Source organism: Bufo bufo, chromosome 3 (assembly GCF_905171765.1).
Source record: "Bufo bufo chromosome 3, aBufBuf1.1, whole genome shotgun sequence".
Lineage (NCBI taxonomy): Eukaryota > Metazoa > Chordata > Amphibia > Anura > Bufonidae > Bufo > Bufo bufo.
Genome location: NC_053391.1, coordinates 108,463,440 through 108,535,528, shown reverse-complemented (window position 1 = coordinate 108,535,528; position 72,089 = coordinate 108,463,440). Strand labels below are relative to the sequence as shown.

The 72,089-nt window shown below is 44.1% G+C and overlaps 1 protein-coding gene across 2 annotated transcripts; it reads left to right on the top strand.

Moving 5' to 3' along the window:
- The first annotated feature begins 32,862 nt into the window (after window positions 1–32,862).
- Window positions 32,863–63,860, top strand: RABGEF1 (RAB guanine nucleotide exchange factor 1). Of its 2 annotated transcripts, XM_040423466.1 has the most exons (10): window positions 32,863–32,977; window positions 42,521–42,703; window positions 45,033–45,202; window positions 48,304–48,423; window positions 54,333–54,499; window positions 56,978–57,059; window positions 57,573–57,705; window positions 57,850–57,941; window positions 60,390–60,646; window positions 61,923–63,860. In XM_040423466.1, exons 2-10 carry the CDS (start codon window positions 42,525–42,527, stop codon window positions 62,319–62,321), a joined length of 1,599 nt encoding a protein of 532 aa, XP_040279400.1. In that variant the 5' UTR covers window positions 32,863–32,977; window positions 42,521–42,524; the 3' UTR covers window positions 62,322–63,860. The 2 variants fall into 2 exon arrangements, with proteins under 2 accessions (XP_040279400.1, XP_040279399.1); XM_040423465.1 differs by lacking the exon at window positions 48,304–48,423.
- Window positions 63,861–72,089: the final 8,229 nt, after the last annotated feature.

Below are 72,089 nucleotides of genomic sequence, written 5' to 3'. Positions count from 1 at the left end.
GCGTTTCTCTTGCCTTCCCTTCGGCCTGTCGTCGGCCCCTTGGTGCTTCACCAAGCTCATGCACCCGGTGGTGGCTTGGCTCCGCAGTCGCGGGATCAGGTTAATCATCTACCTAGACGACATACTCTTACTGGCGCAGGATCCTTCTCTCACAGTTACAGGTAACGATGGATCTTCTATCCCGATTAGGCTTCCTCATCAACTACGAGAAGTCTTCGTTAACCCCCTCCAGAGTTATGGAGTTCCTCGGTTTCTCAGTGGATTTCGTCTCAGAGACTCTCAGCCTTCCCCAGTCGAAACTTAGGTCCATCCGCAAGGAACTACGCAGGACGTTGGTTACCCCTCGGATCACACTGCGCCATCTGGCAAGGATCATAGGACTCCTCAATTCAAGCTGTGTTTCCGGCCCCTCTCCATTACCGAGCCCTTCAGCGCCTGAAGCATGCACACCTTCAGACCGGTGCCTCATACGCGGATATGATCTCGCTGGATGCGGAAACTCGGGACGAGTTGCGTTGGTGGATCTTGAACCTTCAAGCTTGGAATGGGAAGGCGATTTGCGGTCCACGTCCGGACTTCACGATCGACTCGGACGCCAGTCTGCTCGGGTGGGGGTCCCACTGCGACTGAGTCTCCACCGGGGGACGTTGGTCTCAGGAGGAAGCTTCTCTCCATATCAACGCCCTGGAACTGTTAGCCGGATCCTTTGCCATCCGCAGTTTTGCCAAGAACGTCGCCAGTGCCTGCATTCGCCTTTGTATGGACAACGTGTCTGCTGTCCGATATGTCAATTCCATGGGAGGTACCCATTCGTGCATGTTGTCTCACTTGGCCAAGGAGTTCTGGTCTTTCTGTCTCAACCAGGAGGTTACGGTGGTGGCGGAATATCTGCCTGGTCTGCAGAATGTCCAGGCGGACTGGAACTCTCGATACCTCAGGGATGGCAGCGATTGGAAATTAGACGGGCTGGTGTTCTCAGACATCTCCTCCCTCTGGGGTACATTCTATATATCGACCTGTTTGCCTCTCGGTTGAACGCTCAGTTACCGCGTTTTTTCAGTTGGCGACCGGATCCGGAGAAGGAGGCTCGTATGTCGCGACCCCCTTGGCCGCGTTTTTCTTCCACCTGGGACGTCTCTTTGGTCTTTGATCTTTTCACAACGTGGCCATCTAACTCTCAACTTTCCCTACGTCAGCTTTCGGCCAAACTGGTTACCCTCTTTTGCCTTATATCTTGCAAAAGAGTTTCTGACGTCAGGGCTTTAGATTTTGATGCCAGGTCATTTTCTCTAGACGGAGTAACTTTCAATATCTCCCGCCGGACCAAGACTCATATTCAATCAGTCTCTTATCCCAGTTTTCCGGCTGTTCCGAGCCTTTGCCCGGTCGCTTGTCTCCAGGAATATGAGGCTAGGACCTCCGTGCATAGATCTGCTGGGAACCCTCAGTTGTTTCTCTCGTATCGACGACCGTTTGCCCCGCTTTCCACTCCTACTCTAGCGCGTTGAGTTAAATGAAGTATGTCTTTAGCGGGTGTGAACACCTCTGTGTTCACGGCCCACTCTACTAGGAGTGCTGCCTCCACTTCCATGTTGGTGTCTGGAGCTCGTTTGGAGGACATCATGAAGATTGCCGACTGGTCTCGGGCTTCGACTTTTAAAGAATTCTACTTTCGCCCTTCTCTGCATGCTTTTTCTTCGGTTATTTTACCGCTTTAAACTTGCAAAAGGAGCCTCCGTGTCTTGAAATAAAATTGTTGGATTTTACTAGTTTATGACGTAAAGTCATGATTTTATGAAAGACACGGAGGAGAGTATTGTCCACCCTTTATTTTTTACCTCCCTGGGGTTATTGCTTGTTATGATGTATAGTTTCATTTGTGCTAATCTGTATTATTGTGGATTCTTGATGGTTTGTCGTGTTTGCACGTGTCATACGGATGGAACGTTTCCTTTCATGCATTTTGTTGATTTCGCTGATGAGTCATTCTCGTTTGTTCCTGTGGAGTAGCTTCTTCCTGTTCCAGTTCAGAGGTTGCAAGTTCAGAGGAGTACCCTCTCTTTTGCCAGATGTTCTGGAAGACGGCTCTGTTGTTATCCCTTTCGGGGTGTTTCAAGTTCGGATGGTTCCAGTTTCATGCGGTTCAGTTTAGAGTGTCCGATGTCCGGTCTGGTAGGAGTGGCATTCGCCAAGAAAGAGGAAGTACTATGGACTGCTGGACATTATATAGGGGACTAAGGTGGGAGGGTACGGTTGCTATGGCAATATGTTAATGTGGTTTCATTTTTTCTTTGCTGCTGTGGCTGTCAGTAAAGAGAGATTAAGCAATACTCGCCTCCGTGACTTTCATAAAATCATGACTTTACGTCATAAACTAGTAAAATCCAACAATTGTCATCCTATTATGCTTACAGTAAAAAAACAAACAAAAAAAAATAGACTTCATATAGTACACAACAGTCTCTTTCTAACAAACTTAGAACAAGCGCTGTACTTCTTATGGATCCAGGGATCGCCCCATTCATTGCTCTACTAGATTTTTTTTTACAGCTGGCAGCTCAGGGAGCGTGCACTTTCTCCAGGGGGTTTGTCCTTTCTGCTGCAGCTGTTGGCAGTTGAAGGACGGAACTGAGCATGTATGTCAACCTCAGTGAGCTGAACAGAGAATTTAGAAAAAGTGCAAACAGCAGGTGGCGCTATACAGGAACATTATCTACAGTCGTGGCCAAAAGTTTTGAGAATTAGATAAATATTGGAAATTGGAAAAGTTGCTGCTTAAGTTTTTATAATAGCAATTTGAATATACTCCAGAATGTTATGAAGAGTGATCAGATGAATTGCATAGTCCTTCTTTGCCATGAAAATGAACTTAATCCCAAAAAAAACTTTCCACTGCATTTCATTGCTGTCATTAAAGGACCTGCTGAGATCATTTCAGTAATCGTCTTGTTAACTCAGGTGAGAATGTTGACGAGCACAAGGCTGGAGATCATTATGTCAGGCTGATTGGGTTAAAATGGCAGACTTGACATGTTAAAAGGAGGGTGATGCTTGAAATCATTGTTCTTCCATTGTTAACCATGGTAACCTGCAAAGAAACGCATGCAGCCATCATTGCGTTGCATAAAAATGGCTTCACAGGCAAGGATATTGTGGCTACTAAGATTGCACCTCAATCAACAATTTATAGGATCATCAAGAACTTCAAGGAAAGAGGTTCAATTCTTGTTACGAAGGCTTCAGGGCGTCCAAGAAAGTCCAGCAAGCGCCAGGATCGTCTCCTAAAGAGGATTCAGCTGCGGGATCGGAGTGCCACCAGTGCAGAGCTTGCTCAGGAATGGCAGCAGGCAGGTGTGAGCGCATCTGCACGCACAGTGAGGCGAAGACTTTTGGAAGATGGCCTGGTGTCAAGAAGGGCAGCAAAGAAGCCACTTCTCTCCAAAAAAAACATCAGGGACAGATTGATCTTCTGCAGAAAGTATGGTGAATGGACTGCTGAGGACTGGGGCAAAGTCATATTCTCCGATGAAGCCTCTTTCGGATTGTTTGGGGCATCTGGAAAAAGGCTTGTCCGGAGAAGAAAAGGTGAGCGCTACCATCAGTCCTGTGTCATGCGAACAGTAAAGCATCCTGAGACCATTCATGTGTGGGGTTGCTTCTCATCCAAGGGAGTGGGCTCACTCACAATTTTGCCCAAAAACACAGCCATGAATAAAGAATGGTACCAAAACACCCTCCAAAAGCAACTTCTTCCAACAATCCAACAACAGTTTGGTAAAGAACAATGCATTTTCCAGCATGATGGAGCACCGTGCCATAAGACAAAAGTGATAACTAAGTGGCTCGGGGACCAAAACGTTGACATTTTTGGTCCATGGCCTGGAAACTCCCCAGATCTTAATCCCATTGAGAACTTGTGGTCAATCCTCAAGAGGCGGGTGGACAAACAAAAACCCACTAATTCTGACAAACTCCAAGAAGTGATTATGAAAGAATGGGTTGCTATCAGTCAGGAATTGGCCCAGAAGTTGATTGAGAGCATGCCCAGTCAAATTGCAGAGGTCCTGAAAAAGAAGGGCCAACACTACAAACACTGACTCTTTGCATAAATGTCATGTAATTGTCGATAAAAGCCTTTGAAACGTATGAAGTGCGTGTAATTATATTTCACTACATCACAGAAACAACTGAAACAAAGATCTAAAAGCAGTTTAGCAGCAAACTTTGTGAAAACTAATATTTGTGTCATTCTCAAAACTTTTGGCCACAACTGTATATTAAAAAATATAGATAATGACATGGAAATGTAAAAAGCTTCAGGGACAAAAAAAGTGAATAAAAAGTCACACACACTCCAAAATGGTATCAATAGAAAATACAGATCGTCCTGCAAAAGGGGGTCAGAATAAGGAGATGTAAAAATAAATTGTTTATATATATATATATATATATATATATATATATGTGTGTGTATCGTTGCAATCGTACTGACCCATAGAATGAAGGGCACAGTTTAATTTTGCCACAGAAGGAATGCTGTAGGTACAAAACCCATAAAACGGTGGAGGAATTGCGTTTTTTTTCCAAATAACCCCATTTGGAATTTGGTAGCTCGCAATATGATATCCGATCACAATGCTATGTGTACCACCTGTGTCTACTGTGGCACAAACTCTCTACGGTATGAGCAAATTAGGGAAAACTGTCAGCTAAATCCTGAGCTTAGTGCTGGGAGGTGGACTTTAGGGTCCACCACTATATCCCCAGTCTATAAACTAATCCCCAGTCCTCTACCTATAGAGGATCAACCAAGGGCTGTTTCCTTGCAGTTACATATTGTTATCCCTCCCTAACCCCCATGCTCAACGTATTTCGCCAAAAGACAAGGCTCATCAGGAGCGGGGTATACGGTAGCTAAAGGACAGACAAACATAAAGAGCCAACTGCCTCGGATGGTGAAGCAGTGGCATCGGCGCTTGTGTGGCCAGGAACTACCTGACAATTTGCCCTAATTTGCTCATACCATAGAGGGTTTGTGCCACAGTGGCCACAGGTGGTCCACATAGCATTGCAATCGGATATCATATCACGAGCTACCGGCATTGATTCTGTCCGGTTTGGACACGTGGGGTCTATTATGATAGCAACACTGTCTTTTTCATTGATTACAACTGGAGATATACACTGCGTGCAGAATTATTAGGCAAATGAGTATTTTGACCACATCATCCTCTTTATGCATGTTGTCTTACTCCAAGCTGTATAGGCTCGAAAGCCTACTACCAATTAAGCATATTAGGTGATGTGCATCTCTGTAATGAGAAGGGGTGTGGTCTAATGACATCAACACCCTATATTAGATGTGCATAATTATTAGGCAACTTCCTTTCCTTTGGCAAAATGGGTCAAAAAAAGGACTTGACAGGCTCAGAAAAGTCAAAAATAGTGAGATATCTTGCAGAGGGATGCAGCACTCTTAAAATTGCAAAGCTTCTGAAGCGTGATCATCGAACAATCAAGCGTTTCATTCAAAATAGTCAACAGGGTCGCAAGAAGCGTGTGGAAAAACCAAGGCGCAAAATAACTGCCCATGAACTGAGAAAAGTCAAGCGTGCAGCTGCCAAGATGCCACTTGCCACCAGTTTGGCCATATTTCAGAGCTGCAACATCACTGGAGTGCCCAAAAGCACAAGGTGTGCAATACTCAGAGACATGGCCAAGGTAAAGGCTGAAAGAAGACCACCACTGAACAAGACACACAAGCTGAAACGTCAAGACTGGGCCAAGAAATATCTCAAGACTGATTTTTCTAAGGTTTTATGGACTGATGAAATGAGAGTGAGTCTTGATGGGCCAGATGGATGGGCCCGTGGCTGGATTGGTAAAGGGCAGAGAGCTCCAGTCTGACTCAGACGCCAGCAAGGTGGAGGTGGAGTACTGGTTTGGGCTGGTATCATCAAAGATGAGCTTGTGGGGCCTTTTCGGGTTGAGGATGGAGTCAAGCTCAACTCCAAGTCCTACTGCCAGTTTCTGGAAGACACCTTCTTCAAGCAGTGGTACAGGAAGAAGTCTGCATCCTTCAAGAAAAACATGATTTTCATGCAGGACAATGCTCCATCACACGCGTCCAAGTACTCCACAGCGTGGCTGGCAAGAAAGGGTATAAAAGAAGAAAATCTAATGACATGGCCTCCTTGTTCACCTGATCTGAACCCCATTGAGAACCTGTGGTCCATCATCAAATGTGAGATTTACAAGGAGGGAAAACAGTACACCTCTCTGAACAGTGTCTGGGAGGCTGTGGTTGCTGCTGCACGCAATGTTGATGGTGAACAGATCAAAACACTGACAGAATCCATGGATGGCAGGCTTTTGAGTGTCCATGCAAAGAAAGGTGGCTATATTGGTCACTGATTTGTTTTTGTTTTGTTTTTGAATGTCAGAAATGTATATTTGTGAATGTTGAGATGTTATATTGGTTTCACTGGTAAAAATAAATAATTGAAATGGGTATATATTTGTTTTTTGTTAAGTTGCCTAATAATTATGCACATTAATAGTCACCTGCACACACAGATATCCCCCTAAAATAGCTAAAACTAAAAACAAACTAAAAACTACTTCCAAAAATATTCAGCTTTGATATTAATGAGTTTTTTGGGTTCATTGAGAACATGGTTGTTGTTCAATAATAAAATTAATACTCAAAAATTCAACTTGCCTAATAATTCTGCACTCCCTGTATACATATAGGTTGGGTATATACGCACGGACGTCACTGAATTATTGAACGTCTCGTGCAATCACTATATCCTAACTTATTCCCCAGTCAGTAGACTATTCTGCCTGAGATACCATACCTGGCCACCTGGGTTTCAGCCTCCTCCATATTTATATTTTGTTTCTTTATATCAATAAATGTTTTTTTGTTTTATTTTTAACGTCCTCACAGTTAGTGATTATATGAGCTGTAAGGTTCCCTTTAAGGAAAAAAGCAGCTGGCGCAATAGCCACTGGGTCTGGTGCATAGTAGGGGGTACTAGCTCAGTCACTGCCCTGGGTAAAGTAAAGCCTAGCTACTCCTCTGCAATGCGGCCACCAATATGGTTCTGTACTGTGTCTTGTATTAGCAGCCATGATGCACCTGGTCATGACATTCTGGGCTGAGGTTTCTAAGTGCTGCAGACAGACAGGTACGTGCCAGGATGCACATCATATACACTGGCCGTTTAACACCCACTATGTAAAGTGTGGATTTGAGTTGTGCTGTACACTTACACTATATTCCTTTCCCAGTCCTCTCCAGGCTTAGTTCAGCTCTCTCTTTAAATGTTAATAAGCATATCTTTCCAGAACAAAATTGTGGTCTCCGACAACTTTTCAGAAATTCTTTCTACTGAACGATCGAGGAACATTTCTGGTAAGTGACCTGCGCCATCTAGTGGGATTTATGTTATCTTCAGAAATACATGGCTTACAGGAGCTTTATTCATTTGCAACAGAGTATTCTCTCTTTATTGTGAAATTCCGGAATAGAGAATAAGACAACAGAGCAAGACACCATTGTAGGCCAGAAAACGTCAGGGTTGCCCACAAGAACCAGTCAGAGGGGCAGCGGAGTGCTAGGATAGGAGCAGCCGCATATCGGTAGGATATTTCCCCAATATCTGATAGGTACAGGCAGGGCCGGATTAACGTAGGGGCTGATGGAGCTGCAGCTCCAGGCCCCTACCATAAAATAGGCCCATCTGCCAGCCAAAAGGCCGTCGGGAGCTAAAAGTCCTCTGTTGTACACAGCGCAGCGTCACATAGCACACAGACACTGCAGAGACTCTCACCTCACGCTGGCAGCAGGGAGCCTGAGGGAGGGACTCGGGAGGAGCGTAATATGATCCTAGAGTAAAAGCTACTTCTGCCAGCCCCTCCCCTCCCCGCCCACCAACCAATCAGAGCTGAGGCAAGGCAAGCACTAGCAGCTCTGAGTCGTCTGAGTAGACTGTTTATCTTTCTAAAGCTAAAGGACCTTTGATGATGTCATCACAGGTCCTGTAAGGGAACTGCACAGTGTAAAGTGTAGTTCCCAGGTTAGAACAGTGCATCTGCCAGGACCTGTGATGACATCATCTTCAACATCACAGGTCCTGCAGAATCTAGCAAAGGAACTGCACCAAAAATGGTGTAGTTCCTAGGTTTCAAAGGTATATCTGCCAGGACCTGTGATGACATCATCACAGGTCCTTCAACCCCTAACAGCAAGTATTAGAAGTTCACAAGCAGCTCTGCATTGATCCATACAGACTGGAATGGAGTGGTAAGAGGAGGTCCTCCACTTCTTGTCATTTACCCCCCCCCCCCCTCCATGCCCTGTTTTACTCATTGCTCACTCATGTATAATACTTCAGACAGTTACAGTGACCACTACCTCATGTACCTCACACACACAGTGACCATAATGTATAACTGACCACATATTTCTATAAACACTGCATCTACAGTATTATACCTTCTATGTCTCACATCAATACACTGCTCTGTGTGTAATATATATATATATATATATATATATATACATACACATACACACACACACATATTACACAGTATTATACATGCAATATGTACAGATATATAGTATATACCGCAGTGCACTGATATGTGAGGTACAAGGTATAATAGATGCAATATGTACAGATATATAGTGTATACAGCAGTGTACTGATATGTGAGGTACAAGGTATAATAGATGCAGTGTGTATAGATATATAGTATATACAGCAGTGTACTGATATGTGAGGTACGAGGTATAATAGATGCAGTGTACAGATATATAGTATATACAGCAGTGTACTGATATGTGAGGTACGAGGTATAATAGATGCAGTGTACAGATATATAGTATATACAGCAGTGTACTGATATGTGAGGTACGAGGTATAATAGATGCAGTGTGTACAGATATATAGTATATACAGCAGTGTACTTATATGTGAGGTACGAGGTGTCAATACACTGCTGTATATACTATATATCTGTACACACTGCATCTATTATACCTCGTACCTCACATATTACACTACTGTATATACTGTACACACTGCATATATTATACCCTGTACCTCACATATCAGAACACTAGGGAATATACTATATACCTGTACACACTGCATCTATTATACCTCTTTTGTGTGCCAGGGCTGTTTTGCAATCCCAATCCGGCCCTGATGGCATAAATTATAAAACGCAGCAGCAAGAATAGTTCATGGAACAAAAGGAGGGGCTATAAAAGGGGAATGGGGGCCCAATTTAGATTCCTGCTATGGGGCCCAGTGATTTTGTTGCAGCAGTGATAAGATTAAGGGACAGGAGCAGAGAGATAAGAGAAGTGACAGATGACACAGAGTTTAGATTACAGGTTGAATTAACCCTTTAGGATCAAATTGGCTTCTCAGGAGATATATATGTTAAAGGCATCTCGTTCAGTAGCTATATAACTAAGGGTGGGTTCACATCTCCTTTATGGATTCCGTTAAGTGGGGACTATTTTATTATCAGCCAGTGACTGTGTTACTGTAATACTGTTATCAATTCAGCACATAGTTTTCCCTGTGCATTCACATTTCACTTCACTTGGTTCGTTGTACTACTGTCAGTGTCAGACTGTTGTCTCTGTGGGTAACAATGCACAACAGACAACAATGCACACCACAGTGACGGCTCCTGAGTCCTCCTGTCCGGCGTCAGCCTCAGCTTCCCTTCACTATTCACTATCACTATAATCAATCACTCTTCCTGATCCGGATTCACTCATTAGAGAGTTGAAGAGCCGACTGAGTCAGCAGCAGCAAGTGAATCGAATGGATAGCATCTGCGCATGCGCACCGGCACCTAGAGTCTTCGGTTCACTTGCGAGTCAGCTCAGCAGTCAGTGACTCAGCAAGTGAACCGAAGATCCGATTCATGAACCGATTCATCTGAAAGATCCGAACTTCCCATCACTATTGTACACAGCGCAGCGTGCAGGAGGGATAACCGCGGACGCACTGAGGTCATATCTGGCGGGCCGCAGCATTACAGGAACAGCACCAGCTGCTCTGACGTCCTGCCGCCGGATATACGTCACAGGATATCCGGCGGCAGGACGTCAGAGCAGCTGGTGCGGTTCCTGTAATGCCGGCCCGCCGGATATGACCTCAGTGCGCCCGCGGTTATCCCTCCTGCACGCTTCGCTGTGTACAACCTGCTCAGCAGTTTCGACCAGCACATGGCCCACAGCGCTCAGCCACACCAGCCCGCGAGACAGCAGGAGCTTCTGGAGCAGGGCAGGTATCAGATAAACTCATCCAGTTGGAAGGGAGGGCAATCATAGTGCTGTTATGATTTATGGACACAGCTCTCAGCATGCTTAGCCAGCCTTCTATCTGGCTTTGCATCTTGAGAGTCACAGTCCACAGGCTGTTTCTGAGCCTGTGGACTGTGACTCTCAAGAAGCACAGCCAGATAGAAGGCTGGCTAAGCATGCTGAGAGCTGTGTCCATAAATCATAACAGCTCTATGAAAATTACTGTTTCTAGCTGCTATTGTCCACAGTCCACAGCAGCTAGAAAACAGAAATCTTCATAGTCATGTTAAATGATCACTATAGTGTCAGGAAAACAAAGCGTTTTTCCTGACACTATAGTGCCCTGAGGATGGCCCCACCCTCAGGGTCCCCCTCCCGTGGTCCCCCTCCATGTTGCCAAGATAGACGCCAAATGAGGGGTAGTTGCAGGAACAAAATACTTTAATGGTATCGATAAAATATATATGTAATTAAGACACTGAGTGCAGTTCCATAAAAAGGCCCAGCAAAATCCTCAGCACCAGGCCCATGATGCTCTTAATCCGGCCCTGGGTACAGGTCCCTCTAGAACGAGGGCACACTGCGGAAGACCAGCCACCCTCCATTTACTTCTATGGGAGTGCCAAAAATAGCCGAGTGCCAGCTCAGCTACTTCCAGAACTCCCATAGAGGTGAATGGAGAAGTGGCAGAAGATGTGCAGTGCGCTCTCCATTCACTGCTATGGGAGTCTTGTTGGTCCATGTCTTATCTGTATTCCACATGCACTGCTAGGCTGAAAAAGGGATTTTAAGAGCATCTCCTACCAATGGTTGATGAAAACCACTGACAAAACATGGGGGTTCTGTCAGTGGTTTTCACAGACCCATAGGATTCAATGGGTGTTTGGTCCACAATACAGGCTAAAGTAATTAATGCTTCTCTTGTTTTTCCACTCACCTATGGTAGAAGCTCTGTAAATCCCTTTTTTTTTAGCCTAGCAGTGCACATAGAATACGTTCTGATGCTGCTCCAGTCCCCGATGTTTTAACAGCTGTTCGTTGTGGGAGAGGAAGCTGTAATTACATTGCACCTCCACTACAATGTAGAGGGCGTTCAGAGAATGCAGCTCTTGCATTAGCGCCGCAGCCCCTTCAAACAGCTGATTGGCAGGGGTGTTGAAAGTTGGACCGCCACCAATCTGAAATTGATGAGGGTAGGGCATTAATTTCATGACACCGGAATAGGACTCATTCTCCAAGTCTTACACCATGGGGGAGATTTATCATTTCCCTTGCGTATGAAAATTGACATTAAAAAGTCACAGGTGCGATTTTGAAAAATATTGTCGCATCTATTTCACATCACCATTCCTAAAGGGGACGTGGCCAGCTGCCCCGACAAATTTATCTTTATTTATGCCTGTTTTCTGGCACAAATGAAGCAAGAAATCAACACCATCTCTTAAGCTGTCAAAGATTTCTGTTTAGGCGCACTGACTTCCGGAGGATGCGTCTCATCATAAATAAGGCGCATTCTTCTGGCAGTGCAGGGGCTATCAAGACGGGTACCGGAAGCGCTGGTCTTGAGAAATCTCCCCCATGTCTCTGCTCTTTGTATACACACTACTCACAAAAAGTTAGGAATATTTGGATTTCGGGTGAAATTTATGGAAAACTTAAAAAGTTCTCACTACAGTGATATTATATCATGAACATAGGGCATTTAAGTAGAAGCATGCAATGGTGATTTCCTCATCTCAATTTATTGAAACAAAAGCCAACAACAGTGGTGGGTATACCCCCGCAAAAATGTCAATGTCTCAGAAACTTATCATGTGGCCTTGAGCATCAATTACAGCTTGACAACGACGTCTCATACTGTTCACAAGTCCATGAAGATTAAATTAGGCCTGTGATGTTGAAGTAGTATGGGCTTGTCACTGTACCATTCACAAAGTGTAGGGCAGTTCTGTATTGACTAGACACACCTGCCCACACTCTAACACTACCACCACAAAAGGCTCATTTGGTGACAACAGTGGCTGATGCATAGCGCTCTCCTTGACGTCTCCAACATCATTGGCGGACATTATTTTTGCTCAGCGGGAATCGACTTTCATCAGTGAACAGCACTGAGGCCTATTGGTCCCTCGTCCAGCGTTGCAGGTCGTCTAGCACACAGACCACGTTGATGTGATACTTGGGTGCCTCCCACCTCCCTTAACCCCTTAAGGACCCTTCCATTTTTTCACCTTTCTGTCCAGGCCATTTTTAGCAAATCTGACATGTGTCACTTTATGTGGTAATAACTTTAAAACGCTTTCACATATCCAGGCCATTCTGAGATTGTTTTCTCGTCACATATTGTACTTCAAGACAGTTGGAAAATGGAGTAAAAAAATTTCAATTTCTCTACTTTTAAAATAGATAGTAATACCTCCAAAAGTAGTTATTACTTTACATTCCCCATATGTCTACCTTATGTTTGGATCATTTTGAAAATGACATTTTATTTTTTTGGGGACGTTAGAAGGCTTAGAAGTTTAGAAGCAAATCTTAAAATGTTTAAAAACATTTCCAAACCCAAATTTTTTCAGGACCAGTTCAGTTATGAAGTCACTTTCTGGGGCTTACATATTAGAAACCACCCATAAATCACCCCATTTTAGAAACTACACCCCTCAACCTAATAAAAACTGATTTTACAAAAAATTTAACCCTTTAGGTGCCCCACGAGAATTAAATGAAAATGGAAATAAAATTTAAAAACTTCACCTTTTTTTTTAGCAGATTTTAAATTTTAATCTATATTTTCTGTAACACATCAAGGGTTAACAGCCAAACAAAGCTCAAAATCTATTACCCTGAATCTGGAGTTTACAGAAACACCCCATGTGTGCTCAAAAACTGATGTATGGCAGCGGGCTTCAGAGTGGAAGGAGCCCCATATGGCTTTTGGAGAGCGGATTTAGCTGGAATGGTAATTGTGAGCTATGTTGCATATGAAGACAACCGGAGGTGGCCCTAGAGTGGAAACCCCCAAAAAGTGACCCCATTCCGGAAACTACACCCCTCAAGGAATATTTTAAGGAGGGTAGTGAGCACTTAGACCGATCAGGCGCTTTCGCAGAATTAGGAAACTCTTGGCTGTGAAAATTAAAAATAATTTTTTTTTTGCAGAAAAAGTTGATTTACACCCACATTTTACACTTTCACAAGGGAAAACAGGACAAAATGCACCCCACATTTTGTTCCTCATTTCCCTCCGAATACGCCAACACCCCATATGTGCTCAAAAAATGATGTATGGATGCATGGCAGGGTTCAAAAGGGAAGAAGCGCCATAGGGCTTTTGGAGGACAGATTTTGCAGGATTGGCATTTAGGAGCTATGTCGCATATGAAGACACCCTGAGGTACCCCTAGAGTGGAAACACCCAAAAAGTGACCCCATTCTGGAAACTACACCCCTCAAGGAACATTTCAAGATGTGTAGTGAGAACTTTGTCCTCAAAGGTGATTCATGGAATTAAAAACCATGTGAAAATAAAAAATTACTATTTTTTTCCAGAAAAATGGACTTTAGGCCCAAAATGCACCCCCAAATGTATTGCCCATTTTCTCCTGATTACAGCAATACCCCATATGGGCGTACCACAAGGGTCAGAAGGAAAGGAGCACCAAATGGCTTCTGGAAGGCAGATTTCTCCGGAAAAATTGACAGGCGCCATCTTGAAATTGAACACACCCTGAGGTGGCCCTACAATGGAAACCCCCAAAAAGTCATCCCATTCTGGAAACTACACCCCTCAAGGAATATTTCAAGGTGTGTAGTGAGCACTTTGACCCATTAGGCGTTTCACAGAATTAGGAAACGATTGGCTGTGAAAAATGCAAAAAAAGTTTTTTCCAGAAAAAGTTGCTTTACACCAACATTTTACACTTTCACAAGGGAAAACAGGACAAATTGCACCCCACATTTTGTTCCCCATTTCCCCCTAAATACGCCACACCCCAAATGTGCTCAAAAAATTATGTATGGCCGCACACAATATGGCGGGTAGGAAAAAGAGGATTTAGCTGGAATGGTAATTCGGAGCTATGTCGCATATGAAGCCACCCTGAAGTGGCCCTAGAGTGGAAACCCCCAAAAAGTGACCCCATTCCAGAAACTACACCCCTCAAGGAATATTTCAAGGTGTGTAGTGAGCACTTAAACCCATCAGGCGTTTTACAGAATTAGAAAACGCTTAGCTGTGAAAATAAAAAATGACAATTTTTTTCCAGAAAAAGTTGCTTTACACCCACATTTTTCATTTTCACAAGGGTTAACAGGTCAAAATGCACCCCACATTTTGTTCTCCATTTGCCCCAGAATACGCCAACACCCCATATGGGCTCAAAAAATTATGTATGGGCGAATGGCAAGGCTCTAGATACAAACAGCTAAATATGGATTTTTCTGACCTGAATTGGCAGACATGGATTTTAGGTGCCATGTCGCATTAAATAAATTCCTGAGGTCCCCAGAAATGAAAAACCCCAAGAAGTGACCCCATTTCGGAAAGAGCACCCATTACCAACATTTTAAGTGGTGAAAAGGGTACTTTTTTAGCAAACAGGTGTCTCACAGAAGGCAGAATTAATTGAGAGAAGCATTTCAAAGCCCACATTTGTAAAAATTAAAAATTACTAGTAGACCCCAATTTTTCACTTTCACAAGGGGTTAAAGGAGAAAATGCACCCCAGTATATGTTCCCCATTTTGCTAACACCCCATATGTGCTCGTAGCCTGCTGTATTGGCACACAGCAGGCCTCTAGAGGCAAAGTGCAAAATATGTTTTTTGCAGGCCTGAATTGGCAGACATGGATTTTAGCTGCCATGTCGCATTTAAAAAATTTCCCGAGGTCCCCAGAAATTAAAAACCCCAAGAAGTGACCCCATTTTGGAAAAAGCACCCATGTACAAACATTTTAAGTGGTGGAAAGGGTACTTTTTAGCAAACAGGTATCTCACAGAAGGCAGAAAACCTTGAGAAGCATTTCAAAGCACACATTTGTAAAAATAAAAAATTACTATAAGACCCCAATTTTTCACTTTCACAATGAGTTAAAGGAGAAAATGAACCCCAGTATATGTTCCCCATTTTCTCCCCATATGTGCTCGTAGCGCACAGCAGGCCTCTAGAGGCAAAGTGCAAAATATGTACCCTAAATGAGGGTACAAAATGGAAAGTGGGGGATTTCACTATGAGGAAGACTTTTTACGTGAAAAGTTTTTCAATTGAAAAAAATTCTTGTTATTTTATATTTATTTTATTTTTTAAATGTCATTTAAAAAATCCTTTGTCTTTTTAAAATGTTTTCTGTTCATTATTTGATCCTTGTTGTTCAGTTCCTATTTATTTTCTATTTTTTTTTTTTTTTTTTCTTTTCCTTTTCCCCCTCCCTTTCTCCTTCCTTTTCTTTTTCCATCTTTTTTTTTTCCTGTTTCTTACTTTCCACATTTGTTAGGGTAAGGGGAAATTGCCATACTTTATAGACCTGTGGAATTATTTTCGGGTGTTCTTACTTCTGTTGTTTTTGTCATTAGTTACTCCAAGGATACCTTCCTAGGAGAATGTGTTCACAAAAGAAACAAGAGGCACCTTCTGGGGAATCCTGGATGTTCTTGAAAGGTGAGTGATATTTAAAATTTTTAACTTTTGATCTTTAACCACCTCCGGACCGCCGAACGCAGCGAAGCGTCCTGGAGGTGGTTGTTTCATTCCGCCTGGACGCGCCGGCGCGTCCTCTCGCGAAACGCGATATTTCGGTCACAGCCGGCCCGCGCATGCACATTGCGGGCCGGCAAAAGTTAAAGGAGTATTGCATCAGCAACCTGCCAGCCAATGATCATCGCTGGAAAGGTTGCTGATTTTTTAAAAATCGAATCACAAGCCATTTAACAGATCATATTAGTAAATATGATCTGTTATATGGCTTCTCTGCTCCTCTGCTGGTCCTTTTCGTCGGTTGGATCCAGCAGAGGAGCAGACATCACTGTGAGTACACACCAAACACTACCCTTAGCCCCTGATCACCTTCCATCACCCCCATCATCCAAATTAACCCCTTGATCGCCCCCTGTCAATCACTTAGTGAAAGACAAAAAGTGATCAGTGTAAACTGTCACATTTTTTTTTCACTAGTATTGGCTGTTAGGTTTTAAGATTAGTTTAGGCCCCTTGGTTAGGTAGTTTAGGGATCAGTTAGCGCCCAGCCCACCGCACCGCAGTCACTGATTCGCTGATTAGCATATCGCTAATCAGCATTTGTACTTTTATAGTATCTGTAAGTGATCAAAACTGATCACGGTCAGATCTATAATTGTATTAGTGTCACCTTAGCTCGCCCTCCACCCAAAACGCAGTGTTTGCCCGATCAGGCCTGATCGGTCGCCCACACGTGCGTTCACCCACGCCCGCCCCACTGCAGTGACAAAAAATAAAAAATTTTTGATCACTGCACATTCACTTTACAAGCTCTGCGGCGATAAAAAAAATCAGTTTTGATATTTTTTAATCAACCGCAGCGGCCTCTGGTACTTCGCTAGCCTCCCCTTTGTAAGACAGGCTTGCTTTTTTTCTTGGGTAGTCTCAGGGAATACCCCTAAATTTAGTAGTCCAAAATGTCAAACAGGGGGTATTCTTCTGAAGAGGCCTACAGGATTCTGACCCAGTCGGATGAGGAATGGGAACCCTCATCTGACGAATCTAGCGGGTCAGAATATGAACCTGTAGAAAGCAGTGGCTCTCTGACCCAAAGTTCGGACGAGGAGGTGGAGGTCCCTGATAGCACCAGGAGTACCCGGCCCCATGTCGCTAGACCACAGGTTGTGCAGGATCCGTTTCAAGAGCAGCAGAGTGGGGCTGTCGCTGCCGGATCACGTGGTGAGGCATACACCAGCAGCGCAGCCCTTCCTGGACCTAGTACAAGCACTGCCGTACAACATGGTGAAGTAGCGAGCACCAGAAGGGCAGTTGAAGCTGGTACGGTGGCACGTGCAGTAGTTACCCCGTCGCAGCCACCGCACAGACAGGCCCGTAGAGCCCCTAGAATCCCTGAGGTGCTGGCAAACCCTGATTGGCAGTCACCAACTTCAGCCGCACCATTAGTTCCCCCTTTCACCGCCCAGTCTGGAGTTCGGGTTGAGACGGCTCAGATCAGTACAGCCCTGGGATTTTTTGAGCTGTTCTTGACTGCGGAGCTCTTGGACTTAGTCGTGGCAGAAACAAATCGGTATGCCACACAATTTATAACCGCAAACCCGGGAAGCTATTATGCCCAGCCTTTCCGGTGGAAACCAGTCCAAGTTTCCGAACTTAAAATTTTTCTGGGCCTTCTCCTCAACATGGGTCTAACTAAAAAGCATGAATTGCGGTCATATGGGTCCACGAACCCAATTCATCACATGCCCATGTTCTCTGCTGCTATGTCCAGGACACGATTTGAGACCATCCTGCGTTTCCTGCATTTTAGCGACAACACCACCTCCCGTCCCAGAGGCCACCCAGCTTTTGACCGGCTCCACAAAATTCGGCCCCTCATAAACCATTTCAACCAGAAATTTGCAGATTTGTATACCCCTGAGCAAAACATCTGCGTAGACGAGTCCCTAATACATTTTACCGGGCGCCTTGGCTTCAAACAATACATCCCAAGCAAGCGTGCCCGGTATGGGGTCAAATTGTATAAGCTCTGTGAAAGGGCCACAGGCTATACCCACAAATTTCGGATCTATGAGGGAAAAGATCAGACCCTGGAGCTGGTCGGTTGCCCTGACTACCTGGGGAGCAGTGGGAAGACAGTCTGGGACTTGGTGTCACCCTTATTCGGCAAGGGGTACCATCTTTATGTGGACAATTTTTACACAAGTGTGGCCCTCTTTAGGCATTTGTTTCTAGAACGGATTTGCGCCTGTGGCACCGCGCGAACTAGTCGCGTGGGCTTCCCCCAACGGCTCGTTACCACCCGTCTTGCAAGGGTGGAGAGGGCTGCCTTGTGTAACGAAGAACTGCTCGCGGTGAAATGGAGAGACAAGCGTGACGTTTACATGCTCTCCTCCATTCACGCAGACACGACAATCCAAATTGAAAGGGCAACCCGTGTCATTGAAAAGCCCCTCTCAGTCCACGACTATAATGCACTCATGGGAGGGGTGGACTTCAATGACCAGATGTTGGCTCCCTATTTAGTTTCCCGACGCACCAGACGCTGGTATAAGAAGGTGTCTGTATATTTAATTCAATTGGCACTGTATAATAGTTTTGTTCTCTACAGTAAGGCTGGGAGAACACGATCCTTTCTCAAATTCCAGGAAGAGATCATCGAGAACCTCCTTTATCCAGGAGGTTCCGTGGCCCCATCCACCAGTGTAGTTAGCCGTCTACACGAGCGACATTTCCCCAGTGTCGTTGTGGTACCTCAACCCAACCACCACGACGAAAAAAATGTCGTGTCGGTAGCAGGAGTGGAATAAGGCGTGACACCCGCTATTTCTGTCCTGACCACCCTGCCCTATGCTTAGGAGAGTGTTTCCGGAAGTACCACACACAGGTACACCTAGCATAGGGATTGCATCTCACAGGACAGGCACACAGGGCTATTAGGGCCCTTTTACTCACAGCTGCTGCAAACCTCTCCTTTCACCTGGGATAAAGTGCATAACGTACTTCGCCACATCTTTGGGGCGATTTGCGCTTTGCACATTGTCCCATGGGGAAGGAGAGGTTTGTTCTATAAAGGTAAAAAAAAACTAAACAAAAAAAAATTACCGGTAAGTATAAAAGGTTAATGTTCAGTTAAAAAAAGTTTATATGTTCTGTTCAAAAGTTAATAAATTTATTGCGTTGCGGCCTGGTTTTTTCTTTTTTTTTTTTACCTTCCAGGTGGACCAACCGATCGACTAGCTGCAGCACTGATGTGCATTCTGACAGAAGCATTGCGCTGCTGTAAGATTACATGCAAGTCGGTGTATGCAGCGCTGCAAGACAAGATTTCTCCTCTGCAGTAAAAGATACGTTTGCCGAGGCATATGAGCTGAGGAGGTGGCGGTGTTCATATACTTTGGCAAACACTTTGTATATATAAAAAAAAAAATCCCGGCAATGATTTATTCATCCACATCGATTGATGTGAATGGAGAAATCTGGTTTGCCAGGGCATACGAGCTAAGTGGGTATGGATGTTGGGCGGAGCTCCTATGTCCTGGCAGACGCCTTTCCCCTCCTTTTTCTTTTTTTGGCAGAGATTTTTTCATCCACATTGATCGATGCGAATGAAGAAATCTGTGCCGTTAATTTTTTTCTTTCAGCCCAGAGGCTGAACGGAAAAAAAAAAATCTCATTACCCGTATGCTCAATATAAGGAGAATAGCAGAAACTCCTAATGCTGGGCATACATGTAATGATTGCGGAGACCCTCAAATGCCAGGGCAGTACAAACACCCCACAAATAACACCATTTTGGAAAGAAAACACCCCAAGGTATTCGCTGAGGGGCATATTGAGGCCATGAAAGATTGAAATTTTTGTCATGACCGGTGAAATCCGAAAGGTGCTCTTTGGAATGTGGGCCCCTTTGCCCACCTAGGCTGCAAAAAAGTGTCACACATGTGGTATCTCTGTATTCAGGAGAAGTTGGGGAATGTGTTTTGGGGTGTCATTTTACATATACCCATGCTGGGTGAGAGAAATATCTTGGCAAAAGACAACTTTTCTCATTTATTTATACAAAGTTGGCATTTGACCAAGATATTTATCTCACCCAGCATGGGTATATGTAAAATGACACCCCAAAACACATTTCCCAACTTCTCCTGAATACGGAGATACCACATGTGTGACACTTGTTTGCAGCCTAGGTGGGCAAAGGGGCCCACATTCCAAAGAGCACCTTTCGGATTTCACTGGCCATTTTTTACAGAATTTGATTTCAAACTCCTTACCACACATTTGGGCCCCTAGAATGCCAGGGCAGTATAACTACCCCACAAGTGACCCCATTTTGGAAAGAAGACACCCAAGGTATTCACTGATGGGCATAGTGAGTTCATAGAACTTTTTATTTTTTGTCACAAGTTAGTGGAATATGAGACTTTGTAAGAAAAAAAAAAAATCATCATTTTCCGCTAACTTGTGACAAAAAATAAAAAGTTCTATGAACTCACTATGCCCATCAGCGAATACCTTAGGGTGTCTACTTTCCGAAATGGGGTCATTTGTGGGGTGTTTGTACTGTCTGGCCATTGTAGAACCTCAGGAAACATGACAGGTGCTCAGAAAGTCAGAGCTGCTTCAAAAAGCGGAAATTCACATTTTTGTACCATAGTTTGTAAACGCTATAACTTTTACCCAAACCATTTTTTTTTTTTACCCAAACATTTTTTTTTTATCAAAGACATATAGAACAATAAATTTAGAGCAAAATTTATATATGGATGTCGTTTTTTTTGCAAAATTTTACAACTGAAAGTGAAAAATGTCATTTTTTTTGCAAAAAAAATCGTTAAATTTCGATTAATAACAAAAAAAGTAAAAATGTCAGCAGCAATGAAATACCACCAAATGAAAGCTCTATTAGTGAGAAGAAAAGGAGGTAAAATTCATTTGGGTGGTAAGTTGCATGACCGAGCAATAAACGGTGAAAGTAGTGTAGGTCAGAAGTGTAAAAAGTGGCCTGGTCTTTCAGGGTGTTTAAGCCATAGGGGCTGAGGTGGTTAATTATTATTTTTTAATAATTTCTAATAAGTAGTGTGTTTAATATTGAGGGAAGGGCTGGGAGCCTACTCAGGAGAGGAGGTTGAGGTGCTGGTAAGCAGCCGGACCTCGACCTCCCATCCCAGACGGGCAACTGCCCGAGTAGTGACAACCGGTTGGATTATAAAAAGCGGAAGAGTTCAATTTCCGCATTCAGTCCGGCTGGGATGAGAGTGTCAAATTCGAAAATCCTTTTTGATTCCATTCTAGACATGTTGCTGATATGATCGCCTCCTCTCCAATATCTCCTGACTTTCTCTATGGCTGTGAATCTCAAGGTGGTGATCTTTGTAATATTTGGAGACTGAATGTAATTGGAACCCCTTCCTGATGATCGTCATGTGTTCAGAGACTCTTTTTTTGAGGGTTCGTTTGTTGCGTCCGACGTACTGTTTGTTGCATGGACATTCTAGGATATAAATGACGTCTGTTGAGTCACAGGTTAGACCGTCTTTAATTTGAAATGTATATGAATTTTGTGAGGATGTGATTTCTGTTTTTTTTTTAGGGAGAGGTCATCCAGCAGTAGTTGCACTTGCCACACCTGTGGAAACCTTTGAATGACAACCAGTTAGATGTGTTTGGTGTGGTCTTGATAGTTGGTGCTACTTTTAGGCCTAGGTTCACAGCTTTGGTCTATGTCAGGGGTCAGCAACCTTTTACACACCGAGTGCCATTTTTGAAACCATCAGGCAACCGGGTGCCAGTAAACAACAGCGCTCCATAGTGTTAGTTAGATTTTCATTTTTATACTTTTTTACAGTACAAGTACATAGTTGTACTGCTAATAGTAAGTTAAACTCACTAATTAATTAAAGGTGTTTACCTTGCCACCCTAAGCTCAGTATAACGCGAGCTACAGCTATGTGCATGTGTTAGCTCACCTCCCGATCTACTGAGCCGACCTGTGACAGTCTCATTGTCACAGGTCGGCTAGAACTATGAGGTGAGTGAAAAGCACTCACCTCATAGTTCTCCTTTAAGGCAGTGAGAAATTCTATTCCACATTACAAAAAGAACTCAGATCAGCCCTAAACACTGCACCTTCATAAAACACAGGGTTTTTACTTACCTGATGGAGAGCTGAGACAAAAGAACGGAGGCGTGTGGGCTGTAGGCGTTCAAGCTGTAGACTTCTGACGGTAGGTTACTGGCAGGTATTTTCTTCTGGTAGACTGGAAGAAATACAAAATAATTATTACTTACAGAAAATAATTTCTAACAGGCCTACAGCATCACCAAAAGACCTCACGTCAGCCTCAAACCTTTTACCAGACCTCAGACCAGCAGCAATACACAGGAGACCTCAGAACAGCACCAATGCACAGCAGACCTCAGATCTGGGGGGATCTGTGGATGACAGACACTGTTATGGGGGGATCTGTGGATGACGGACACTGTTATGGGGGGATCTGTGGATGACAGACACTGTTATGGGGGGATCTGTGGATGACGGACACTGTTATGGGGAGGATCTGTGGATGACGGACACTGTTATGGGGGGATCTGTGGATGACGGACACTGTTATGGGGGGGATCTGTGGATGACGGACACTGTTATGGGGGGATCTGTGGATGACGGACACTGTTACAGGGGGATCTGTGGCTGGCACTGTTACGGGGGGGGGGGGGCTGTGGCTGGCACTGTTACAGGGGGGGATCTGCGGATGGCACTGTTATATATGTGCCATCCACAGACCCCCCAGCCCATAACAGTGCCATCCACAGACCCCCCCCCAGCCCATAACAGTGCCATCCACAGACCCCCCCCAGCCCATAACAGTGACATCCACAGACCCCCCCAGCCCATAACAGTGACATCCACAGACCCCCCCAGCCCATAACTGTGCCATCCACAGATCGCCCCCGCCGCCAGTATACAAATATAAGATGTTATATTCATTTATTGGTTATTAAACATGCCCCCTCAGTCCTATTACTACCTTACATCCTAATCGCTTCTGTAGAATTCAGGCAGCCCAAGCCGGGCGGCCGGCGCGTCTCTCACTGACGTCACTTGCCTGCGCCGCCTGCTTCATTCAGGCACATGACAAGAGTTACGCTGCCGCCCCCGCCTGGCCTGCCTGAATTCTACAGATGCGATTAGGATGTAAGGTAGTAATAGGAATGAGGGGGCATGTTTAATAACCAATAAATGAATATGACATCTTATATTAGTATACCGGAGCGGCGGGGCGGGGCTATACTACACTGACTGCACCGCCCCGCCGCTATTGCCAGCCCCCAGATCCTCCTCCCAGTCCCTCCCCGAGTCCGCGCTCGCTCCTACATCGCAGCTTGCGATGTAAAATGGCAAGCATTCGCCCCATAAGACGCAGGGGCATTTCTCCCCCATTTTGGGGGAAGAAAAAGTGCGTCTTATGGGGCGAACTCACACGTGCCAGCAGAGACAGATTCGCGTGCCATGCCGGGCACGCGTGCCGGGGGTTGCCGACCCCTGGTGGTCTATGTGATCCGTGGATTCTCAATAAGGATGGATTCTATGGTCTTATCTTTCAAAAGGTGTGACCAGTGTTTGTTTATTATCTGTTAAACTTTACTATATTGGGCATGGAAGGGTAGAATTATGCGGAGATTGTCTTCTTGTTTTGATATTTTGTCTGTTGGTGTAAAAAAGTCAGTTCTATTCATGGCTCTGACTCTGTCGAGCAAGTTTTTTATTGAGTCCGTCGGATACGCCTTGGTTAGAAATTCTTGTTTGAGTTGGGACGTTTCTAGTTCAAATTGGTCGTTGTTGGTACAGTTATGTTTGATTCTTCTAAATTGGCTCATGGGTATATTAAGGAGCCATCTAGGGAGATGGCAACTGGTATATGGGATATAGCTATTTTTCATAACTGGCTTGTAATGTGTTTATTTTGTGATTAACTATATTAATGGAGATGTCTAGGAATTCAACATGAGTTTTACTAGTGGTTGTGACAAACCGAAGATTCCTGTCGTTTGAACTTATTTCTCGTATGAAATTATCGATATTGTCCTCTGTGTCTTGCCAGATGAATACAATGTCATCAATATATCTTTTACAAAGCACCAGACTTGTCCCCAGCCTAGGCCCAATGACGTCGCCCTCCCGATGGGCCATAAATATATTAGCATAACTGGGGGCAAATTTGGTGCCCATGGCTGTGCCTTTTTATTGTAGATAGAATTTTGAGTTGAATGTGAAATAGTTGTGTGTCAGAATGTATGATACTCCTTCTAAGATGAAATCAACTTGGTCTTTTTTTAAAGTGTTGTTTGAAATCATATTTCTTTTTAGGGCATCCAGGCCTTGTTGACGTTCTATGATGGTGTACAGCAAGTTCTATTTTTATCAACCGACAAAATACTTAATTGGTAGTTGTAAGAAAAACACTATCACTGAAACCAACTACCTAAAACATAACATTTAATATCAATATAGTAAAAAATCTCTGAGCCCCTCACATGGGGACTGATATACATACAGACAGACAGTAAGAGGCTATTGAGGACCAGGTAGGGAAGGGTAGGTGTTACCAGTGGTGGACAGGGGGCGAAACCATAAGGGTCCCTAGTATGTCCCTAACCTGTTCTCTGCCCAGAGATGCACCCAGATGGAAGGAGCACTCTGTCCCCGTACCTAACCTATCTGTCCTTAAAGCGCCCTTACAACAAAAATGGACCCATATGGATGCCTGGGTCATTCAATATAATACAATAAATTTATGTTGGTTGTCCTAATTTGTGGTCCTAGTCTCGACGCGTTTCCCCTTATTAGCAAGGTTCGTCAGGAGACAAAAAGTGGACAATCAAGTAGGTCGCTGCCAATACATAGCGATTACACAACAACAATCAAAAAATCAAAATCAAAGTCAAACCAAAATACTGGAGCACCCCCAAGACGGTGCTCAGCTGTCAGAAACAGAATGAAATATGCAAAGATAATGCAGGTAAAAGAAACCAGTTCTATGCTCATCTGATGATGTACATCCTCTCTGGACAACGGACTGCGGCTTGGGGTGCTCCAGGGGGCACTAAGATGGTTCCTATAGTCCAATGTTCCTTAATGGTAAGTTTTTCTAAAATTGCTATGATATCAGTGGTAGCTTTGATGTACGAAGGGGTTTGTGTCACTATGGGCTGTAAAATTCTATCAATGTATTGGAATAGATTAGCGGAAATGGAACCTATGCCGGATATTATGGGACCCGGGGGGATTTCTCTGGTCTTTATGAATTTTTGGCAGGCAGTAGAAGACTGATAAGCGTTTTAGTGTTTCTACTATGAATTTGTGTTCTTGTTCCAGGAGGATCTTTTTTTCATAGCCCTTATAGCAGAGTTCCACCAGTTGTTTGTGGAATTTTTCTGTCGGATCCTGTTTCAAAGGTCTGTATGTTTGGGTATCTGATAATTGTCTGTTACATTCCTGTTCATACTGATCAGTGTTTAAAATGACAATGGCGCCGCCTTTGTCTGTTGGCCTGATTGATTCTATTCTCGGTTTGTAATTGTTGTATGGCGTCTTTTTCTTTCTTGGTAATATTATTTCTTGTTTTATTGTATTTTAAACTCCTAATTTCTGTTTCTACGTTTTGTTTGAATGTGGCTATCTCTTGGCTGATTTTCTGTCTAGGATATTGTTTTGATTTTGTTTTCAAGTCTGTGTGTATATATGTTGTAGATTCGTTCGTTTCCCTTACTATAGGATTTTTGATGTAGTATTTTTTCAAACAGAGCTTCCTAATGAATTTCTCTATACCTATGTAAGTGGAAAATATGTCTATTTTAACTGTGGGTGCATAATTAAGACCTTTGTTTAGTAGTAGAGTTTGTGCATCTTTTAGGTTCACCTGACTCAGGTTTACTATTATGTTCTCTGTTGGGGTCGCATCCAGTGTTGATTGTTGGCATTGTTTCTTTTGTTTGTGTCTGCCTCTCCGTATCTGTTTGTGTGGTTTTGCATGAGTGTTTGGATTGGTGATCTGGGGTAATGTTGGTTCGGTTAGTAATGTTGGTTGTAATTTTGGGCAGGTGGTGACTTACTTGTTGTATCTAATCTCTGATTGTGATGACGCTGTCTTAGGTAGTACTGATGGGGCTGCTGTTGGGTTTGTGGGTGTCTTTTTTCGGGGGTTGGTGAATAATCCCGTCTTAATCTCGATCTGTGGTGAGGGGGAGTTAGGTCTAAAAAATGGGGGGAGAGGATAGGGTTTCGAATCTGTTGGATGTTGAGATGTTGTATTGGTTGTGGTCTCAGTCTCTCTTAGTTCTAATTTCCATTTGTGTTTTCTCCGGTGTTGGAGGTGAATTGGTGCCTGTTGCTGTTTGTGTTGATGTAAACGGAGTAATGTATCTCAGTTTTTTAGTCTTTTTATTTATTCTCTGTTTCTCCAATTGACCTAGACCTTTGCATATCCTCACCTGCCATTAAGTGACTATTTCATCCTGCGGTATTTTGTCAAAAAATTATTTTAGGTTGTCAATTTTAGTTATAGTTTCTTCTAGAATTTTGCAGGCCTGAATTGGCAGACATGGATTTTAGCTGCCATGTCACATTTAAAAAATTTCCTGAGATCCACAGAAAAGAATGACCCCAAGAAGTGACCCCATTTCCGAAAGAGCCCCCCGTACGAACAATTTAAGTGGTGGAAAGGGTACTTTTTAGCAAACAGGTGTCTCATAGAAGGCAGAATTACTTGAGAGAAAAATTTCAAAGCACACATTTGAAAAAATGAAAAATTACTATGAAGACCCCAATTTTTCCCTTTCACAAGGGGTTAAAGGAGAAAATGCACCCCAGTATGTGTTCCCCATTTTCTCCTCATTTTGCGAACACCCCATATGTGCTCGCAACGCACAGCAGGTCTCTAGAGGCAAAGTGCAAAATATGTTTTTTGCAGGCCTGAATTGGCAGACATGGATTTTAGCTGCATGTCGCATTTAAAAAATTTCCTGAGATCCCCAGAAATGAAAAATCCCAAGAAGTAACCCCATTACAGAAAGAGCACCCCCGTCTGAACAATTTAATTGGTGGAAAGGGTACTTTTTAGCAAACAGGTGTCTCACAGAAGGCAGAATTACTTGAGAGAAGCATTTCAAAGCACACATTTGTAAAGATGAAAAATTACTAGAAGACCCCAATTTTTCACTTTCACAAGGGGTTAAAGGAGGAAATGCACCCCAGTATGTGTTCCCCATTTTCTCCCTATTCAGGAAACACCCCATATGTGCTTGTAACCTGCTGTATTGGCGCACATCAGGGCTCTAGAGGCAAACTACAAAAATATTGATTTTGCAGGCCTGAATAAACAGACATGAAGTTTAGCTGCCCTATCGCATAAAAAATAAATTCTGAGGTCCCCAGAAATGAAAAACCCCAAAAAGTGACCCCATTTCGGAAAGAGCATCCCCGTACAAAGATTTTAAGTGGTGAAAAGGGTACTTTTTAGCAAACAGGTGTTTCACAGAAGGTAGAATTACTTAAGAGAAGCATTTCAAAGCACATATTTGTAAAAATGAAAAAATACTAGCAGACCCCAATTTTTCACTTTCACAAGGGGTTAAAGGAGAAAATGCACCCAGTATGTGTTCCCCATTTTCTCCCTATTCAGGAAACATCCCATATGTGCTTGTAGCCTGCTGTATGGGCACACAGCAGGGCTCTAGAGGCAAACTACAAAAAATGAAAAATTACAAGCAGACCACAATTTTTCACTTTCACAAGCGGTAAAGGAGAAAATGCACCCCAGAATATGTTCCCCATTTTCTCCCCATTTTGCGAACACCCCATATGTGCTCGTAGCGCACAGCAGGCCTCTAGAGGCAAAGTGCAAAATATGTTTTTTGCAGGCCTGAATTGGCAACCATGGATTTTAGCTGCCATGTCGCATTTAAAAAATTTCCTGAGATCCACAGAAAAGAATGACCCCATTACGGAAAGAGCACCCCCATCTGATCAATTTAAGTGGTGGAAAGGGTACTTTTTAGCAAACAGGTGTCTCACAGAAGGCAGAATTACTTGAGAGAAGCATTTCAAAGCACACATTTGTAAAAATGAAAAATTACTAGAAGACCGCAATTTTTCACATTCACAAGGGGTTAAAGGAGAAAATGCACCCCATTATATGTTCCCCATTTTCTCCTCATTTTGCGAACACCCCATATGTGCTCGTAACGCACAGCAGGTCTCTAGAGGCAAAGTGCAAAATATAGTTTTTGCAGGCCTGAATTGGCAGACATGGATTTTAGCTGCCATGTCGCATTTAAAAAATTTCCTGAGATCCCCAGAAATGAAAAACCCCAAGAAGTGACCCCATTTCGGAAAGAGCACCCCCGTCTGAACAATTTAAGTGGTGGAAAGGGTACTTTTTAGCAAACAGGTGTCTCACAGAAGGCAGAATTACTTGAGAGAAGCATTTTAAGGCACACATTTGTAAAAATGAAAAATTACTAGAAGACCCCAATTTTTCACTTTCACAAGGGGTTAAAGGAGAAAATACACCCCAGTATATGTTCCCCATTTTCTCCTCATTTAGCGAACACCCCATATGTGCTCGTAGCGCACAGCAGGCCTCTAGAGGCAAAGTGCAAAATATGTTTTTTGCAGGCCTGAATGACCCCAAAGAGTGACCCCATTACGGAAAGAGCACCCCCATACGATCAATTTAAGTGGTGGAAAGGGTACTTTTTAGCAAACAGGTGTCTCAAAGAAGGCAGAATTACTTGAGAGAAGCATTTCAAAGCACACATTTGTAAAGATGGAAAATTACTAGAAGACCCCAATGTTTCACTTTCACAAGGGGTTAAAGGAAAAAATGCACCCCAGTATATGTTCCCTATTTTCTCCCCATTTTGCGAACACCCCATATGTGCTCGTAGCCTGCTGTATTGGCGCACAACAGGGCTCTAGAGGCAAACTACAAAAATATGGATTTTGCAGGCCTGAATAAACAGACATGAATTTTAGGTGCCATGTCGCATTTAAAAAAATGTCTTGAGGTCCCCAGAAATGAAAAACCCCAAAAAGTGACCCCATTTCGGAAAGAGCCCCCCGTACGAACAATTTAAGTGGTGGAAAGGGTACTTTTTAGCAAACAGGTGTCTCATAGAAGGCAGAATTACTTGAGAAAAAATTTCAAAGCACACATTTGAAAAAATGAAAAATTACTATGAAGACCCCAATTTTTCCCTTTCACAAGGGGTTAAAGGAGAAAATGCACCCCAGTATGTGTTCCCCATTTTCTCCCTATTCAGGAAACACCCCATATGTGCTTGTAACCTGCTGTATTGGCGCACAGCAGGGCTCTAAAGGCAAACTACAAAAATTTGGATTTTGCAGGCCTGAATACCCAGACATGAATTTTAGGTGCCATGTCGCATTTAAAAAATTTCCTGAGGTCCACAGAAATGAAAAAACCCAAAAAGTGACCCCATTTCGGAAAGAGCATCCCCATGCGATCGAAGACCCCAATTTTTCACTTTCACAAGGGGTTAAAGGAGAAAATGCACCCCAGTATATGTTCCCCATTTTGCGAACACCCCATATGTGCTCGTAGCCTGCTGTATGAGCGCTCAGCAGGGCTCTTGAGGCAAACTACAAAAATATGGATTTTGCAGGCCTGAATAAAGTGACTATTTCATCCTGCGGTATTTTGTCAATAATTTCTTTGAGGTTGTCAATTTTAGTTATAGTTTCTTCTAGAATTTTGCAGGCCTGAATTGGCAGACATGAATTTTAGGTGCCATGTCGCATTTAAAAAAAATGTCTTGAGGTCCCCAGAAATGAAAAACCCCAAGAAGTGACCCCATTTCGGAAAGAGCACCCCCGTACGAACAATTTAAGTTTTTCTGCCTTCTTTGAGACACCTATTTGCTTAAAAGTACTTTTAGGAATACAGGTGTCTCAAAGAAGGCAGAAAAACTTGAGAGAAGCATTTTTTTAAAGCACGCATTTGTAAAAATGAAAAATTACTAGCAGACCCCAATTTTTCACTTTCACAAGGGGTTAAAGGAGAAAATGCACCCAGTATGTGTTCCCCATTTTGCAAACACCCCATATGTGCCCGTAGCCTGCTGTTTTGGCGCACAGAAGGCTTCTAGATGCAAAGTGCAAAATATGGTTTTTGCAGGCCTGAATTGGCAGACATGGATTTTAGCTGCCATGTCACATTAAAAAAATTCCTGAGGTCCCCAGAAATGAAAAACCCCAAGAAGTGACCCCATTTCGGAAAGAGCACCCCCGTACGAACAATTTAAGTGGTGGAAAGGGTACTTTTTAGCAAACAGGTGTCTCACAGAAGGCAGAATTACTTGAGAGAAGCATTTTAAGGCACACATTTGTAAAAATGAAAAATTACTAGATGACCCCAATTTTTCACTTTCACAAGGGGTTAAAGGAGAAAATACACCCCAGTGTATGTTCCCCATTTTCTCCTCATTTAGCGAACACCCCATATGTGCTCGTAGCGCACAGCAGGCCTCTAGAGGCAAAGTGCAAAATATGTTTTTGGCAGGCCTGAATTGGCAACCATTGATTTTAGCTGCCATGTCGCATTTAAAAAATTTCCTGAGATCCACAGAAAAGAATGACCCCAAAGAGTGACCCTATTACGGAAAGAGCACCCCCATACGATCAATTTAAGTGGTGGAAAGGGTACTTTTTAGCAAACAGGTGTCTCAAAGAAGGCAGAATTACTTGAGAGAAGCATTTCAAAGCACACATTTGTAAAGATGGAAAATTACTAGAAGACCCCAATGTTTCACTTTCACAAGGGGTTAAAGGAAAAAATGCACCCCAGTATATGTTGCCTATTTTCTCCCCATTTTGTGAACACCCCATATGTGCTCGTAGCCTGCTGTATTGGCGCACAACAGGGCTCTAGAGGCAAACTACAAAAATATGGATTTTGCAGGCCTGAATAAACAGACATGAAGTTTAGCTGCCCTATCGCATAAAAAATAAATTCTGAGGTCCCCAGAAATGAAAAACCCCAAAAAGTGACCCCATATCGGAAAGAGCATCCCCGTACAAAGATTTTAAGTAGTGAAAAGGGTACTTTTTAGCAAACAGGTGTTTCACAGAAGGTAGAATTACTTAAGAGAAGCATTTCAAAGCACATATTTGTAAAAATGAAAAAATACTAGCAGACCCCAATTTTTCACTTTCACAAGGGGTTAAAGGAGAAAATGCACCCAGTATGTGTTCCCCATTTTCTCCCTATTCAGGAAACATCCCATATGTGCTTGTAGCCTGCTGTATGGGCACACAGCAGGGCTCTAGAGGCAAACTACAAAAAATGAAAAATTACAAGCAGACCACAATTTTTCACTTTCACAAGCGGTAAAGGAGAAAATGCACCCCAGAATATGTTCCCCATTTTCTCCCCATTTTGCGAACACCCCATATGTGCTCGTAGCGCACAGCAGGCCTCTAGAGGCAAAGTGCAAAATATGGTTTTTGCAGGCCTGAATTAGCAGAAATTGATTTTAGCTGTGTCGCATTTAAAAAATTTCCTGAGGTCCCCAGAAATGAAAAACCCCAAGAAGTGACCCCATTTCGGAAAGAGCACCCCCGTACGAACAATTTAAGTGGTGGAAAGGGTACTTTTTAGCAAACAGGTGTCTCACAGAAGGCAGAATTACTTGAGAGAATTACTTTTTTTAAGGTCTGAGCTCCTCTGTAAGTGATTATTAGGGTACGTGGTAGGTCTTTTCTCAGGATGGGGTCCTTCTGAAGTACAACCCAATGTTTAGAAGTTCCCTCCTCTCCTTCAGAGATCCCTGGTGTCATTCTCAAACACCAGGGATCCAACTATAGAACGGAGGACACTGAACCACCAATTATATTTTAACAATATATAATTCGAATATGCGTTCCTCAGTGGAACGCACAATTCCGGTCCGCAAACTGGAAGTGGCGTCCCTTCCCCCCCCCACCACATGGCACAAACGAAAGGTACAGTATATTAGGCCTACTAGTAAAGATACCTTTTATGGCTGTATATATATATATTTTATTCTGACTGCTCCTGAAAAAGGGGGGATTTAAGAACCCCCTTAATGCGCTGAGCCCACTTGTGATGAAAATAATAGGAAACCACCAGAAGTAACCCTTGGGTACTGCCGTGTTTATTCCTAACATACTACAGGCGATCCTGGCCGGGGAGGCAACCGGTGTCTTCAGCTTTATCCCTTTGACCTCCTCCTCAGTGAAGGGAGTCAATTGTTTTTATTTTTTTTACCATTGAAATTACTTTTAATGTTGAAATAGCTTTTATAGCAACTGCAGTATTCTTATTGGTATTTTAGTGTGCATTTAGTGATTATCAGTCGCTGGCGCAGCCTTGGTGGCTCTTTTCTCCTTTTTCTTTTGGATTACACCTCCTGGAATGAACACTGCTCCTCTCACATCCCAGGTTCTCGCCTGACCGTGGGTCTTCTGTACACAACGCCATGAGTGCAGGTAGGAACTGATAGCATCATAGTTCATCGTCATGCTGTTAGTTCGGGTCAGAGGAGCAGTGTTGTGTCTGGGAAATGCAGCCATCACACGGACGGCACGCTTTTCGCGGGCTAAACACGCCTGTGTGAAATTAGCCTAAGGGTAAACCACACTGCAGGTCCGAGGCAAAAGCCACAGATTTTTTTACACCGGTTGAGTTGTTAAATTCTGACACACTGGAGAGCGACCATCACACATCCATCAGCCACCTGACCTCAACTCTATCTGTGCGGAACAGCGCAAAACCGGAAGTCCAACCCGGTGCGAGGCTTGAGGCGCATCACCGTGTGACGTCAGCACGCCAGGCCTGGCTTGTGTACCGCTACGGGCTGAGTGGAGAGACGTACAGGAACTGGGAGAGCTTGAGCGGGGCAGGTGAGCGGCTGCTCTCTAATTCTCGGTGTGGGGGTCACTGACGGACAGTGTGGGCGCGGGACAGAGGGGAGGGGGCAGTCCACAGCCACGCCCTGTGTAGTGTGTCTCATCAGCGGAGTCCCCGATAGACCCGCCCGGGGGACTTGTCATTCCTGTTATGATAAAGTCTTGGCTGTTCAAAATATCCAGGTGTACCCCAACCTCATGTATGTTTGAGGTGCTTAGGTCACATGATCATCATCTACTCACCTGGGCTGGTGGCCACCCTACAAAGCCTGGCATAAGAGGGGCACTACCATACCATACCATGCAATGCCTGACATAAGAGGGGCACGTCCATACCATACAGTGCCTGACATAAGAGGGGCACGTCCATACCATACAATGCCTGACATAAGAGGGGCACGTCCATACCATGCAATGCCTGGCATAAGAGGGGTACGTCCATACCATACAATGCCTGACATAAGAGGGGCCCGTCCATACCATACAGTGCCTGACATAAGAGGGGCCCGTCCATACCATACAGTGCCTGACATAAGAGGGGCCCGTCCATACCATACAGTGCCTGACATAAGAGGGGCCCGTCCATACCATGCAATGCCTGACATAAGAGGGGCCCGTCCATACCATACAATGCCTGACATAAGAGGGGCACGTCCATACCATACAATGCCTGACATAAGAGGGGCACGTCCATACCATACAATGCCTGACATAAGAGGGGCACGTCCATACCATGCAATGCCTGACATAAGAGGGGCACGTCCATACCATGCAATGCCAGGCATAAGAGGGGCACGTCCATACCATACAATGCCTGACATAAGAGTGGCACGTCCATACCATGCAATGCCTGGCATAAGAGGGGTACGTCCATACCATACAGTGCCTGACATAAGAGGGGCCCGTCCATACCATACAGTGCCTGACATAAGAGGGGCCCGTCCATACCATACAGTGCCTGACATAAGAGGGGCCCGTCCATACCATACAGTGCCTGACATAAGAGGGGCCCGTCCATACCATGCAATGCCTGACATAAGAGGGGCCCGTCCATACCATACAATGCCTGACATAAGAGGGGCACGTCCATACCATACAGTGCCTGACATAAGAGGGGCCCGTCCATACCATACAATGCCTGACAAGAGTGGCCCGTCCATACCATGCAATGCCAGGCATAAGAGGGGCACGTCCATACCATACAGTGCCTGACATAAGAGGGGCCCGTCCATACCATACAATGCCAGGCATAAGAGGGGCACGTCCATACCATGCAATGCCAGGCATAAGAGTGGCCCGCGGTGTTCCAATAAGAGGGATTGTCCTGCTCACCCTGTTTACATGGAGTTCTATGAGATTACAGTGGACTTTGCATTGGGGTTTATTGGATCCATCACATTATATCACTATGGAAGCCTGCAGATTGCGGTGCCACAATGTACCCAGCCGACCTCACCGCCCAGCACTGGTTCATAGTGATTGCCCTGATGTTGATCAGCTATGGATTTTGCAGAGGATATATTGGGGCGCGCATTGTAACTCACTCTTGGTGATGGCAGTGATCTCAAACCTTTAGCACTCCAGTTGTTTTGAAACTACAACTTCTAGCAAGTTCTGTCGGAGTAGGTTCCTATTCTGACCTCTGCTCCTCTGACGGGATTGCACAGCGTTATAATTAGGGATGAGCGAATTGGCAAAAAACATTGTTCCAATACTGTTTGGAGCGAGCGAACATTTCCCAAACTTGGGTTCGGTTCCAAGTGGTACTTTGGAACTGAACCAGAGTTCGGGAAATGTTTTTTTACAGTACAAATTAATTTATGAAGTTATTACTCGAAGTCTCACGAAGCTTATCGGAGCCAATACATTCTAATACAGCATCGAAGTCGATTCGCTCATCCCTATTTATAATGATTTATAAGTGTCCCTGTGAGACCTGGAATATTTTGAATTACACTGACATAGTGCCGTCAGTGTACTTCAGTAGATTCCAGGTCTCACTGGGTCACACAGCATTATAATTCATTGTAATTCTGTGCGATCCTGTCAAAGGAGTGAAGTTCACAATGGGACCTCACACTGACACACCCAGCAAGTTTCTCCCATTGAACTCGCTCGTCTCTGTCTTAGTTTTGTATCTGGTGGAGACCACTGGTCTATGGAGTGTGATGTCATGTTACTATGGTCTTCTGTGTAGACAGCACCCTGATTTCCTGCTTGCTTCATCCCATGTTATTTAGGGCTATGCTCGATTTAATGGCATAACACAAAACATTTTAGGCCAATTTTGGATGAGTATTTTCACTGCGTGAAACGTGCTCCGTATAGAAGCATGGATTCCCAGTGAACTCTGCTCCTTTGACCTGACCACTGTGTGTCTCTGCCCAACCTCTACTGTAATGCTTTTCTCATGCCACCAGATGTTAGATGTACTAATTTGCATATATTTTTCCTAGAAACCAAGAGAGGTGTTACCTAGCCTACAATACACCTCATGTATACTAGGCGGTCTCCATTATAGAAACAGTACCCATCCAGAGGCCTCCCCAAGGCCTCTCAGGTGGAAAAAAAAAAAGGCAACTCTGTCTGCTCTGCTCTCATAAAGGGCATTTTCCTGAAAATAACTATTTGTTGATTGCTCAGCCGCTCAGGGCTCTTTCACATCAGCGTTCTTTACTTCTGTTATAGGAGCATAACGGAAGTGACAGATTTGGCACATAACTGACAGGAATGGATCCAAACAGATATCATTGACTATAATGGTATTTATTGGTCTCGTGTTTGAGAGAGCGCTTTTTTAGCGGAGAAAAAAGTCCTACATGCAGGACTTTCCCCCCCGCTATTTTTGATAAAATCTGTGACGGAAGCCCCAAACGGAGCCTCCAATGCATATGCTGTTGTTGTCGGAGGCTTGTTTATAGGGTTAAGCATGAGTTTTGGATGGCTGTGCCACATAGGCTGGTGATAGACAGTCAGCATTCGTCACACATTTGCTTTCCCTCTGTCTCCTTTCCTGAGCAACTGCACCTATCTGTGTTGGCCTGTGTCTGTCTGAAAGAAATTAAAGGGGTATTCCCCTCACAGACAATGAGACTCGCACCGAGAACGGAGCGGGGAAAGGTGGTGGAGGGCGCACAGCACATGCGAAGCCGCCCTCCATTCATTTCTAAGGGGCCGCTGAAAATAGCTGAGCGCTGGCCCCATAAGAATGAATGGGAGCGGGTCCTCCAGCCACCACTCTCCCCGCTCCGTTCTCAGCATAGGTCCCACCTCTGGGACCCGGGTCTATCAGACAATGGGGGCATATCCTAGTGATATGCCCCCATTGTCTGTGATGGGGATATCCCTTTAATAGAAAATCCCTCGTTTATAGTCCACATGGACGCAACCGTGTGTGCAATCTGCCGGCCCATTGTCTTCCTATGTCTTTATTTGTGGTCAACAATAGTGACTTCTCTAATGGCACTGAAAATTGCACTAAGAAGGTATTTGTATTTTATGGATTTACGGATTCCTAAGCGCAAAACAGATACGGCTGAGTGCGTGTAAAACAGGAGTTTCTTACAGTTTCTGTCAGGCAGACACCAGCACATGAGGGGGGCGCACTTTCATGTGGCAGGAAAAGAAGACACAGCTGGCTAACATGGGGGAAAATATATCACAATTTAACCTTCTTTCCAAGTGTCTCGTTCCAGCTGATGTACTGTAGCCATAGCAAATCAAGGCTTAACCTTTTAAACAGGCTTTCAAGCATAACTAGGATAAAAGCTAAACTGTCTGCAAATAGTTCATTCCAAGCAATTGCCCTTTATCAAAGCAGAGCAGACAGAGGTGTTCTTTTTCCCCTGAGAAGCCTTGAGGAACTTTGGGCAGTTACTATTTTTATTATGGCCGCCTAGTATGTGTGGTGTATTGTAGGCTAGGCAACGCTTCTTTTGGTTTCTGGGAAGACTATAGGTAAATTAGCATATCTAACATCTGGTGCCACGAGAAAGGCTTAGCTTTCTTTTTGCCAGGAAAGGTAATTTTTATATCTTTCCCAGAAACCAAAAGATATGCAGATTACCTTTCCAGCAGAAGTAAGGTATGCTAATATGCATATATTTTTACTAGAAACCAAGAGCAGCCTTTTCTGGCCTACAATATTCCTCATGCGTACTAGGCGCTCTCCATAATGAGAAAGACTCCCTACTAGACAATGCATATATATCTAACTGAAAACCAAGGTGAATGATATTACATACACTCTCTCTCCTCTTACCTCTCCCCCCCCCCCCCCGTCCACTGCGAATTGTATCCAAAATAAATTTGCTCATCTCTAATAGAACTGACTTCAAATTTTGTCCTCATCATAATCTCTCCCCGCTATGACTAGAGCCTTACTCCTATCAAAACCCCCAAACTGTAGGTGTTTAATCTTGGTTTTACCCTACTCCCTTCCTTCCCTCCACCCCAAACCCACTTGGTAGACCAGAAAGGTGGTGTTCGGTGGGGTCCTCACATTGTAGAATTGCATTGGCCTGTGATGGCTAACCTCCGGCACTCCAGCTGTGGTAAAACTACGACTCCCGAGATGCACACTTGCATGGCTGTTCTCAGAACTCCATAGAAATGAACGGAGCATGTTGGGAGTGGTAGTTTCACCACAGCTGAAGTGCCGGAGGTTAGCCATAACTGGCATAGGTTGTTCCTGTGATTCTGCAAATCCAGAGTTAGGCCTCATGCACACGACCATATTTCTGGTCCGTGCCACATTTTTTGCGGATCGCACAAGGATCCATTCATTTCTATGGGGCCGCAAAAAAGGCGGACAGCACGAGGACATCATCTGTTCTGGCATATCCGTTTTGCGGATAAGAATAGGTATTTCTATAATAGGGACAGTGTGGGACACACAAAAACGGTATGAGGCCTAAATTTTTTTTTTTTTTTTTTATTCCGCCTCAGCTTCTGATACCCTTTAGTATTATACGTTAATCACTGTCACTTTAGTGCAGTTATTTTAGCCAGTGGAACCGGTTGTATTGTGATAGGCCTGTGGTGATGAGGAGCCGCCTCGTGAACTTCAGAAACCTGCTGATGACTTCATTCTCACCACATTAGCAGCCGATTCCTGCCTCTTGTCTTTCCTCTTCTTGGCATTCGTGGCCTTCTGGTTTTCCCTGACTTCTGTTATCACCGGTCTTAGTGTTCATGGAAACAAATGGCAGATGCAAACATAATGTGTCTCATACTGTGCGCCAATGTTTGTCTTTAGACCATTTAACCTTTACATGTCAGTTGCCTTTTGGCGGAGATCACATCGGCTTTCTTTTTTACGTTCTGTACCTGTGTTTAGGAAGGCATGAAGGTCGCAGATGGAAACTTCATTTTTTGCATGTCAGAGGAATCCATAACCTTTACAAAGGCGCACTCCGTGTTTGCATAGTTCCTATTTGTTCCGATGTTTATCATCTGCATTTCTCTAACATTACAAAAACAGCAAAATAGTTTTTTGTAATGCATAGGGTGAAATCCGTACATAAGTCTTCTAACCAGCAGTATGCCTGTGTTTATTACCTGCCACATGCGGTCGCACTACATTTTTTCTGGAAGAGTAAAAATACTCCTCTTATAATTTTTGAGGAGTATTTATAGCCCAGGAGGACGAACGTTGCAGTAATTCAGATACATACTAGGTCGGCCTACACTTGATCACATTTGTGTTTGGAGTCTCTGTTAAGACCGGACAAAAAAGTCTTACGTGCAGCACTTTTTTGTCTGGTAAAAAGAGTCTGTTCAGCTTCTTCCCTGTCAGTTAGGATGGGCTCACATCACATTTAACGGACGCAAAAAAAAAAAAATGCTAACAGATGCCTCAGATAGATGCCATACCATAGATTTATGTGATGTATGTAGTGCAGTGTGTGATGTATAGATGTGTGACGTATGTATAGCAGTGTGTGATCTATACATGTGCGTGATGTATGTAGTGCAATGTATGATGTATGCAGTGCGTGATGTATAGATGTGTGTGACGTACCGGTATGTATAGCAGTGTGTGATGTATACATGTGCGTGATGTATGTAGTGCAGTGCATGATGTATGTGATGTATGTAGTGCAGTGCGTGATGTATAGATGTGTGTGATGTATGTAGTGCAGTGTGTGATGTATAGATGTGTGTGATGTATGTAGTGCAGTGCATGATGTATGTGATGTCTGTAGTGCAGTGTGTGATGTATGTATAGCAGTGTGTGATGTATACGTGTGTGATGTATGTATAGCAGTGTGTGATGTATAGATGTGCGTGATGTATGTAGTGCAGTGTGTGATGTGATGTATAGATGTGCATGATGTATGTAGTGCAGTGTGTGATGTATACACGTGCGTGATGTATGTAGTGCAGTGTGTGATGTATAGATGTGCGTGATGTATGTAGTGCAGTGTGTGATGTATGTATAGCAGTGTGTGATGTATAGATGTGCGTGATGTATGTAGTGCAGTGTGTGATGTATACACGTGCGTGATGTATGTAGTGCAGTGTGTGATGTATAGATGTGCGTGATGTATGTAGTGCAGTGTATGATGTATGTAGTGCAGTGTATGATGTATGTAGTGCAGTGCGTGATGTATGTAGTGCAGTGCGTGATGTATGTAGTGCAGTGTATGATGTATGTAGTGCAGTGTATGATGTATGTAGTGCAGTGTATGATGTATGTAGTGCAGTGCGTGATGTATACATGTGTGTGATGTATGTAGTGCAGTGTGTGATGTATAGATTTATGTACAGCAGTGTGTGATGTATACATGTGTGTGATGTATCATGTAGTGCAGTGCATGATGTATGTAGTGCAGTGCGTGATGTATAGATGTGTGTGTGATGTATGTACAGCAGTGTATGATGTATGTAGTGCAGTGCATGATGTATGTGATGTATGTAGTGCAGTGTGTGATGTATACATGTGCGTGATGTATGTAGTGCAGTGTGTGATGTATGTAGTGCAGTGTGTGATGTATGTAGTGCAGTGTATGATGTATGTAGTGCAGTGTATGATGTATGTAGTGCAGTGTATGATGTATGTGATGTATGTAGTGCAGTGTATGATGTATGTAGTGCAGTGCGTGATGTATAGATGTGTGTGATGTATAGATGTGTGTGATGTATAGATGTGAGTGATGATCACACACTACATACATACACACATTGATACATAACACGCTGCGCTGTCACCTTGTTCTGCACTAGAGTCTGGGCTGTAGTTTTCCCACCACTGATGAGTCCTCTTCAGCTCCACTGCCGCCATGTTCTCCGGTGTCCTTGGGCACATCACTCCGCTCCCCCTACTCTGCCCGGGAACCAGCTCCTCCTCCTTGTAGCTCCTGCCAGCTTCCCCTGCTGCAGGACACCAGCTCTCCCTAACCAACCAATAGCAAAGCTCCTTGCTGTACGCAGCTTTGTTATTGGTTATTTCGGCACAGGCAGCATCGCTGTGCTGCCCGTGCCGTTCACAGCGCGCCCTGCGCTCATGAATAGTGGAGAAAAGTATACGGCGTATTGGTATGCCTTAGACATTTTTCAGAGAGTAAAATGAACAGGCATCTATGACGCTTGTACAGGCATTATTGTGACCTCTGCCCACCACTGGAATATATTTCCCACGGTGAACTCCGTGACGCATTCATAGGATTTACAGCTAGGAGCTGAGCAGGAAAATTGGATCAAGTGAAGATCACGTTCCCCGGGTTATTTTAATGTAGTTCACTAAATTTCCTAACACCTGCCAATATTTTTAGTGCTAATAAGTGACTAATGATTGATGCACATAGTTTATTTCTTGTTTTACATTTTATTAATGAAGTGAAATGAATTAAAATAAATAATCCAGGGGGGCATAACCTTCACTTGATCTGGGAGATAAGAAAAAATAAAAATTGAGATTCCTCAGTGGTTGATACCTTTTTTAATGGCTTACTGAAAAGATGATGACACAATTGTGAGCTTTTCTTGCCTCTTTCCATCTTTTAAGGCTACTTTCACACTTGCGATAGCCTTTTCTGGCAAGCTGTTCCGGCGGGTGAATAGCCTGCCGGATCCGTGCTGCCGGAAGTCCACTCCGGCCCCATTCACTATAATGGGAACGGGTCAGAGGTCCGGCCGCAGCACGGCAAACATGCAGGGCGGTTTTTGTCCGGCCGCCACTCGGCATGTTTGCCGGACCTCCGGCCCGTTCCCATTATAGTAAATGGGGCCGGAGCAGACTTCCGGCGGCACGGTGGAATTGCGGTAGCACGGATCCGGCAGGCTGTTCCCCTGTCGGAACAGCCTGCTGGAAAAGGCTACCGCAAGTGTGAAAGTAGCCTAATACAGTGTCTGAAGCTTTACATATTTATACACCAAAGTACATAGTAAGGGCTCATTCAGACGGCCATATGCTGTCCACAAAAATGCTGACCCGTTTTTTTTTTTGCGGACAGTTCAGCATGTCCGCAAAAAAACGGATTGCAGAAAGTTTTTTTGCTGACCCATAGACTTCAATGGGACCATGTCCTGATTTTCACTGACAAGTATAGGACATGTTTCATTTGTTTTGCTGAGCCGTGCAATGGAAGAATAGGTCCCCCATAGAAGTGAATAGGACAGCATCTAATCCACAAAAAAACGGATTCGCAATTTTGAATGAGCCCTAATAGTGAGGTAGATGAGACAAGTGATGTAAAGCCGGTCAATATGAGTGGAGCAAGAAACAGTAAATTGTTGTAGCAATTATAGATGAGTGTGAAATCTTTATTGTCCTCTAATAGCTATCCAGTCCATGAAGATGACGAACCCAAGATGTCTGATGGGCACATTCCTTAAGGGATATATAGAAGGATATAAATCCTTGAGACAGTCATTCCTGATCCGAGTGTGTTAAATGTCAGTCATGAGCTTGTATTCCTTGACTCTCCTGTCCTTTTAAGATTTGAAATTCCCTTTTAATATCAGTACTTTCATGTCTGTGATGTTGTGATCATGGCTGCAAAAGTTTTGGTACAGGCATCTCTTTCCTTTCTTTTATTGTGTGTCGATGAGAGTTCATTCTTGTTCTAAGCTTTTGACCAGTTTCACCGACAAAAGATATCAACCACTGAGCAATCTCAGTTTTATGTTTTCTTCTATTTACTGGCTAATACCGTACAAATATATTTTTCACTTGATCCAGAACATTTATTGGAGGTCTCATGTTGTCCTCTGACAGTCTGCTGCCCATTTCCTGGATGAGATGTCAGGGCGGGTACGGCAGCATTTATTACAGCTTCACCCATTCTGCTAAAGAATCTGAACAGGGTGTATTTTATAAAGTGCCGCCATCTCTATTCCTTTCTCTCTCAAACGGTAAACAGTTCATCTTTTGCCATTCTGCATGCCATCAACATCTTCTGCAGGTCCAGTATGATGCCACAAATTTCTTCTTGTGATTTACACCAATATTTTAAGGGGCCTTTTTACTCTCTGCTTAATTCGTTTTGTTTTAATGATTTAGACCTAATAAATGTGACGTTTTGTCTTCCTCAGGAAGATGAGTCTGAAATCGGAGCGCCGGGCCATCCACGTGGACCAGTCAGAATTACTCTGTAAAAAAGGATGTGGCTACTATGGAAACCCAGCGTGGCAAGGGTTCTGCTCAAAGTGCTGGCGGGAGGAGTACCAGAAGGCACGACAGAAACAAATCCAGGAGGACTGGGAGCTTGCAGAACGGTATACTTATACTCGTCTACGGAAACATGACCTGGTTACATACAGTTACGGCATGCTGCTGTTAAATGGGTTGTCCAGGGGTTTGATATTGTTAGTCTATCCTTAAAGGGGTTGGCCACCTTCTGGTTACTGTTCATTAATTTGTTTGTGAGATGATTATATAGCACTTATTAATATAGTCTTTGTTAAAATGCTGCCCCATTTTCTATATTTTATAAGATATGCCCCCTTGTTTACAAAGTCTGACAGAGGTCCTGTCCATAAGATGGCTGCTGATGGCGGGTCATGTGACCAGGCAAATCATCTCCATGTGATCCGTAACTACGCCGCTCAGTCCCTTGTGTAGTGGACGGAGCTGGCTGCTGCAGTACTGCTCCTGTTCACTTCAGTGGGAACAGTGCTGCAGTTACCAGCTCTTTCCACTACACAACGGATTGAGCGGTGTAGTTGCAGAGCTAAAACAAAGCAGTTGATTGGCGGTGTGTCCTTAGGATAGCCCATCGGTATCAAAATCCCAAACACCTGCTTTAAATCGCAATTATGGCAAGAGAGAATAGGGAGAGGCGCTCATAGGGTAGCAGGCGATAATAATCTACTAAGCGAAATGGGTGGAATGTGCTCACCTTTGGGTGTGTGAGCACAATGTCCGTAAGGGTAGACACACAAGGGGTGGGGGGGGGGGCAGTGCTGCCGGTACCCGTCCAATCCTTTTGGATGGAGTTGCCAAAACTCCTAGGGACTGTTGAGGGCGTGATTAATGATTTGTGTGCGAACACACGATAAGGGTACCTCTTTGGCGCACAGGGACGACCACGATTCAGAGATTCTTTTTTTGTTGGTATAAATGCTATTTATTGTTCAGTGGACAACGCGTTTTGGCGCCAGACACAGCAGCACGCACCAGAGGGAGTCTCCAGCCATCTGGCCACCTTTTTCTTTTTTCTTTTTGCTGTTGGCGTCCCTAAGACTTGAGAAAGAAGTTATAAACTCCGAAACGCGTTGTCCACTGAACAATAAATAGCATTTATACCAACAAAAATAATCTCTGAATCGTGGTCGTCCCTGTGCGCCAAAGAGGTACCCTTATCGTGTGTTCGCACACAAATCATTCATCACGACCTGCTTTAAATGGGAGTTAAAATGAAGGATTATTAATCCAACTAAAGCGTCAAGATCACTTAAAGAGAAGCTGTTGGCTCCGGACAAGTCTGCTTTATTAAATACTTGTATTATTGTGTTTTTTTAAAACTCTGCATTGTGCTGTTCCTCTTGTTATTCCTCCAGAATAACAAGAACAGCACAAGGAAGAGTTCTTAAAGGTGTTTTCCGGTTTCATTAAATTGATGATCTATCCTCAGGATAGGTTTCTGACTTTTGGCACCCCCGCCAATCAGAGACTGTGGCACTCAGGTGAGCATTGCATCCTCTTCAGTTTGTTTATCTGAACGCCATCTACATTGTACTGGTGGTGATGTGCAGGTAGACATTGCAGATGATGCAGCACTTGCACAAGAACCGCGGCCCAGTCAAACAGCTGATCGGACAGTGAATCGGACCTCCACCAATCTGAAATTGATGACTTTCCTAAGGTTGGTTCATTAATATCATGAAACTGGAACAACTCTTTAAAAAAAACGGAGGTTTCAGTATTGTTATTTTATGGGGAATACAAGTATAAAACAGACATGTCAGGAGGGGTGGCAGGTCCTCTTTAACAAGATAATCCATGTCATTTTGCACATACTGTCCCCTCATGAGGATGAGACAGTATTTGTCGGATATGATCAATCTATGTAATTATTCGATTGGCCACCATGAAAGTCTACATTTTCCCTTTGACTGATGCAAGAGAAAATGTATTGCTGGCCGCAACTTTAATGTAATTTAAAAGCTGGACCAGCAGGCATCATCTGATCTCCGGCGCAGCGATCTCTAGAGAAAGAATTGTGTCATCCTGATGACATCTTGAAGACGCAGTAGCTGTGCGGGTGACCATCTGATATAATACAGAGAGAAAGATAGTGCCTAATGGAAGTGTAGCACCGCTATGTGTTTGAGATTAGATGGGCGAGATACTGTGGATTAAATGAGACTCAGATCACCTGAAGAGCTCTGACTTCCTAATGCTGGAGATCTCCGAGCCCAATACTCCAGTGATGACATATGCTTATCCACAACAGTAAGGACAAGCACCACTTTCACCATGTCTTAACCTATTCCGGAACAAGTTCTTGTAACCACATAATATACTGGGTAATCCCCACAAGCAAATTATCCTAACATTTCACATGGATGTCTAGGCATGACCTGTAGACATTTGCCATTACAGCTTGCAGAGGGAAGAAGAGGAGGCTTACGCCAGCAGCCAAGGAGCGCAGGGTGGTCAAACATCTCTGGGCTTTACCAAATTTGAAGAAAAGAAATCCAATGAAAAGACAAGAAAAGTGACAACGGTGAAGAAATTCTTTACAGCCTCATCCAAAAGTGTACCGAAGAAAGGTAACCACACGTATAAGCAATACACAGCAGTGCACAGTATCTCCCTGTTGTAATGTATTGCTCCTGACTCCTCCTGTTCAATCTTCCATATCCCTATTATTGGTAAGACACGGCTGCCAAAATAAGTTACTTCTTACACATAAGTGGCATCTTGTAAATCTGTCATGTGACAATCCCAGTTTGGGCAGAGAATTCCGGAAATTTAGAATATGTTCCTTAGGCTGGTTTCACACAGTCAAGAGCGTTCCATGTGACAGCAGCATTTCCCAGACTCAGGGCTCATTCACACGACCGTATGAATGGGTCCGCATCAGTTCTGCAGAATGGGTGCGGACCCATTAGTTTCAATAGGGCTGCAAAAGTATAGTTCCATTCCACTGCGCCACAAAAAATATAGAGCATGTCCTATTCTTGTCCGGACAAGAATAGGCAGTTCTATCATAGGGCCGGCCATGTGCGGTCCGCAAAATGTGGAACACAGACGGCCGGTATCCGTGTTTTGCGGATCCCCAACTTGAGGACTGCAAAACACGGTCGTCTGAATGCACCCTTACTGCATCTCGGCGGACCAGAACTCACTGCAACTTAGTAATTAATCAATGATGTGAGTACAGGAATGTAGGTGACTATGATACAGTGAGTTTGGGTCCACTGAGCCATGGAAGGTCCGGCTGTCACATCGACCATATTTCACAGACCTTACACACACTTCTGAGACCGGCTTAAGGATGTGAAATAGGTGATGTATATTTTTGTTCTCTGACATTTGCTTTAAACAGGTTATCCCATTCAGAATAGGGGTAAGTGTCTGATCAGCGGGGGTCCAACTGCAGAGTTCCCCACTGATCCCAAGCATGGTGGCCTTATGTTCCCCCATTTGAACGAAGAGGCTGTCCATTCTACTCTGAAACTGCCGGAGATAGCTGAGAACAAGCACTCTTCTCTCTCCGGTAGTCCCCTGACGCTGCAGTGTGCATGTGTGACTGCCGCCACTCTATTCAAGTGGGAAAAACACAGGGTCCCAGTTTTCATAAATAGTGGGGGCCGCCAATCAGACAATCATCCCCTGTGCTGTGGATAGGGGATAAGTGTTTGTAATAGGATAATACCTTTAAGGTAGCAGCTTAGTTTTCTCTCCCTTATTTTACATTAGCTGTGGGAATGCAGCCGAACACTTAAATGTTCAAGTCTTTGAAATCCCTAACAATCAAGTTAAAGGGAACCTGTCACCGGGATTTTGTGCATAGAGCTGAGGACATGGGTTGCTAGATGGCCGCTAGCACATCCGCAATACCCAGTCCCCATAGCTCTGTGTGCTTTTATTGTGTAAAACAAACGATTTGATACATATGCAAATTACCCTGAGATGAGTCCTGTCCCTGACTCATCTCACGTACAGGACTCATCTCAGGTTAATTTGCATATGTATGAAATCGTTTTTTTTTTACACAATAAAAGCACACAGAGCTATGGGGACTGGGTATTGCAGATGTGCTAGCGGCCATCTAGCAACCCATGTCCTCAGCTCTATACACAAAATCCTGGTGACAGGTTCCCTTTAAATGCAGCCAGGAATCACTAGCATTCATAGTAACAAACATGTTTCTGACTAAAGGGGCTTCTAAAAATCCCATTCACCCACTGCAGAAAGAATCTGCACAGATTTGAGAGTATTCTGCAAATCTGCAGCATGTTCTATCTGTTGTGGATTTCTTGCACATTTTGCCCCTTTGCGCTGCAATAAGGTGTTGTCTGCCATGGGGCAAGAGAAGGCTCCCTGATCTCTCAGGCCCAAAACATTTATGAACTATGTGAGCGCTTCTCTCTCCTCGTTCTAGTGATCATCGGGGGTCTCAGCATTCACACCCTCACCAATCAGAACTTTTGATATGTCTCTATGGCAAATCAAAAGTTTTTTGAAAACTCAGAGACCCTTTAATATCTGAACACAAATAAGTGAAAATGAAGCATCGCCTCTTGGACATGCCTTGTAACACTTTACTACATCCCATTTTGTACAGAATTGTGCAGTAGATATAAGCCCTTCACCCACAACACCAGCTTGTCCTCATGACGGACATATGGGAAAATGTGCTGCAGGACATTAGAACAATGTACCGGCATCTCAAGCGGCATGGGGCGAGAGAAGTAAGATATAGGAGTCCTGCAGACATCCCTGGCAGCTTAGTCGTTGCTGGTCTGCATGGGTCCGGTCAGAATTGATTAGGCCTATGTCAGCAGCTATCATCTCTGACCTCATTACAGTCGGAGCAGCTACTAAAGAAATGTTACCCTTTGGGGAAGCAATTAAAGGGGTGGTCTCATCAGAGATATCCACTTTCAGAATGTGGCACCTTTGGACGATGAGCATATCCGGAAAACAGCTGATTCTGCCAGAGTATCTGCAGCCAGCCAGGTATTTTACATGGCAGTAATTTAGGTGAATAGTCTGCCATAACAGGAATGGCTTGTGTAGAGCGGCTCCCTGTTTTGATGAAACCTCTTCCCCCCCTGATGTCCATATTCCCTAATATGCTCATGGACAGGGAATGTCTTCATGAGAAAACCCATTTAAGGAATTGTTGTGCAAGCAGTTCCTTTATGGGTTTTGATAAAGGTATATACATATTTGTGTGGGTTCTCAGTATATATCAGAGGGCGACCTCAGCAGTGGGCCGGATGGCAAGGAGCTAGGTAAGTGCACTTCCCTCCTCAGCTCCAGGGATGGTGGGGAGGGGGCCGAACCTGGAGAACCCCTTAAAGGGTATGTTCACATTATCACGTAGCAGATTCTTATGTCCGAAAAATCAAGAGATAAAGAGGAACGTATGCCTGGGTGCTGTATTGCTCGTTGTGCCCAAACCATGCCAGTACCAATGATGATCTAGTTAGAGGATCACAAACCTGAGTCAGTAGGAACCCAGACCCATCCTTACTGGTGACAACTGCATGCTACTTTGTCTCTTTATTTAGCACTTTTTGTTTCATCCTTTTATCATAATTAATTTCATTTCTGCATTTATTTTTCCTCCTCCTGATTTCTCCCCTTTTCCTGTCACGTAACCTTTTTGGCTATCTGATTTGCTCCTGAAACTATCCAGACACGGAAGAAAAGTCTGGTAAGCCGGTGCAGGCAGAAGGCAGGGAGCGCAGTGCTGACATTCTCAGGGACCTGAAGGGTCTCTTTGTCCCTCCCTGGGAGCTGGCCTCTCCTGCTGAAGGTAACACAGCTCAGACAGTGCTACTTGCTGATTAGTGTCTTGTTCTTGTTGTAGATGGGAGTGCAGTGTGTCTGTATGAAAAGTGTAGCTCCATCATGTCAGTATAATCAATGTAGAATGTGATTCTGTACTTGCTGTGGAGTTGTCAGTACTTTCCAGCAACATGTCCACCCTCTTCATTACTTCAGTATATTCACAAACCAGACCCATTACATAGCGGAGCCTCCAGAGTGTGTGCGGACACAATTCCAGTCACAAAATGAGAAAAACAGTAAAAGGGGGCACTCTCTGGGGGTATATATCATCTTATATCAATGTATACTCTTCAAGGATCGAAAGATGGAACCATTAACCAGACCAGGTTGTGTGCTTAAAGGGAGTCTGTCACCTACTTTAAGCGTTTTAGACCGCTTATATCACATTATAGCACAGTTGCCCAACATAAAAACAGTATCTTTATTCTGTCTTTGCCACGTCCACAAGATTAGGTCCCGCAAGTGCCCAGGTCCCTCTCTCATGTGCCACCATAACCGCTCCGCTTGCAGTCCTTGTGCGAGCGTCGGTCACCACCGGGCCCATGCATGCACACTGTTAAGATCAGAGCTCCTTCCCATAGTGGGCAGAACAGTGCGCATTCGTGGACCCAGCAGTGACCGGCGCTCACACAAGATCTAAGCTAGGGGCGGAGGATAAATTAGGATACAACCTCAATATTGGAAAGTTGCTCCTATTACTCTTCATGCACTCCGCTTATAGAGTATGAAGGGTGCTTCCATAAAAGTTTATTCTATTAGTAGGAACAACGCATTTCAATCCAAACCGGAGGCCTCCATCAGGCACCCTATTTATCTAGTGGGCTTTTTGAATGTTCTGCAGCAATGAATGGGGTGAGGTTGTTGTTAAAAAGTTCAAAAAACAACATTGCAGGGTATGGATGTCTATAAGCACCCTGGATAGATTTATTTTACACTGATTCATGGGAACCTGTGATCCCCTGTTGTAACGCCCTCTTTGAGTGCAGCATAAAGTAGTGACAGACATGCTTATATAATTATGTTCAGTAGCTTTTGAGAACTTGCATGATATGCAGACTCCTCTGCTCTCCAACCACTATATTACTGGACATAGGAGAAAGATGTCAGTCGGGGACTGGAGGGTCTTCTCGCTGGTCGTGCACTGCTACGATTAAGATGTAAGTTTTCAAAAACTTCAGCACATTATAGGGGTTGTCTCCATAAAAAAATAAGGTATTAAGATAATAAAAGAAGTTATACTCACCAGACCAAACCCCCTCCCCTCCATTGCTGCCATTCTGATCCTGTCCGCTGCTGCAGCCATGACATATGTTGCCTGCAACGATGACGTCCTGTATATGTTGGCTGCAGCCAGTCACTGGTCTCAGCAGTATACAGCTCAAGATCACTGAGGCCAAGTAGTGGCTGCAGTGGTCACATGTTGGTATACAGGCAAGCTATTACTGAAGTCAAGAGTATGACGTCATGGCTTGAGTGGCGGGGAGGACCAGAGCGACAACGCGGGAGCAGAGGGGGTTAGAACTGGTAAAAATATATTTTTTATGGATTTAACATATTTCCTGCCTTCTAAAACGTTAAAAAAAAGTGTAACAACCGTAGTGCCTGCCACTACTCAGAGAGGGCAGCATAATGGGAGTGACAGGTTCCCTTAAATGGGTCAAACGTAAAGGTAGAGCTTCACTTTATAGCAGCTTTGCTTTGGTTTAGAAAAGCTTTTAGTAAGGTAAATGTGATTGATCTGAAGCCTCTGGTGTATTAGTATACTGTACAGTATGTCTGTGCATTGCAGTCTGTAAATAGACAATTCCACCAATATTCCTGCCGCTGACCAGTCATTGTGAGACAACCCTGTAAAGCAGGTGTAAATCCCCCTGTGCATAGTGGAGAACATCCTCAATAGCAGAACCTGTGGAGCCCCACGTGCAGGATGACTGCAGATACAGACCTTAAAGCAATACAATGAAACATTAGCTACAACATCAGTACATACATATCCTGACTTTATTTTGGTAGGTAAGGGGGGTTGCAAATAGGGTTTGTCCGTTTAGGACAGCCTAATTTCGGGTATATATACAGCTACTGTATTTTGTCCGGTTTGTGCATTGCAAAGGGTGAAATCTGCACCGAAAATCTGCACAAAGAATTGACATGTTGTGGATTTCCAAATCCACATCACAGCTCAATTTCCACACGTAAAATTAGAGATTTTGAAAATCTCATCTACATAGCCGGTACCGTATTACGCTGTGGATTTTCCCATCGATGAGCTGTTTGCTTGGGGAATGTTTCTGCCGCCGCTGATCTTGACACACATCCCCTTATTGATTTTACTGCAGATTCACCGTGAATTTCACCCCTATACATCCGCGACCTATCCACACTATAACGGACAAGCTGCTGTTTTCACAGTCCACAACCTGCGTGTTTTTTCATGCCTTTTCAAAACCCTTTTCACGTCATGTGTTGTACCGTAATTCGCTGCAGACTTGCGCTCATCCACCATGTCTGAACTCCCCTGATCTCTTCCCAGTGTCCTGAAAAGTAAAAGCCTTGGCCCTGAGCTGTAGCCGACAAAGGCTGGTGCCAGGTCGGGCCCCCCTCCCTAATCTAATGTCCAGTGGACAACGATTGTCTCGATGGAGCAACCTCTTTACATAAGAACTTTTTCTTTTTTTTTAATGATATCTGAATGTCAGTTGTTTTCTTCCAGAAATCTACTATTAGAGAACATGTTTTCCCTCCTTGAGTGCTCTGATTCTAACCAGTACTTATAGCTATATCTGCTTCTGGGAAAGCTGGGTGAAAAACAGTATGGCTGTCTTTTTTCAGTTCCAACAGATTTAGCATAGTGGCAAATCTAATAATTTTAGTGAAAGGCATTCAGGAGGCTGGGAAATCCTTTGGTGAGCTACAGCAGTGGAGATGTTGATTGATTTTGCATCCAGCTTTCCCAGAAGCAGATATACATAAGCAATGGCTGAATGCAGTTTTTATTGCGTGCAGTGCGTGTGCTTTTGCTGCCATTTTATTGCTCGCTGTCTCTCAGTTCTTCCATTCCTTTGTTCATTTATCATTTGTATTAACCGCTCTGTGTTTTAATGTGTCGTTGTCCTGTTTTACTTCATTCCTCCTCCATCGATATACACAAGTGCTCTATGACAAGCTCCGAGGTGGGTCCATAAGAACATACGTGTCTGTGTTATCACTGTGCTTGGAGTGTGTTCACATGTATCTTGTGGTGGTATCTTTTGTGTGACGGAAATCCTGCTTCTCCTGGCGAGAGATTGAATCTGTGTGACCATCATCATCGGACTTCCGTCTCACAGCTGATTGAAGGGTGGATAAGGCTCTGTTCACACCTCCTTTTGGCGATATTAGAGGTATTCGTTAGAGAGTCCCCCACGTGTACTTCTGATGAAGGCCTCCAACGTATTCCACTGTATAGGCTGAATGGAGCCGTAGGATTACATGGGGTGTATACGCCAAACTTGAGTCTCTAAAGTGATGTGCACAACCATTAACAAGTTGTGTCAATGGGATTCTCCGTTTAGTAGTACCAGGCCTTATAGTTGGACACTTTTGAAACAAATCTAAATGTATTCTTCATTGGGCTGTATAATAGTAGAAACAGACCCATAGTGCTCGGCCCTATTCAATTAAATGAAGCCGAGCTGCAATACCACGTGTGGCCCAGTTGACAACAGTGGCGCTCTTCTGGGGAGAAAAAAGCAGCTGTGTTTTTCTGTTACACGGCCCCTTAAAGAGTAATGCTGAGTACATGATATCGGTGCTGGCACTGTATGCTCGGTGTGCATTGCAGCAGTAGTAAACATAATGATTTTTATGTGAATTCCATGAAAGTCAAGGTCCCCAGAAGTATTTGACCACTGTCAGCCAAACCTGCTGTTTTCAGTGGGTTCAGCTGACAATCTAAGGCTTTGTGCAAACAACCGTATTTTTGTTCTGCATCCGATCCACATTTTTTTGGAAATTGGATGCGGACCCATTCATTTCAGTGGGGGCGGAAAAGAAACCGCGGACAGAACACCATGTGATGTCCGCATCCATATGTCTGCATGTCCGTCCCACAAATAGAACATGTCCTATACTTGTCTGTTTTGCGGACAAGGATAGGACATTTCTATAGAAGGGAAAAAGAAAATGGTGTCATGCACACAGTCAGGATCTGTGTTTTGCGGATTTGCAGTTTGTGGACTGCAGAACAGATATGGTCGTTTGCATGAGGCCTAATGTGTACGGGGAGCTCCTGACTCTCCACTGATGGATGATGTTGGGGCGCACTGAATTTCGACACTCGATTTTTATACTCTGGCAACAGAAACCGCTACCAGACACCGGAGGTTTTTCTTGTCTCCCCACTAACAGCGCATACATGCTCAGACAAGCCGAGGATGCATGTGTACGGGGTAGTTCAGCGAACATTCAGCGTATGGACCTCTTCAGTCCCCGGCACGTGTAGTTCTGAGTGCTGCTTGTTTCCTGATGGCATGTCTTCTTCTGGATGACCAGTCATAGGGTTGGTAGACAACTGCCTATCCTTAGGCTGGATAAATGAACCTTTACGGAGTGTCTGGCTATGTAAATCGTTCCGCAAAAAATCATTCACTCAGCATTATTCTGGTTTCTAGGTGGAGACTGGAAAATAATCAGACATTAGCGTGAAATGTGCTTATAAAATGTTCCTTTAAAAATCATACTGTATTTAAAGGGGTAATACGGCCTCCACAAATATAATATACTCTATAGTGACAATATACTTTCTGTATCGCTACCGTGGAGTTTCAAGATCTCTGCTTGCAGTCCTTCAGTAGAAGCCTTGTGTATAGACATCTGTCTTGGTCATGGGATGGACACATGTGCATGGCTCGTTATAAGACACATCTCTCATAACTGTACCATAAGGGTGCATTCACACACAGTGGATTTGCGCACCTGCAAATGCGCACAGAGTATTGCAGAGGGAAGAGGATTAGACTTTCAAATCTGCTGATTTTCATGACGGATTTCAGCAGTTTTATAGCAGAGACCCAGGAGGCAGGGTGCAGGGTTAAAAGACTCCCCTGTCACTGGCGCTCTGGTTCTCCTCTGCTTCTGTTCCCGCTGACCAGAAGTGTGATATGTCTAAGTCACTGCTGCCTGCCAATCACAGGCCTCATCAGTGACGTGTGCAGGAACGGCACCTAACCACTGCCGGCAGCAGTGACGTCCGTGTAGATGGCACATGACACTTCCAGTCCAGTGGGGACTGGAAACAGAGGAGAAGGGAGCCCAGTGATGGAAGCAGAGTACCGTTGACAGGTAAGTCATTATTTTGGAGAACTACTTTAATGTGGGAGGGGTGAAAACTTCTGTGAATCTGCAGCAAAATCCACATGTAATACATGCATATTTCTGGGGGGATTCACTAAAGATGTGCAGCGAGATCCATTTACTGTAACTATTGAGCCATAATCAGGATTTTTACTCCATTGAAGGTTCCTATGGAGTGGCTGCAAGCAGAGATTGTGAAGCTGCAGGAAAATTATACAGAAAGTAGTATTTATACAAAGGATATCCTTTATAAGTAAGAGCTGTAATACCCCTTTACTTATAAGGTTGGAAGCCCTGCGGAATGATATTTCTTGGAAAGCGTAGTAACTGTGCTGTAACGGCCAGACCATATTGTAAGTGTTGTAAATTGTGTAATATGACCTGAAATTCCATTACAGCAGAAGGAAAAGATAAAGGGATTGTAAAATGTCTCAGAGGTGACCTTTATAAATCATAAAACAGTTTTGGGCCTCAGATCAGAACGTTTTGGAGTAAAGTTTATCCAAAGTAATGTGTTTTTTAATATTTATTTTTTGGAAACAGATATGAAAGAAGCCAAAGCCCCCAGCCCTTCTCTTACGCGCCAGTACAGCCTGGAGACTGATCGGGTGTCTAAAGATTTTATTGAGTTTTTAAAGACGTACCAAAAAGCAGGACATGATGTCTACAAACAGTGCAGAGTCTTCTTGGAAGCCGTACACCACAAGAAGGTATCTGGATCTTTTTCTTTGACACATTCATTCTGCGTATTTCAGGTAGTGACATTTATACATTAGGCTATTTTCACACTAGCGGCAGGGCGGATCCGACAGGCTGTTCACCCTGTCGGATCCATCCTGCCGCTATTTCGCCGGACCGCCGCTTCGTCCCCATTGACTATAATTGGGACGGGGGCGGAGCTCCGGCGCAGCACGGCAGTGCACGGCGAAAGGCCGCCGGACTAAAAGTACTGCATGTCTGACTTTTTAGTCCGGCGGCCTCTCACCGCGAACTGCCGTGCTACGCCGGAGCTCCGCCCCCGTCCCCATTATAGTCACAGGGGACAGAGCGGCGGCACAGCGAAATAGCGGCAGGACGGATCCGACAGGGTGAACAGCCTGTCGGATACGTCCTGCCGCTAGTGTGAAAGTACCCTTACCTGCGCATTACAGCTCAATCCTCCTGATAAATCTCATGGAATTTATGCATACAAATTAGATCACCCTGCCATATTGTGTGTAACGTATTTTATTGGGTTGCAAACATGTGAATGTTTTTGTGATTTGTGCAGAAAGAATTATATTTTTTCCCAATAGATTTTTTTTCCATCACTTACAACTGCTGTAATATGGTCACCACAGGTCCAGCTGCTGACACCCCAAGGAATCTGCTGATTTAGTTGGGGCGAATTGCCATAAACGGATTAATTGAATGGTTGTCCTTTTAATACATGGCAGTCCCAGTTTACCAGAGAGAGACTCTGCTTGATAGCGGCTCTCTGAGCTTGGGAGGAGTACTGATCAGGGGGTCCCTCGACAGGTCACGTGGACAGGGGTTGTCCCGTTGGAACGTCGCCCATTATACAATTTCAAGAGTTTTGCCTTAAAAAACAAGGCTCTTTCACTAAATGGCAGAAAAGTGCATAGAATATTGCATACAGTTGCAATGTAGTTATTTCATTTTTATATCACATCATAAGTTGGGCAGCCATTAGGCCACCATAACTTGACAGTCACTAGGACAGATCCTATTAGATGCTGTCTAGAGAGTAAACCAGTGGCTACTACGACCCCAAAAGTGTTAGCCATAGACTGATTAGCCAACAGGCACATACATTTACATACAGTGCACCCTTTAAATTTGTGCCTTAAAATACAGTTTTTGGGGATTGTCTTTAAAGGGCATCTGTCAGCAGATTTTTACCTATGAAACTGGCTGACCTGTTACATGTGCGCTCGGCAGCTGAAGACATCTGTGTTGGTCCCATGTTCATATGTGCCCGCATTACTGAGAAAAGGGATATTTTAACATATATATATATATATATTCAAATGAGCCTCTAGGAGCAACGGGGGTGTTCCGAACTTCCGCATCTTCTCCACTTTGATTGGCAGGGCCAGGCAGTATAAACGTGATTACACCTGGTCCTGTCAATCAAAGTGCAGAGGACTCGGCAGTTGCAAAGAGAGCAGAGCCTCTAGGTGTAATGGCAACGCCCCCATTGCTCCTAGAGGTTAATTTGCATATATTAAAACATCATTTTTCTCAGCAATGTGGGCACATATGAACATGGGACCAACACAGATGCCTTTAGCTGTTAAGTGCACATGTAACAGGTCAGCCAGTTTCATGAATACAAATATCCTGACAGATGCCCTTTATCACTTACCAGCAGCTACAGTCCAAATTGAATTTGTCACATAGATCCTGCATACAGAGTAGAGCTTCTGATATGTAAGTATCATTTGACCTAGTGATTAAACTCTTGGCACCTGAGGGGCACACTTTGTAGGTAATTTCACTTGGATACCAACATTTACATGGAAGCTATTTGGGAAAAAATCTTTCTGACCTGTTAAACTCAAGTGAGAGAGTTCTGTGGGTGCTATCCTGGAGGATAGGTGGAGTAGTATAATTCCCCTGCTTTTCCTTAGTGCATCAGTCTTTCCCAGACTCATATCCTACATGTACTATATAAGACACCTTTATGGTCATGGGAAGAATATTTTTTTGTACCTGAATAACCTTTTGCGTGCCCACACTGCTACCCTGTATGGCACAAGTTAGGCTCCATTCACACGTCTGCAATTCTGTTCTGCATTTTTCAGAACGGAATTGTGGACCCATTCATTTCTATGGGGCCGCACTATGTGCTGCCTGGATCCAGAATTGCGAACCCGCACTTCCGGGTCCGCAATTCCGTTCCCCAAAAAAAATAGAACATGTCCTATTCTTGTCCGCAATTGCGGACAAGATTAGGCATTTTCTATTATAGTGCCGGCAATGTGCGGTCCGCAAAAATGCGGAACGCACATTGCCGGTGTCCATGTTTTGTGGATCCGCAAAACACTTACAGACGTGTGAATGGACCCTTAGTCACTCACATATGCTATGGAGTAGTGTACAGCCACATGTCTTCTGGTCAGAAATGTAATTTATGTCTCATGTATGCACCTACATTGTTCTGTTTCTTTTCTCTCGTTATCCAGGAGTCAAACATTGATGAGTTGTCAGAGTTCACTCAGGACTTTTACCAGAACACAGCGGACAAGCTGCAGATGTATTGGAAAGGTAATGTCATTCATAGGACCTGCAAATTGGAGAGAGAAACCACAATTCAGTAGAGCTTTGTTCTTGGAGAGCAGAAGTGCTTCGTGATTTGTTTCCTTCCTGTTATTTTTTTGATGTGAGGTTAAGTAATTATGAAACATGGCCACAATGCTTTTTCTGTGAGGTATACCCCGAGAGCATTTCTTGTCACATACCTCCAAACAAAGAGTCCGAGTATTCCACAGTGCAGTGGCGTATGTCATCCATAGGACCCCTATGTAAAAAATATATATTCTGTGGTATGTTTTTTTTATTGTATGCCTCTGTATGGAAAAGCATAACCTGCGACCCTAATACATATAGTGAAAAAAAAAAAGTATAGCAACACATGCTGGCTTAGCAAATGCCAAAAGGACACTCTTGGCACACGCAGATCATGAGCCGCCAGTGGATAGGCGGCATAAAATAAAAAATTGGTCAGATGCAGTTTCACTATCATTTTGTAACACTGTTGTGTCGTCTTTTAAAAATTAGTGCCCCCTATTAAAGTGGAGGAAGCCATGGATCAGATAGAGAAGTTCATCATGACTCGCCTCTACAAGCATGTATTTTGTCCCGAGACTACTGATGATGAGAAGAAAGACCTAACTGTGCAAAAGAGAATCCGGTGAGGATAATGTCCCTTCAGTAAGGGCCTTTGTACTTAGTTTTTTTTTTCTTTTGCTCTCTTTCAGGCCCGATATCGCACATGCTCTCATTAAATGTGTTCAGCTTGTAACCTGTACATGTCCCATCCTTGTTTGTTCCTTAGGGCTCTACATTGGGTAACACTACAGATGCTCTGTGTTCCTGTAAATGAGGATATTCCAGAAGTCTCAGATATGGTGGTAAAGGCAATAACAGGTCAGTGTGACAAAAATTGTCATTGAAGGGGTTTTCTCACAGACACAAAGCTTTTCAATATGCCCTATTAAACGGAATCTGTCACCTCAGGCAAGCCCTATCAAGTATACATGTATAGAAAATCTGCTGCTGACTCCAGATCAGTAATTTGTATGTGGATACTGACGCCCATTCTCTTGCTCTGTGCGCACAAACCAGCCTAAGAATGCATCGAGAGGCCTTATGGAGTCCTCTCCACTATGTGCGGATGCACAAGAGTCCTCTGAATGCATTCCATGGCACAGAGTGGGAATGGGGGGGGGGGGCGCATATCGACAGACGAATTACTGATCCAGCAAAAGCGGAAGGTTTTCTATAAATTAATACTATACTTATTGGGGGTTGCCGGAGGAGACAGATTCCCTTTAAATGACTCAACTTTAATGAAGTTTTTTTTAAATGCCCTAATGATAATTTGTCTAATATATATTTTTTTTGCATTTTTTACTAGAGATATTCTTTTAAGCTAAGAGTCCAGCATGTCAGCTTTTAGCTTAGCGAAGCAGGCACGGGCAGGAGCCGCTCCACTCAGCTAATTCTGGCATAGCACTTGGTTACAGGGTACCCATATGCTATGCCAGCATTTAGTAAGCCTCGGGTGGCACAGGCAGGAGCAGCAATGTGTGCTCCTGCCCGTACTCCGTTCTCTGCGGCCCCATTCATAAAGTGTACAGTCCGTACTCCATACAACGCTGAGGTGTGGAAAATAGTGAATTTAAAGCGCACAGGGAAATCTACGCTTTAGAGACGAATATCTCTAGTAAAAATGCAAAATCAATAAATAAAATATTTTTAGGACATTAAAAAAAAAAAAAGTCATTAAAAGTTTTGTTACTCTTTAAGGAAGTCATACAGGTGGAGTCCCCCGTCCATGAGCCAGACCCTGTCTATCCACAAATGACATGGGTGGATGCCATGTAACACTACTTTTCTCCTGAAATGTATGGCTGGGGAGACTGCAGTAACAGCCGATTGCCAGAGGTTTCAGAAGTCAGACTTGAGGTGATCTGGTGGCAGGGACAGTGGAGCTTTGTGGTTTCGAGAGGGGCAGATACCAATGGAAAACCTCATAGAGCCTGCCGCACAGTATGTAAAAGAGTACAGATCACTTAGTAGAGAGTGAGAATTTATTTTCCTATTCTACCTCAAAAGAAGTAAAGAAAAGGTCACTGCATTATGCTGGGTACATTCAGGCTTTTGGATGCAGTTTTTGGAGGAGTGGATTGGAAAAAAGAGGAGTGCTAATATCTGTCCTTTATATGTTCTCTCCTTTTATGGTCCACACCTGATTTTGGTTTTAAAGAGGACCTTTCACCGATTCTTACCCTATGAACTAAGTATACATACATGTGGAGCGGCGCCCGGGGATCTCTCTGCACTTACTATTATCCCCGGGCGCCGCTCCGTTCTCCTGCTATGCCCTCCGGTATCTCCGTTCCCTAAGTTATGGTAGGCGGAGTCTGCCCTAGCGCTGGCCAATCGCATTGCAGAGCTCACAGCCTGGGAGAAAATAACATCCCAGGCTGTGAGCTCTGCGCTGCGATTGGCCAGCGCTAGGGCAGACTCCGCCTACCATAACTTAGGGACTGGTATCTCCGCCTACTATAACTTAGTGAGCGGAGATACCGGAGGGCATAGCAGGAGAACGGAGCGGCGCCCGGGGATAATAGTAAGTGCAGTGAGATCCCCGGGTGCCGCTCCACATGTCTGTATAGTTAGTTCATAGTGTAAGAATCGGTGAAAGGTCCTCTTTAAGAACTGCATCTAAAAACCTGAATGTGGAAACTGAGCTTAAATCATGGTGAAGTGCATAATCACCATCACATGGCAAAGTAGAACGTCAGATGTGGAAAGTGAAATATCTGATCCCATGGGCTGGTGTGTCCAATATGTGGCCTAGAAGAAAGGGGGTGTAGAAACATATTGGACCTGGCATTCTGCATAGATAACCTGGAGTGGTATACAATCTATGTAGGTTTAGTGTTGACCTCCCCCAATGATGGGCCGTATGCCCACGTAATATAGATTATTCCCTGTATCAGCAGTTTGCCCATTTATACAGGCAGATCTGTTTTCAGTCGCATTGCTCTTGACTAGCCTTTCTGAGATTTACATATTGATGACCTATCCTCACGATAAGTCATCAGTATGAGATCAGCGAGGGTCTGACTGCCTGAACCCCCACCGATCCAGAGTTTGGGGAAGCCATGCACAACACTGGCATCACGCTGCAACAAATGGCCTGAGTTCTACAAAACCCATGCGTGACACAATGCTGAAATCATAGTCAGGAACTACTTTATGCTGCACCCGAAGAGATAAGAATGTTCACATATCAGCCTGACTGAAAACCTGTAGAAATTGTGTAACTCTGGGAATTAATGTCACCCATGTCTCCTTATTATGTAGATATCATAGAAATGGACTCAAAGCGGATTCCTCGTGATAAGCTTGCATGTATCACTGGGTGCAGTAAACAAATCTTTAATGCGATTAGGACCACGAAAAATGAACCTGCGTCTGCAGATGACTTCCTCCCCACACTGATCTACATTGTACTTAAAGCAAATCCGCCACGTCTGCAGTCTAACATCCAGTACATCACCAGATTCTGTAATCCAAGCCGACTGATGACTGGTGAGGATGGGTACTATTTCACTAACCTGGTGAGTGGTCATCTTGGTTTGTGTTACTGGAATATGTATATATGTTATTTCTTCCTTTCCTTCCTCCCTTCTTTCCCTTTCCGTTCCTTTGTTTGTCACATGATCCTCTTTATGCTTCCGATTCTGTGAGCCAAACACGCTTGAACACATAAATCTGCTATAATCTAGAGCAGGGATTGGCAACCTTCGGCACTCCAGCCGCTGCGAAACTACAACTCCCAGCATGCACACTTGCTGGGCTGTTCTTGTAACTCTCATTGAAGTGAAAAGAGGATTCTGGGAGTTGTAGTCTACGAACAGCTAGAGTACTGGAGGTTGCTGATCCCTGGTCTAGAGTGTCTGTATTTTGTAGGTGCAGTATTGTTAGGGTATATTCACATATGCAGGTTTTGATCGGAATCTTTGATGCAATTTTTAAATCCAGGTTGTAGATCCTAAAAGAAGAGAAAGTGTAAAGTACAGATAGGACTTCTCTATTTTTATCCACTCCTGGTTTTGGCTTCCAAAACTGCATCAAAATACTGAACAAAACCTGACCCAAATTGTACGTGTAAATATACCTTAAAGAGATTATTCAGTATTGATGACCTTTCCTCTGGATAGGACATCAGTATCAGAATGTCAGGGGTCCAACACCTGGTGGCCACCAAAAACACAACAGTGGACGAAGCCGGAAGCAGAAGGCCGCGTCCTCTATGTAGTGACCACACTAGTGTATTGCAACTCAGCTCCTATTCAAGTGAATGAAAGCGCGCATGCTGGAGAGAGCAGGCAAAGAGCATTGTAGGTCCAAAGAGAGAGAGACAGAGAACTGCACATGCGAGACCACCTAATGCACATGCCGCGAGTGGTGTGACCACCACAACATATGTTTTAAACAAAATAGGGACATGGAGTACTGGTAAGGCAAGAGCTATTGAATGGACTATTTTCCATTGCAGATTTAGCTATTTAAAGGAACATTCACACGGAATGTAAAGGTGATTTTGCAGCCTTTTACAGTACTAGCAAAGTGGATAAATTTTAAGAAATTTCATCCGCATGCTGTGCAAAAAAATCCACAGCAAAAATTGCCATTCAGTGCCGATTTTAAACCCATAGAATTTATGCTGCGAATTTCCACTTTGAATTTCACCCTTTGCAATGCACAGTGAACTCTGCTGCAAACTGCAGGAAAAGCCACCCCAGGTGGACTTACCCGAAATAAAGTAATTCTGCTTAAAATGAAAATACTGTTGTACACACTCCTCATGACAGTTCTATGTCTCCTCCACAGTGCTGCGCTATAGCCTTCATTGAGAAGCTGGATGCCCAGTCTCTTAACCTCAGCGAGGAAGAGTTCAGCAGGTACATGTCTGGCCAAGCGTCTCCGAAAAAACAAGACTCTGATATCTGGGATGCGGATACGTGCCCAGGAGTGAAACAGATGCACAGGAACCTAGAACTGCTCTCCCAGCTGTCAGAGAGGCAAGAACGCATTGTGACAGAAGCCAAGAAGTTAGAGAAGGACTTGATTGATTGGACGGAAGATGTAACCCGTGAAGTCCAGGATATTGTGGAAAAATACCCGTTATACATAAAGACTAACAGCCAGGCTCTGGCCTCTATCGATTCTGAGAACGTGGAGGACGACCGTCTGCCCCCACCACTGCAGCCACAGGTCTATGCAGGATAATCATCATCATCATCATCATCATTACTCACTGAACTTCTTTTTTCCATGATTTATGGAGCAGCCCTGGGTCAGCTTATTGTGGACTTGAAAGGTCAAAGATTATGAAATGAAGTTCATATTTTGGCCCAAGGTTTACTCAGACTTGCAGTGTAATCTATTTATTATCTTTAGACAGCAGGGCAATCGTGAGTCTCTTGTATTTTTCACAAGGACGGATCTACCAACCACTAAATTGACGTTTAAACCCTAAACAGTCCTCTGTATCTTCTCTGCCTTTCGGATGTAACATCTTGAGAGTCTTGCTGCCGTCTCCTTCATATGTTTGGAACAAGGTTATTATTTTGCCTTTTCGTGGCTGCTTGTCCAAAGGCTATTTTGTCATCTGCCCCCATCTCTGCTACCCTCCCCACCTGATTTTACAGTGTTCCACCATGGACTTTTTGACCTCTTGCGTATTACACCAGCGTACCCCCGTGGAGAACATTGATGGGGGCTATGCCGCTGGTTACACTAGGAGAATAAAAATCTAGGTATAATTTTAGTGAAACTTAGTAAGTAAAAGACATTTTCCACCCCGTATAAGTCCGTATTGCAGTGGGCTCAGCTCCGTATCATAGTATTTTATAGATTATTATTCATATCCGATATATACTTTGCACCTTTTAAGATAATTCTGTCATCCTGATCCTTTAAAGGGTCACTAACTTTAAAAAAAGCTTTTGATATGTCATAGAAACATATCAGAAGTTTAGATTGGACGGGGCCTGAGCACTGAGACACCCACCGATCCCTAGAATGGGGGGGGTGCACATATTGTGCTCTCTCTCCTCGTCGCTGAGGACGGAGTTGAGATGGCCCATAGAATTCTATGGAGCTTGTCTCATGCAGCGGCGAGAGAGAGCGCGCAATATGTGCACTCTTCTCTTCACCCATTCTAGGGACTGGGGGTCTCAGGGCTCAGATTCTGACTTTTCTCTCTGGCATATCAAAAGTTTTTTGAAAAGTTAATGACCCTTTAAAGCCTCTTTCTTGCTATTCCTCCACTCAATTATAAGCTGAAGATGTATGCTGTTTAGCAGCAGGGATTTTTGGGTTTAAGACTAAATTTGCACATGGCAGATGTAGACATAATACTCAAAGTATTAAGTATTTTTTTTTAAACATTCCAGTGCTTATTATTTTACAGAGAATGTGTTCGGTATAACTAGTAACACGGACTACTAACCTTAGGTCCTATTGTGCATTTAATTCTGTGTATACCCCATGTCTTTCCCAGAGAAGAGGCATCCACCTAAACTTGAGTGTAACCTAAAGAGTCCTTACCAATTGTGAGATCCATGGGTTTCATTTTGTAGACCGCTCCTGCAGCCACCTTGTATGCCCAGGTCCCATGCAGTGGTTGTCATGACCAGCCTGGGAACATGTATAGGAAACAACTCATTGTGCTCATGCAGGGATAACTGTTATTTCCTATACATGTTCACAAGAAGGACAGGGCAACGGCGGCTTGGGACCTGAGTTTATAGCCAGAATGCAGGAATCTTCTGATTGGACAGTAGGTGCCATGTTGGAGAGGGCACCTTCATTGCGTGCAAAAGCCAGATTTTTGGCTTTTTCCCTGGGGTGTCACAAAAAGAAAACTTTCCTTCTTTAATATGCTTAATCATGCAATACATGGAGACTGCTAAAGAGGCAGTCCCTTTATATGCAGTATGTGTTGTGTAGGTTGTTTGTGCCCCGAAAAAAAGTTTGACACTATTGCTGTTTAGAAATAAAAAACACAATGCTCGCCTTATAGATCTGCCATTGCTTCTACATTGAAACCGCCTGGTTCTCTGCTTTCTGGTCCTTTGATGACATCTTGATACAGAGGCATGTGACCGCTGCAGCCAGTCACTGGTTCATTGGTGACCGGATACAGCTGGTGAATGGCTGTAGCAGTCACATGCCTCTTTGTTGGAATGTCATTGCTGGACAAGGAAGCAGAGAGCGGTGGAGAACCAGGCAGCCCTGGTACAGGAGCACCAAGGATCTGTGTTTTTTGTCCAGAAACCCACTTTAGGGTCTTAAAGCCTCTGTGTAGAAACTTACTGGCACAAATCTGGTACCTAAAGTGAAGGTTGACCTTTGGTTGTGCAGTGAGGTAATATTTATGACCTAGGTCATCAATATCAGATCGGCAGGGGGCTGACTCCCAGAACCCCCTGCCGACTAGCTGTTTGATGGGGTCACGGCGCTTGTGGGAGTGCTACTTCCTCTTCAAAGTTTACCTGCGCGCCTTTGTAGTGGCCGTGAATGGAACGGAGCAGTTGTAATTACACTGCACCACCACTGCAAAGCAGTCGACGCTCAGGTAAAGTTTAAAGAGGAAGCAGCACACTCACAAGCGCCAGACCCCTTCCAACAGCTGATCGGCAGGGGGGTCGGATCTGATATTGATGACCTACCCTGAGGATAAGTGACCAGTATTACTGCACACCACAACCCCTTTAACCAAAGACTAGATTCCCCGTCAGCAGCCTAGTGACTGCGTTCTGAGCTGTGTTCGACGATCACGACAACCCCATTCCTCTCACCACTGAGAACTTGATAAACCCTTGAAGGGCTGCTGTGGGAAACTTAATTTCTTCTCACGTGTTCGCCCCCAATTGGTCAAAACATTCCCAGTTCCAGATGAATTTTGTTAGTGTTATATGAGGGAATTACGGTATCGGAAATATTTAGTTAGTTTAAAAATGGCTTTGTCCATTATATATTTATTTTTCTATAGGTTGTACAGGAGCTCCATGGACTTGTTCCTTGAGGGTACGTATGTTCTGTTCCCATGACCCCAGTACTGAGACTGGTGGAGGAGCAGCACCGATCAGTTAGGCTTTAACCCCTGACTCCAGTAGGTACTGCAGATCATTTTATTTAGTGATCTCATCATTTGGATTGATTTCCCCGATATTTATCCATTCGGTTGTTTCATCTACCAAACTCCCAGTGTGTTGCTACCTTCTTATGCTGTAGTAACATAATGAGAATTATATAAGGAGATGCTTTAGAAATTGGACACATGTAAATACCGGAAGCAAGCAGTTTAGGGTCGATACCTTTCTGTGGATTCGCCGAGCAAGCAATATAACATGTAAGCAAGAAGTGATTGTTGTCATGTCGGAAGTAAATATCAGATCCCTAATAAATCAAGAAGGCTCAAGGTGTCGATGTTTCTTTTTACTTACTTACAGGGAATGTCCAAGATTAGGGCTCGTGCACACGACCGTATGTATTTTGCGGTCCGCAAAAAAAAAAGGATCTGCAATAAATACGGATGACGTCCGTGTGCATTCTGTATTTTGCAGAACGGAACAGCTGGCCCCTAATAGAACAGTCCTATTTTTGTTCTTATGCGGACAATAATAGGACATGTTCTATATTTTTGCAGAACGGACATACGGAAACTGAATGCACACGAATTAACTTCCTTTTTTTTATTTTCTGCGGACCCATTGAAATGAATGCACATGAACGTATTTTCCTTCTGTGTCCGTTTTTTTTTTTTTTATGCGGACCCTAAAAAAAATAAAATAAATTGGACATGGAAGGAAAATACGTTCATGTGCATGAGCCCTTAGGAAAACATGGCAACTTTCTTCCAAAAACAGCACCACAGGTTGTGTTTGGTATTGCCGTTCAGCCGTGTTCACTTTAAAAGAAAGGGAAAAATAAATAATGGAAAGGCTGATCCTCCTTAGGCTGGTTTTATCTCTTGCATTGGGATTTAAAATCTGCAACACAAATAGCATGTGTGAGTTCAGCCTAAGGCCGCATTCACACAACCGTGTGATGGCCATGCCTGTTTGGCAGGCCACAAACTGCAGATCTACAAAACACAGGCGCCGGCCGCGTGCAGTTTAGACCCAATGATTTCAATGAGTGTGCGATCCACAAGATGTAGCCAAAGATCTAACATGTCCTATCTTTGGCTGCATTTTGCAGATCGCGGACCTATTCAAGTCAGTGGGTTCACACATCCAGTGACCGTGCATTGCGTCCCTCAGCATGGTCATGGGCATGAGCCCTAAGGCAGTTTTTTTTTTTAACGATTGTATTTTACTAATTATTTTTTTCAATGGGTCTTTATGAAAAGTGTTCAGCTGTTTTTAAGATACATGTCTTGTCATTACTTGTCATTCGCATCAGCCTTGTCTCTGATCTCCATTCATTTAAGCCCTATTCTTATCAGTTTGATAAGAGTTTAGCTATAGTGAGTGTTTAGGAGGTCAGAGATAGGGCTTCACATGAGCCATCAGATGGAATAACAGTCTGCAAATAGACTTTTTTTTTTTTTTTAACCCTTGTATCTTTAAAATGGCTTACACCCATGACAGCACCCTTGAGAGACCGCCTCTATCCAGGAAAGGAAACAGGAATTTTCGTGGAGAGCTCTTAAGGAGGAGCATGACCCCTAGACCACCAGCTTCACTCCAGACCCCTCCAGTGGCAAATCCTGAAAGAATGGCGGGGCGCCCTTTTTCCGCTAGATGCACCACTCACACTCACCCCTCAGGTAATTCAATCTTTACACTGGTGGCTGAATCCTGTAAATCTGTCCCAAGGTCTCCCTTGGTACCAACAGAATTTTGTAACCCTTACCACCGATGCAAGTCCTTTCGGCTGGGGGGCCTATTGTCAGGGAAACCTACGACAAGGCGTATGGAAAAAGGAGGAGAGTCAAGACTCTCAAAACATGAGAGAACTGAGAGCAGTTCTTCTTGCCTTAAAGAGGACCTTTCACTTGTATACAAACTAAAAACTAACTATATCAGTGGGCAGAGCGGCGCTATGAGCAGCGCTGCAGCAAGGGACACGCCTCATACAAAAAATCAGTCCAGTGAGCGCAGACACCGGAGCCTATACCGGGCGAACGGAGCGGGGCCCAGACATACTAGTAAGTGCAGGGGGACCCCTGGGCGCCGCTCTGCCCACTGATATAGATGGTTTTTAGTTTGTATACAAGTAAAAGGTCCTCTTTAAAGGAATTTCTTCCTTTAATTCAGAGGAAAGCTATAAAAAAGAATTCGGACAACGCCACAGTCGTTTCCTATTTGAACAGACAAGGAGGAACCAAATCAGAAACTCTTATGCTGTTGGCCGCAGACATTTTTTCTCTTGTAATTCCTTGCGTTCCGTCCATCGCGGCAGTACATCTAAAGGGGACGGAAAACAAGGTAGCAGATTTAAGCAGAAACACACTAGACCAGGGGGAATGGTGTCTAAATCAAAAAGTCTTCAACCAAATAACTCTCCTCTGGGGTCATCCGCATCTGGACTTATTTGCAACCAGGGAGAACAGAAAATGCCAACTTTTCTTTTCCCTCAGGGCAAGAGATTCACCAACGGGGATAGATGCCTTCTCCCTCCATTGGTCGAATCAGCTTCTCTACGCGTTTCCTCCGCTAAGACTCCTTCCAAGGTTTCTCCAAAAATTAAGACAAGAACGAACGAGAGTGATCCTAATTGCTCCATTTTGGCCCCGAAGAACCTGGTTCACCTGGTTGAGGAAACTCTCCCTAGCAAACCCTTGGATTCTCCCGGAGAGGCAAGATCTTATGTTTCAAGGCCCTGTCATCAATCCGAATGTAAGACAGTTACATCTAACAGCATGGCTCTTAAAGAGGACCTTTCACCTTGAAAAACATTGTGAACTAAGGATGCTGCCATGGAGAGCGGCGCCCGGGGATCTCACTGCACTTACTATTATCCCTGGGCGCCGCTCCGTTCTCTAGTTATCCCCTCCGGTATCTTTACTCACTAAGTTATAGTAGGCGGTGTCTGCCCTTGTCCTGTGGGCGTCTCCCCCTCCTAGGCTGCAGCGCTGGCCAATCACAGCTCACAGTCTGGGAGGTTTTTTTCTCCCAGGCTGTGAGCTGTGCGCTGCGATTGGCCAGCACTACAGCCTAGGAGAAGGAGACACCCACAAGACAAGGGCAGACACCGCCTACTATAACTTAGTGAGTAAAGATACCGGAGGGGATAACGGGAGAACGAAGCGGCGCCCAGGGATAATAGTAAGTGCAGTGAGATCCCCGGTCGCCGCTCTCCATGGCAGAATACTTAGTTCACAATGTTTTTCAAGGTGGAAGGTCCTCTTTAAGGGGAAAATCCTAGAAGCTAGAGGCCTCTCCAAGAAAGTTGTTTCCACCTTGCTATCTTCAGAAAGGAGGTTACCTCCTCGATTTACCTCAGAATTTGGAAGACCTTTCAAAAGTTTGCCAAGGATCCGGTAAATCCTTTAAACCCTCCTCCTATGTGTAAGATCTTAGATTTCTTACAAGCTGGTCATGAAAATAATTTGAGGCCTAGCACTCTCAAGGTACAGGTATCTGCCCTAAGTGCCTTTTTTGATTCCCCGATCGCTAACCATCCCTGGGTTAGGAGATTTTTTTAAAGCCATCAGCAGAGTTAGACTGATACTCGGACCCTCAGTTCTTCCCTGGGACCTCAACTTAGTCCTCACTAGCCTCATGGAGCCTCCCTTTGAACCAGTACAGGACTTATCTATAAGACTCCTTTCCTATAAAACTGCCTTCCAGGTGGCAATCACCTCAGCCAGAAGGGTCGGGGAAATTTCAGCCTTTTCAACATTCCCACCTTATACGAACATCTTGGATGACAGGGTACTTATTAAGCCAGACCCTTTCTTTCTCCCGAAGGTAGTTTCTATGTTCCATAGAACACAGGACATTGTCGTTCCTTCTCTGTGCCAAAATCCAAATAATGAAAAAGAGAAGAAACTCCATTGCTTAGATGTAAAAAGATATCTATCCCATTACTTGGACATTACTAGTCAATGGAGGAAAACCTCTAAGCTTTTCATTCAATTCAGTGGAAAAAATAAGGGTCTCTCAGCCTCTCCTAAATCTCTTTCCAGATGGATTGTGCGCGCCATTACTTTGGCCTATTCTTCAGCTGGGAAAACTCCCCCGAAAGGTTTTGGTGCTCATTCCACCAGATCAGTTTCCACTTCTTGGGCAGAGAGGGCTGATGCTACCTTAGAACAGATTTGTAGAGCAGCCACATGGCAGTCTCCGTGTACCTTTTTTCGTCATTACAGACAAGACCTAGGCTCTAGAGAGCAGTAGGAAAGTCCTCCAGGCAGTAGTCCCCCCCCCCCTAAAAGGATTACTATTCTAGTCGTCTCTCAAGGGTGCTGTCATGGCCGTAAGGGAAATTTAAGATTACACTCACCGGTAATCTCTCTTCCATAAGCCCATGACAGCACCCAGGATTTATTCACACCCTATATAGATCAAATATTTAATTGTCTTTGTGTATACACAAAAAAAATAAAAATAATAAAATATATATATATATATATAATATAGTTCAGGTTTGAGTTCAAGGTTGTGTAGATTGTATTATTTCCCCTTATAACATGGTTATAAGGGAAAATAATAGCATTCTGAATACAGAATGCATAGTACAATAGGGCTGGAGGGGTTAAAAAAAAATAATTTAACTCACCTTATTCCACTTGTTCGCGCAGCCGGCATCTCTTCTGTCTTCTTCTTTGAGGAATAGGACCTTTGATGATGTCACTGCGCTCATCACATGGTCCATCACATGATCTTTTACTATGGTGATGGATCATGTGACGGACCATGTGATGATTGCAGTGACGTCATCAAAGGTCCTTTTCCTGTACACAGCAAAGAAGAAGAGAGAAGAGAAGCCGGGCTGAGCGATCAAGTGGATTAAGGTGAGTTAAATTTTTATTTTTTTTTTACCCCTCCAGCCCTATTGTACTATGCATTCTGTATTAAGAATGCTATTATTTTCCCTTATAACCATGTTATAAGGGAAAATAATAATGATCGGGTCCACATCCCAATCGTCTCCTAGCAACCGTGCGTGAAAATCGCACCGCATCTGCACTTGCTTGCGGATGCTTGCGATTTTCACGCAGTCCCATTCACTTCTATGGGGCCTGCGTTGCGTGAAAAACACACTAAATAGAGCTTGCTGCGATTTTCACGCAACGCACAAGTGATGCGTGAAAATCTCCGCTCATGTGCACAGCACCATAGAAATGAATGGGTCTGGATTCAGTGCGGGTGCAATGCGTTCACCTCACGCATTGCACCAGAGCGGAAAACTCGCCCGTGTGAAAGGGGCCTAAGTGTGTGTTTTAGGACAAGTTCTCGCGATTAACTGGTGGTCTAGGGGCCATGCCCCTCCTTAAGAGCTCTCCACGAAAATACCTGTTTCCTGTCCTATGATAGAGGCGGTCTCTCAAGGGTGCTGTCATGGGCTTATGGAAAAGTGATTACCGGCAAGTGTAATCTTAAATTTTTCAGCCCAAAATGAGTAAAATACAAAAATAAAATTGCCCCGAAGTTGTCCATAGCCTTTAAAAGGACACAAAAAATTTTTCTTATTAAAATAAAGAAATATGCGCCATACACTGATGAGCAAAAGGGTAACAATGTTTTGAACTTTTGACTTTCAGGCTCCACATCTCACCATCCACTACAGATTTGAACGTGAGACGCCATCATGTTATAGACAATCATCTTGGCTATCTCATACATACATTGGACTTGCAACTATTTAGTATATGATTAGTTATGCAAATTCTTGTCGTGTAACTGCATTGTTACTGTTTTGCTCCTAAAATTTTAAAGGTGTATTCCCATCTCAGACAATGGGGGCATATCGCTAGGATATGCCCCCATTGTCTGATAGGTGCGGGTCTCACCTCTGGGACCCGCACCTACACCGAGAACTGAGCGGGTTTTCCAGGGTCCGGCCTACTTCAAGCGCTCTCCCCATAGAAGTGAGTGGGAGCGCACTGCGCTTGTGCGGCCACCGCTCCTATTCATTTCTATAGGGCCAACAGAAATAGCTTGGCTATTTTTGGCAGCCCAATAGAAATGAATGGAGAGCAGATGCGCATGCGCAGTGCGCCCTCCACAACTTTCAGGGGTCTGTTCTCGATGTAGGTGTGGGTCCCAGAGGTGGAACTCACACCTATCAGATAATAGGGGCATATCCTAATGATATGCCCCCATTGTCTGAGATGGGAAAACCCCTTTAATTTAAATTATTTTGTAAATCCACTTCTGGCTTTCAACACTGCCTGAATCCTTCTGGGCATGCCCTCGATCATATTCAAGCATGTCTCGACCGTAATCTGTTCCCAGATCTCTTCTACACATTCCCAATGTTGGTGCATACTGGTCAACTTACTTAGGTACGAATACAGATTTTTCTTCAATTCTACCCATAAGTCTTCGATTGGGTTGAGGTCTGGGGACTGTGGAGCCAATCTAGCCACTCTACTTCATTGTCATTGACCCATTTCTTCGCCAATCTTGACGTATGCTTTGGGTCGTTGTCCTGTTGGAACAATATGTTGTCCTTTTTATACCCATAGTACTCGAGTGTACGAAGTAACTCGTCTTGTGGGATACTGACATATAGCTCAGCATTGAGATCACCATCGATCCTGGTTAAGTATCAAACACCTTTGGCTTCCTCACTGAACAGTTCCTTTAATTTCTCAATCCATTAGCCCCCTTTTCACTGGTCTCTTCCTGAACCATTTGCACCCATCAGAGCTCAGTCTATTGACTTTCATCTCATCGCTCCAAATCACCCGTTTCCAATCTTCTACCATCCACTGTTCGTACTTTTTTTTGCAAACTCAAGCCTACACTTCTTATGACGATATTGAAGTTGAGGTTCTTCACTTTTTTCTAGCCACCATTCCAGACTTGTGTA

Bases quoted from the DNA above. Each gene is read 5' to 3' on its own strand.
- RABGEF1 (XM_040423466.1), top strand. From the start codon at position 42,525: ATGAGTCTGAAATCGGAGCGCCGGGCCATCCACGTGGACCAGTCAGAA. The intron at 45,203-48,303 runs GTAACCACACGT...GAAACTATCCAG, and splicing joins CAAAAGTGTACCGAAGAAAG to ACACGGAAGAAAAGTCTGGT. The intron at 57,060-57,572 runs GTAATGTCATTC...TTTAAAAATTAG, and splicing joins GCTGCAGATGTATTGGAAAG to TGCCCCCTATTAAAGTGGAG.